The sequence below is a fragment of the Arachis hypogaea genome, chromosome 13 (genome assembly GCF_003086295.3).
Source record: "Arachis hypogaea cultivar Tifrunner chromosome 13, arahy.Tifrunner.gnm2.J5K5, whole genome shotgun sequence".
In the NCBI taxonomy this organism is placed as follows: Eukaryota; Viridiplantae; Streptophyta; class Magnoliopsida; order Fabales; family Fabaceae; genus Arachis; species Arachis hypogaea.
Genome location: NC_092048.1, coordinates 8,749,566 through 8,820,363, shown reverse-complemented (window position 1 = coordinate 8,820,363; position 70,798 = coordinate 8,749,566). Strand labels below are relative to the sequence as shown.

The following is a 70,798-nucleotide window of genomic DNA, read 5'->3' as shown; positions in this document are numbered from 1 at the left end:
AAGCCGTAGCGGTGTAGCCATTATTAATCTTCTCTCTAAAATTCCATTTTCACTTTAATTTGTACACGCAACGAATGAAGATTCAATAATCCTAATTAAAAACCCGATTGAGACACGTATTTATGTATAAGTAAAGTTGTGTCCAAAATATCCATTAAAAGCATCGCATTCTGGAAACAAATTAGTTACTCGAGTACGTAGTCTTCATGAAACATATATAGTAAAGACTCAAGAGCTAAATTACGTACATGATATTGATATGACATGACATATTCCCAAACAAGTATTATTGGTTGGGATATAAATGTATGTATATGAAAAATTTTTCAGATAATTTTTACTGTTGATTTTAATTTATATATTGTATATATTTTTTCTAATTAAAATTAACGATTAAATTTTTTAAAATATTAATATTTTAAGAACACCTGAAATTCTTTCATATATATAGGTTTACCATTTGGAGTTGGCAAAGGAGGGTGTTTGGGAATGATTGAGAGTAATAGTATTCTTCAAGAAGAATTGTTTGCCATTTGGAGAGGATATCTCTTAGCTTGGGATGTGGGTCAATGAGATGTTATTTGTGAGACGGATTGTGTGGAAGCATTTAATCTTGTTACTTAAGATGGTTTTGGATTTATTGATCCATTGGTGCTCAAAATAAGAGATATCATGCATTGGAATTGGCGTGTTGACTTTCGTTTGATTATAAGATATGCAAACATGGTGGCAGATACTATGGCAAAGATGGCGACGAATTTACAACTTTCATATGTGGAGCTTCTTTCACCTTAGGAGGAATTTAAGAGTAGTCTTAAATGGGACTGTCCCTTTATTTAAGTAGTTCCTTGTTTTGTTTATTTTGTTTTTCTTTATTTAGTTTATTTCAGTCACCAATATATATATATATAGGTTTATAAGTAATTTTCATTTTAATTTTTTTAATGGTGTGTCGTTTTCGTGTTGCTGTGGACACATCGACTTGTGACCATATGAAATGAAAGCTTATCACCTATTCATATTTATCTTTTTAATTATTATTTGTTACAACCCCACCTCAACAACTCTCTTTTTTAAATTTTTGCTGATTATTCTTCTTAATAATGGTATCATCAGTGCTTGCCCCTTGATTGGAATCATTTGCCATAACAACCGAATCAAGTGACTAATAATCTAATAACCTACACATATATATACTGACTTTTAATTACCAAAAAAAGAAAGAAAAATAAAAATGACCTCTCGGAGTGTTGTTTATAACTTTAGGGTATACCGGCACGAAAATTTAACATGGCGATACATAGCTTTGTTATATTAACTATTCTTAATAGCGAAATGTGTGAAAAAAATTTATTCCGATGGAATGCTCAATAAGGAATAATAATGAAGAGTGATACAGTAGTAAGTTAGTATGTAACTGGTAAATGGTCAATGATTAATACTCTTAGTCTGTTGTTTATTCATTATTATGTTTTGTAACAACCAAAAAAGATGTTTCACATTCTAATTTGCTCAATCAATGGCACGCAGGGGAAAATAACATATTAAAGCAACCTTTTTTATCCCAGACTCAACTTTAGGCCATCCAAGTTTGATATAACATAACAAAAATAACATATAAATAAATAATAATATTACATCATCAACAAATATTTTTATTTTTGGTTAGTATTTAACCAGTAATAATTTATACTCATATTTATAGAAATTTTACACACAAGAAACATATAATTTAGTTTATACATATATTTGTACTCAGTAACTTGATCGGTTCGACCACTAATTCGGTTCTGACAACTATGATTGGATCGACACTTGTCCGACATCTATGAGGTCGTACACGACGCTATTATACAAGTCCTTTGAATCAGTAGCTAATTTCTGCAATCTCTCCAACTCATCTAAAAATGAGATCTCAATAATTTTCCTACAAAAAAAGAACGGATATCCACCATTAAAGGTGGAACTACTCTATCGACTTTACATTTATTACTATAAATACGTTGATACCTTCAGATATACTTCGAACCCAATCTACTAAAAATCTGCCTAAAACCTATATATGTTAACTTAAGTATCAAAACAAAGATACCATCTATCTCTACCTTCTCGCGAGAAACTCGAACAACAATACCTTGATACTAATAGACAACTCGGACAGTAGTACCTTAATACTAACAAATGTCGAACGCCGTCCCTCGAAACAGGTCTCACATCATAATTTTATTTATTATATTTATTTATTTTTATATCTCTTATATAATTAGAGTAGAATCTTGTATAAATCTTTTTAACTATTTAGTTATAATTTTTTTTATGTATTATATAAAAAATAGTTAATAAAGATGTGATTTAATAGGCACAGAATACTTGGTCATACAAAACACTAATATTAATAATAAATATATATTGTAATATTGTCAAAACACTAAAAAAAAACAAAATTAGATTAATATATTTTTTTATATATTAAAATTATAATTTTAAAAACTTGATTAATATACCTAAGTTGGATATTTAAATATATGCACACTAATTTTTTTATAATATTACTTTTATCTCACTACTAGAAACTAGTTATTACAGACGGATATTTTTGACGGATTTTATCCCACGGAAATACAGACGGAATTTCAGAGAAATTTTTTGTCGGAAAACAAAAAAATGAATTAGCATAAATTACAGACGGAAAAGAGAATCCGTCGATAATTCTGTCGGAAAAATTAATTTTTTTTGTGGGAAATGGTTACTAGACGGAAAATCCGTCTGTAATTAAATGAATAAAAACGCTGCGTTTTATTCAATTATTACAGACGGAAAATCCGTCTGTACTTTAAAATTTTCTGTCGATAATTTTTAGTTAAACCTAGCATTTGCCCGAACTCCATTCACAACACACAAATCAAAGAAACCTAGCTAAACCTAGCGGTTTAACTTCAAATCGAAGAACTCCCTTAGCTAAACCTAGCATTCCCCTCTCCATCAACGGGCTCCTTCTTCTCTCCGTCGCACGAGCTCTTTCTTCTCCATTCCTCACCTACAGCTCCACTGCCGGCCACCCTAACTGGCGGAGCTACCTTCTCCTTCTTCTCCTCTTTTTTAAACAAAGCAAGCTCCGTGTTTTTTTCGTTCGCAGAACAAAGCAAGCTCAAGCTCCACCACCGCTATGCCTCTCTCTCTACTTTTATCCCCCTCAGTTCTGGCTCGCATACCTTCGCGCAAGCCCTAGCTTCGTGGTGACCAAAATCGGTTCCACCGTCAGTCGCGGTTCCACCTCTCTCTTTCCCCCTGTTCGAACCGATAAGGTGCGTGAACTAGGGTTTTGGTTTTGTGGCAGTGGTTGTTCATCTGAGAGCCACTGGTGATGCTCCTATTCTCAAGCAATCTAAATTCAAGGTGATCTTCGTAATGGCAGCATTATATTTTTCCCAGACTTCAACTCAAAATTCATATGATTTTGTTTGTTTATCGTAATCGATGTGCTTTCTCATTGCTTATTGTGATCTATGTGCTTTTTCAGTTTCTTTTTTAGTTTCTAATTCAAACTTTTGAATGAGGACTATGATTTGTTTGAATCTGAATTATAATTGTTTACAATATTTTGTCAGTATTAGTTTGGGTTAGCCACTTAACTCATCTTAATCATTACACTGTAATTTGATGATCGGCCTTCTATTAGTTTGGGTTAGTCACATACTGAGTTCCTTCTTTACTGTGGTACTTTCTAATTTTTGTTTTTTATTTCATTCAAAGTAGTAAATCCATGATTCACAAAGGACAATACAAAATGCATGGCAATATATGTTAAAACACTATTTGACTCAAATTCTTTTCTTGCAGTTCCTGGAGCCCCTTGAACTCTGCTATAGATCACTCTGCGCATGTGGTGACCAACCAATAGTAGATGGTAGCCTTCTTGATTTCTTGCAGCAAGTTTCCACATTTGGACTCTCAATGGTAAGACTCGACATTCGTCAAGAGTCAGACCGGCACACTGATGTCATGGATGCCATTACCAAACACTTGGAGATTGGATCATACCAAGAGTGGTCTGAGGAACGCAGGCAGGAATGGCCCCTGTCAGAGCTCAGTGGAAAGCGCCATCTGTTTGGCCCTGATCTTCCCAAAATAGAAGAGATCGCCGATGTTCTGGAAACCTTCCATGTCATTACAGAACTTCCCTTAGACAACTTTGGTGCCTACATAATCTCAATGGCAACAGCACCGTCTGATATGCTTGCTGTTGAGCTCTTACAATGGGAATGCCACGTGAAGCAACCGCTAAGGGCCGTGCCATTGTTTGAAAAGCTTGATGATCTTGAGTCTGCTCCTACTGCAGTGGCGCGGCTTTTCTCTATTGATTGGTACAGAAACCGAATCAATGGGAAGCAAGAAGTTATGATAGGATACTCAGACTCAGGAAAAGATGCCGGTCGTCTTTCTGCGACTTGGGCGCTGTACAAGGCTCAAGAGGAGCTCATAAAGGTTGCGAAGGATGTTAGTTGATATGTAAACATTGTATATATAACCTATTCTATGATGTCTGCTGGATATTTAGATCAGCATCATATGATTGTGTCTCTAATACTATTGTTATTTATATAATAAGACTTCGATCCCTTATGATGGCATATTTGGTTATATAAAAAATGTTTCATATTTTTATTTTATTTTATTTTATTTTATTTAATGTTTTTAATACTGAAAAACAAGTTTATTTTGCAATGAAAAATTAAAAAAAAAAATCTATTTTATTTTATTGACGGATTTACAGACAAATTTTCTGTCTATATTCAGAGTTTGGGATGGTTTTCTAAGATTCTAATTACAGACAGAAAATATGTCGGAAATCTGTCGCCAATTACCGACGGAAAATTTGTCTCTAATTACCGAAGGAAAATCTGTCTCTAATTACCGACGGAAAATCCATCTGTAATTATCGACGGAAAATCTGTCGAAAAATCCGCATGTAATTACCGACGAAAAATCCGTCGGAAAGTTCGACGTTCCAAGGAAATGGAGGGGAGAATTTATAGAGGAAAAATCCGTCGATAACTGGTAAAAATCCGTCGATAGTTTTTCAACGAAAAAAAATCTGTCAGTAAATAATTTCCGACGAAGTTTTTACAGAAGAACAAAATCTGTTGGTAACCAAAAATTCGTCTGTAATAAAGACTAAATCTATCTATAAATCTATCTGTATTAAACAATTTTCTAATTGTGTCTTTATTACTAAAATTTTTTGGCTCGATCACTTTAGAAAATTGTGGTAAACCTTATATAGGCTACTTCCTATTGTTATTAAAAGTTCATGGTCAACGTGGGACTTTGCAAAGTTCGAACACTTTTTAAGCAACGTTCTATGCACTACTTTAATTTCAAATGTTTATTCACTAGATTATATCTAGGATAAAACACTTATACAAACAAAAAATAATCTAATATTATTTGAATCATCTAAAATAAAAAAATATTATTTAAATATCTTTATGTATATATTTATATTAATCGAATTTATTGAATTCGATTTACACATTTTAATAGTAAATCGAATTAATATGTATTAAATTATATAGAACATTATATTTAAACATAAATCGAATTCATATATTAGGTGATTCAGATAATATTGAGTTATTTTTTATTTATATAAATATTTTATCCTTATATTTATACACCGGACAAGAATATATTAAAGAAGACTATTATATTATCAATACCAATTTGAATTCTTAATATCAAGTATATACAATTTTTTTATGCACTCGAAAATTACATTGTATATATTCTAAACTTTTTTTGGTCGGATATTCTAAAAAGAAGAAAAACTAGTTAGCCAACACAATCTAAATAGACTTACTATGTTGATTATAATTTTAAGTGTTTAGTTTGTACACTGTTAAGTATTAGTTGGAAATACATAATAAATTAAACTATTTCATATCAGTTCTCTACAACTAGGTTATATTGGTTCTTGTGATTCTTATATTTTATAACTTATTCAATTAAATTCTTCATATTTTTAATTTAATTTTAATTTTAGTTTTGTATTCATTCTTTTTCAATTAACCATTTTTCTTAATCATACACAATTTTTAAAATAAATATTAAATTTTATTACATATTTGCAAATTAAAAGAGAAGACAAAAATATTCTTTATTAGTTACAATATACTTTTTATTTCATATAATTATATGATATTTTGAAGTATAAACTAATTAATAAATTATTAAATTTTAAAAATAATAGTTAATTTAATATAAAATTAAAATTAAAAACATATTTTAAAAAATGAAATAAAATTTTATATAATTATTTAATTATAATTGAATTAATTGGTTCAACTAGTAACTTAATGGTTTAACTCATGATTCAGTAACTAAATATTTTTAACCAGTTTCATTATGATAACTATGGTTTATAGACTAGAGTGTTCCTTTTTTTTTTCTTTTGGGTCATTACTATGGCTTATAGACTAGAGTGTTCCTTTTTTTTTCTTTTGGGTCATTACTAAAGAGTATTCCTTAAGATGGATTCTTATGGGCGGAAACGGAGGATTTATTTGGATGTACATCCAAAATGGACCATTACCTTTCAAATTTTAACTGGACCAACATATCGCCTATCTTCTTCAAATTTGGGCCAATTTATCAACTCCAACAGGGACCACTAGGCCCACTGGTCGCGGACCTGCAATTAAACTTTGGCCCAAACGAAGGACCCATAATTGACAAGGGTTGGGTCCTTGCGGACAAAAGGTACAAATAACAACATGATGATAGTTATGATAGTATGATACTCTCTTCTTTACCAAAAAGCATTTATTATAGTACACCAAAAAAAAAAGCATTTATTATAGAGAGTATATCATCATATCTTGGGCGCTTAGCCCCCTTTTAATCAGAAAAAAAAAATTATGTAAAGAACTGTCTATGAAAGTTTATGTTGAAAATGATCATTAGGTAAGTTCTCTTTAAAATAAAAGAGAATGTGTAAATTCATAATCTTGTATGTAAAATCTATTCAGGGAGACAGTTCACTTGTACCAACCAATTTTAAAAATGATAGTAGACAATACTATTGTGTAGTATAATCTAGTCAACAAGTAATAAAGCCACATGAATTGATTTCTAGTTAAGGAACTTTAAAAAGAGGTAGGTTATAAATAACAAGATCTGTTTGAAAAATATGGGTCAAAAGAAGAATCTAAACACCCCTTTCTTGAAGATCATCCACAACCTAGTTCAAGATAGTAATCAACACATTTTTATGTTATTTTTTTCAGTACAAAAAAAATTATTGACACTAGAACAGTTTATTTATGTGTATAAAATATAAATATTTGATAATAAAGTGGTATGATTATTGTGTTGGAGGCTTCCATTTATCTCTGCTATGATTGCGCACATGAATGGCTTGAAATAATGTCTCGTTTGTCAATTGTCAATCACATTAATGCTTCAGAATTCAGAATTTTTTCAGATATTTCTCTTCTCTTTTAATATAGTTCTATTCCTAGTTGACTCGGCATCTTTGCACCAACCTCTGACAATATTTACTTTCCAGCTAACAGAAAAAGGGAGATGCTGAATTACTGATCATATTTTAGAAATAATGAGTTTTTTAATAAATAAATAAATTAAATATTTTATTTATCGACATACGTATTTTAGACAATATTTCATCTATAGTATAAAAAAAGATAAATATAAACATATTTTATTTACAAACTAAATAAAATTTTAATTAATAAAAAAAAAGAAACATGTTAATTTAAGTAGATCCGTACAACATAGAAGAGAAGCATGAATAGTCTACTTTAAAAACTGTAAATGACTGAAATCATTACATGTAGGCTTTGTTTGGATGTAAAAAAGAAAATAAGAGGAAAGAAAATAAGAGGAAAAAAATAGAAAGAAAAATAGAGTGATTTGTATGGTGTTTGGATGAAGAGAAAATAGATGGAAAAAAAATGAAAATAAATTTTTTTTTTGTTTGGATGAAAAGAAAAGTAAAAAGAAAAAAATCATAATAGTATAAAATTACATTAATACCCTTATCTATATTATATATAAGTTATAATTTATTAATAATAAAGGATAAATATGTAATTTTATTTATGTTTGTAACATTTCTCCTCATTTTCATCTCATCCTTGAGATGAAAATATTTTAGTGGGTCTCACATAAATTTTTTTCTTTCCATTCTATTTTCTCCTCTCATCCAAACAACAAAAAACCTACTTTTTCATCCATTTTCTCTCCTTTCATTTTCTTTCCCTCTAAATTCTCTTGATCCAAACAATGTGGTAGTATGCATCTCACAATTTTTTTGGCACAAATATCAGCTATCATTAATTTTCAATGATAATAATTCACTCACTTGTATTAATTGTCAGATAGAATAACGGATAATATTAATCTATTTTTATTTTTTACTTGATATCTCTTTTTTTTTGTGTTATTAATTAAGTAGAGACAAATATATAGTAGAATATCACAAAATTTCTTCTAATTATTTCTATGCACTCTTTCAATCACGCACTTTTAATTTTTATTTTTTTTTATTTTATCCCTTTATTACTTAGCTATATAAATCTAAAGAATTTTTTTAAAAATTTGTTCGTTAAGAATAAATCACCAAAATAAATATATTTTTATTTTTTATCTTTAATACACGCCCCACAAATTTTTTTATAAAGCAATCAGTCACCGTTGATCTTCGATGATAATGGTCCACTCACTCGTATCAACTGTCAAATATAGGTTAATGGACAACACTAGTCTATCTCTGTTTTTTTCTGGCTGCTAGTTAAGTAGGGACAAATGCATAGTCAAATATTACAAACCCTCTTCTAAGTATTTTTACGCGTCCTTTCAACCACGCGCTTCTAACTTTCGCATTTTCTATTTTACCCCTTCATCAACCAATCATGCAAATCTGAAGAATATTTTCAAAAATATTTTTCTTCAATAATTTTTTTCTTTTAGAATAAATCACTAGAAGGGGCAGCACTAGCCTACCTCTGCTTTCTCTTAATACATATGTGTTTTCTCTGCTAGTCAAGAAGGGGCAAATGCATAGTCGAATATCACAAAACTTCTTCCAATTGTTTCTATGCACCCTTTCAATCACATGCTTTTAACTTTCACTTTTTTCTGTTTTTACCCTCTCATAAACCAGTTATGCAAATTTAAAGATTTTTCTCAAGAATTTTTTTCTTTTAGAATAAATCACCAAAATTAAAATATTTTTATTTTTTATCTTTACTGCACGCTCCACAAATTTTTCTGTAAAGCAATCAGCCACCGTTGATCTCCAATGATAATGGCTCACTCACTCGTATCAATCGTCAGATGTAAGTTAGTGAGCAACATTGGCCAACCTCTTTTTTTTTTCCTGCTGCTAGTCAAGTAGGGAAAAATACATAATCGAATATCACGAAGCCTCTTTCAGTTGTTTCTACGCGCCCTTTCAACCATGTGCTTCTAATTTTCACATTTTTTATTTTTACCCCCTCATCAACGAGCTATGCAAATCTAAAGAATTTTTTCAAGAATTTTTTTTAAGAATAAATTGCCAAAATTAAAATATTTTTATTTTTTATCTTTAGTGCAAACTCCACAAGTTTCTATGCAAAATAATCAGCCACCATTGATCTCCAATTATGATGGCCCACTCACTCGTATCAACCGTCAGATATAGGATAATCGGCAACACTAGTCTACCTTTACATTTCTCCTGATACCTCTGCTTTTTTTTCTTTTTTCTGTTGCAAGTCAAGTAAGGACAAAAGCATTGTCGAATATCACAAAGCCTCTGCCACTTGTTTCTACACGTCCTTTCAACCAATCGCTTCTAACTTTCACATTTTCTATTTTTATCCCTCATCATCCAACTATACAAATCTAAAAAATTTAAAAAAGAAAAATAAATTACCAGAATTAAAATATTTTTATTTTTTATCTTTAGTGCACCTCTACAAGTTTCTTTACAAAGCAATCAGCCATCGTTAATCTCCAATGATAATGACCTACTCACTTGTATCAACCGTCAAATACAGTATAATGGAAATACTAGCCTACCTCTACTTTTTTTTTTCTTATACCTACACTTTTTTTCTGCTGCTAGACAAGTAGGGACAAATGCATAGTCGAATAACACAAAACCTCTTCCAATTATTTCTACGCTTCCTTTAAACCACATGCTTCTAACTTTCACATTTTCTGTTTTTACCCCGTCATCAACCAGCTATGCAAATCTAAAGAATTTTTTTTCTTAAGAATAGATCACCAAAATTAAAATATTTTTTATCTTTAGCGCAAGCCCCACAAATTTTTCTGCAAAGCAATCGTATCAACCGTCAGATACAAGATAATCGGCAGCACTAGCCTACCTTTGTCTTTTCCTGATACCTCGGTGTTTTTCTTCTTACTAGTTAAGTAAGAAAAATGCGTAGTCGAATATCACAAAACTTCTTCCAATTTTTTCTACGCGCCCTTTCAACCACGCGCTTCTAACTTTCACATTTTCGATTTTTACCCCCCAATCAACTAACTATGCAAATTTAAAAAAAATTTTCAAGAATTTTTTTCTTTAAGAATAAATCACCAAAATTAAAATATTTTATTTTTTTATCTTTAGTGTGCGCCCCACAAATTTCTCTAGAAAGTAATCAGCCACCGTTGATTTCCAATGATGATAGCCCACTCACTCGTATCAACCGTCAGATGTAGGTTAATGAGCAACATTAGCCTACCTCTACTTTTTTCCTGCTACAAGTCAAGTAGGGACAAACACATAGTCGAATATCATAAAACCACTTCCAATTGTTTCTACGCACCCTTTCAACCACGGTTCTAACTTTCACATTTTCTATTTTTACCCCTTCATCAACCAGCTCTACAAATCTAAAGAATTTTTTTCTTTTAGAATAAATCACTAAAATTAAAATATTTTTATTTTTTATTTTTTATTTTTAGTGCACGTTCCACAAGTTTCTTTGCGAAATCATCAGCCACCACCGTTGATCTCCAATGATGATGGTCCACTCACTCGTATCAACCATCAGATATAGGTTGGGCAACGCTAGTCTTTTGCTTTTTTGTTTTCTGGCTGCTAGTCAAGTAAGGACAAATGCAGAGTCAAATATAACAAATCCTCTTCCAATTATTTTTACGCGCCCTTCCAACCACCCACTTCTAATTTTCACATTTTCTGTTTTTATCCACTCATCAACTAGTAACTGAAACCTAAAGAATTTTTTCAAGAATTCTTTTTTTTTTTAAGAATAAATCACCGAATTATTATTATTTTTTTTTTAGTTCAAGCTCCACAAGTTTTTCTGCAAAGCAATTAGTCACTGTTGATCTTCGACGATGATGGCCCACTCACTCGTATCAACCATCAAATATAGGTTAGCGGGCAACACTAGCATACCTCTGCTTTTTTTTTTTTCTGCTGCTAGTAATGTAGGGGCAAATGCATAGTCGAATATCACAAAACTTCTTCCAATTGTTTCTACGCACCCTTTCAATCGTGCGCTTCTAACTTTCACATTTTCTATTTTTACTTCCTCATCAACCAGCTATGCAAATCTAAAGAATTTTTTCAAGAATCTTTTTCTTTAAGAATAAATCACCAAAATTAATATATATATTTTTTTATCTTTAGTGCAAACCCTACAAGTTTCTCTCAAAGCAATCAGCCACCATTGATCTCCAATGATAATGGTCCACTCACTCGTATTAACCGTCAGATACAGAATAATCGGCAGCACTAGCTTACCTCTGCTTTCTCCTGATACCTCTGCGTTTTCTCTGTTGCTAGTCAAGAAGGGGCAAATGCATAGTCGAATATCACAAAACCTCTTTCAATTGTTTCTATGCACCCTTTCAACCACATGCTTCTAACTTTCACATTTTCTGTTTTTACTCTCTCATCAACAAGTTATGCAAATTTAAACAATTTTTTCAAGAATTTTTTCTTTTAGAATAAATCACCAAAATTAAAATATTTTTATTTTTTATCTTTAATGCACGCCCCACAAGTTTCTCTGCAAAGTAATCTGCGTTTCAACCGTCAGATACAGTATAATGGACAACAATAGCCTACCTCTACTTTTTTTTCTAATATCTCTGCTTTTTTTCTGCTGCTAGTCAAGCATTGACAAATGTATAGTCGAATATCACAAAATTTCTTCCAATTATTTCTACACACCCTTTCAACCACATGCTTCTAACTTTCACATTTTATGTTTTTACCTTCTCATCAACCAGTTATGCAAATTTAAATAATTTTCTTAATTTTTTTTAAGAATAAATCACCAAAATTAAATTCTTTTTTTTCTTTAGTGCATGCCTCACAAATTTTGTTGCGAAGCAATTAGTTACCACCGTTGATCTTCAATGGTGAGGGCCTACTCACTCGTATCAACTGTCAAATATAGGATAATGGGCAAGACTAGCCTATCTCTTTACTTTATCCTGCTACTAGTCAAATAGGGACAAATGCATAGTCGAAGTCTCGAAGATCATAAAGCGTCTTTTAATTATTTCTATGTGCCCTTTTAACCACGTACTTTTATATTTTTTATTTTTACTCCCTTATCAACTAGTTATACAAGTTCAAAGAATTTTTTTAAGAATTTCTTCTTTAAAAATAAATTACCAAAACTAAAATATTTTTATTTTTTATCTTTAATTTTTAATTGCAGACAAGCAAATGATACTCGGAACATTCTTCGTGTGTTTGTTCCACAACTTGACCGCAAGAGAGTAAATTTTTCACATTTTTATATAATTGATGTGTTCAATTATTAGTTCGGAAAAAATGGGCTTAAGTCTGTGATGATGATAGAAGTACTGCAATTTAACTTTGCTTAGTTTGGTACCAGTATTTACTGTTATCTTTTATTAAATCTTTCTTTTTCACTTGCTTTTCATTCTAATTGGATTTCTTTATCAGGCTGTTTCTTTATTTTTCTTTATAAATGCTAAAAAAAAATCATGTGGCCAACATTTGGAAAAGAAGATCAAATTAAGTGACCGAATATTCAGCTTTCATAATGTGTCTGTCGGTTGACACAAAAAAGAACAGAGAGAATGATACATCTGTCGGTTGTGTTAATTACCATAGACTTTGCCAATTTATTATATGATAAAAATGGGACAAAATTAAATCTATTTAAAAATAAAAAGGGTCAGATTTTTGTTTTGAAATTTTAATTCTTTTGGCTTTGTTGCGTGCAGAAGTTCCAACCTTTCTGATCCTCTGTTTTCACCCCCACATTGCATGTGGTATCGGAAAGAGGAAACTGTCTTCGTTCGTATTAATCTCTTCCCAAGTTTTTGGTTAAAATTAAAAATCCTGCACACTCGTACTTGATTTGTTGGTATTTAATAAAATGATAGATTCAATTTTGTGAAATAGAATTTAATAATCATAATAATTATAAGATTTCACTAATGACTGGATGAAACAAATTAAATTTCGAAGTGGATAATGTATGAAGAGTAATTCGCTACTCATTGGATTAGAGAATTTAAAATTGATGACGAACCTTATTCTCATATGAATGGGTAAAATGTTATCGTAGTTAAGGCTCCAAATTGGCATGCATGTGGAGAAAAGTGCATGAACTATCTTCAATGGGCAGAAGATAACTCATGCCGCATCCATGATGACACGTATAATCTCCTTGCATGTAGAATGGAACTCTACGTACATAGCCACCTGAGCCTGAATGAAAAAGAAATTGTTAAAATCTTAGAGCAACTCATTAATCTTGTTGATGAGATCTAAGTAAGTGGTTTAGAAGCAATATTAATCTTCTTGTCATTAATTATTCATTATCCTAAAGAATTGAAAGATGGATAAAGTATGACAATATTGGGATAGAATAGGATGTATGTGATGGGCCAGAGTTATTGGTTGTATTTGGCTCCCACACGGTTCATTATGTTCCACATAATTTTCTGACATGATTTTGGGTTTTTTTTCCTAGCCATAATAAACATCATTATTAAATGTGGGTAAACATCATTCTGTTGTTAATGTGTTTCTTTTTCCACAGAAGAAAAAGTAAATAAAGACTAAAGAGAGGAACATGCAACATCATCTTGATGCTATGCGATCTAATAAAGCATGGAATTGATCTAATAGCTAGTATAGTATAATTAGCACAAATCTTGAGATCTTAAGGACCAATACATGGCATTAATTTCCATCCAAATTCTGGCCCATATAACTGTACACAATATCGTTGTCTTAGTTTTTCTTTTTGTTATCACGACGATCTTATCTAGATATGGAAGAATTACAGTGCTGACATTTAAAGGGCCGGGGTTGATCCAAACCTAATGAGAATGGGATTGTGGACACTGGTAAGCCTCAGCCAACGTCGTATTCATGCCGGCATTCGAAGTGTTAAGTCTTGTTTTGTATTGCAGCATCACTGTACTTATACTGATATTTTTCATTCATTTTTTATTTTATTAATAATATTTGATAGACAATAAAATATTTGTTTAAATTTATCTTATTTAATATTTATTGATTATTTTTAAAATAATTATATAATTTTAAAGGCAAATCACTTAAACAAATTAATTGGTGAATAAAATTACATGAATTTCTTAAAGTGAAAAATGTTATGGGCATATTCTGATACACACTTTTATTTAAATTAAATTTATTAAAATTGATTTAGAGATTGTAATGGTAAATCGAATTAATCAAATTCGAACTAATAGAAATTTCTATAAATTGAATAAATATGATTCGATTTACTACCATTTAAAACTCCATCCATTGTAAATCGAAATCATTAGCTTCGAATTATAATTATGGTTTTCTGCCCTAATAATTCGAATTCATCGCTAGTAAATCGAATGGAGTTAGTTTGATTTACCTTGAATGAAAGCTAGTGGTAAATCGAATCCACTAACATCGATTTAATGCTTCTATGCCATTATAAGGAATTTGAATCCAGTTGTTTCGACTTACATTCCAACCACCAAAAAATCAGATCCAGAGAACATTTGTGCAAAAAAAAAAAAAAAAACTAGGATTGAAACTGTGAAAATGGAAGACGATTCCAATCGTATCTATCGGTTAGACGGCGTCACCCACATTGCTGGTTTGATTGACGAAGAGGTTAGTTTTCGAAATTGAATATCAATAATAGTTTGTGATGTTAAGTGGCTTAGAATTTTGTTATATGCGCTTTTGTGATTAAACTACAAATGGTAATTAGATTAATTGTTTACTGGTTAACAATGCTTAGTTAGAGTGTGATTAACTAGATTAGTAATTTTTCAAAAGTATAGGTAGGTTTCTAATGTTAGGTTAAATAGGCAGTAGAAATAAGGAAATGATGTAAATTAGTTTAATTTTTTAGATTTAATATAATTCCTATGCTTTAGGTTAAAGACCTTTTACTTAGCCAACCACACCCTCTTATATATAGGTCTGAACCCAAAATGTGCCTCCGTCGCAATCTGGAGAATCTTGATTGACACGGACGCATCAACTCTGATCATAGGAAGGATATAAGCAGATATCACATGATAGTCAAGTTTCTTGTGATCACTAGAGATCGAGGTGGCCAAACATGTATGAGGTCCGTTATACCGTCTGACCTCTCATATGCCCTTCCGCCACCGTAGCGTAATCCGAATCAACCATCTGCAACTATTTTCGAACTCCTTGCACTTGCCGTACTACTTATCATGGTCCGATTCCATCACTTTATACTCAACTCTACGACAGATGCTATAAGTCTTCACACATAGGACGATTTTCTCTTTATTATGGAATTGTTGATCGACTTGGAACTCAGCTAGACCTGCGGTATCCTGTAAATCTCTCGCGTCAAAACTATACTGTACATCTGGTAACCTCTCTGGTCTCATCGCATCCAAGTCTAGAGACGAAAATTACAGCGGGTACTGCTGAGTTTCCGAGCTCGATGCTCAACCAGGCCCGACAGGAATACTCCTCTCTATATCATCATCGCTATCATCAGCAATCGTGGTAGGCTCTACATCATCGTCATCCCTTAGGACATCTTCCATCGCATCCGATTCTCCAACCGCCCAAAAAATCGGAATCATAACAGGGGTATTCATGTTAGCACCTTATTTTGCAATCTCGTCGCGGTGTAGATCAGCTGCAAAAGATGGAGATGCCACCATATCTCTCATAGATGCAATTATAGGTACAGATAAAGATGCAACAACAGGGGTTGAACTGGAGGCTGCTGCCAAAGGTACTGATTGATGATTCCGGTTCGATCCTCCTGAACTAGAGACCACATCCACAAGCTTTGCCAATAGTTCAGGGATTCTCACCTCCGAAAACTGGCGATGACAGTAAAATAAAACTTGCACATTCTCATCACTACCTATCACAAACGAGTCGTACTTCACCCCATCCCGAACAACAGAAATCGGAATTCGATAATATAACTTGTCGATTCGTTTTATTCCATGCAGACCCAATTTTTGTAGTATGGTATTATGAAAATCAACCAGGCTCATAGAATGTCTGAGAAAGACACTCAACGAATTTTTATCAGCATACTTAATTCTCGATTGTGTTTTAATCTTAATCGTGCCTTTGTAGTGCACAAGAACTAGAAAGCTATCTTCCGTAACTATGTTGAGTGTCACTCTAATGAGGATTCAACATGTTGTTGGTATTTATATAGGTTGGACGATAGTCTAAATCTAATTAATTCGATTTAATATTGATACGTGCTTCAAATGTTCGTAATATAAAGAGTTCAAGTGTTATTTAGAAGATATTAATTTACATTTTTAGAACGTTTTAATTTAATTTGATATATTTTGATTTTGTTTATTTAATTGCTAGATTGAGCCATATGTTTATGGGCTTTAGGGTTTTCTTTGTTTTAACCTAATAAGAGGTTATAAATACCTCAGCTATTGTAGTCGTAGTAAAGAATGATTTAGAGGTTTGAAAACCCTTTTTTTTGTTTCGTGATGAAACCATGGCGTGGACAATTGAGGTTGAGGAGTCCATCTCTTGTTGCATCGGAGAATTTGGTAGAAGGTTGAGTAGTCCCTTCGATTCAATTTTCAAATTATGGCATTGACAAGTTAGGTTGAAGAGTCCCTTTCTTGTTGCGTCAAGAAATTGGGTAGAAAGTAGACTGATTCTCTTTGTACTCAATTTCAATCTATCATTTTTGTTTCTATTTTAATTTTAATGCATCTTTTTTTATTCCGTTTGAATCCTTATTGTCTTATTTATCCATTTATTCCTTTACCATTTGGTAAGCTCAAGTATTAGATTAATTCTTATTAATCTATATTTGTTCTTCTTTTATCATAAAAAAAGAATCTAATGTCTGTCGCGTCTTTCTTTAAGTTTTTGTATTCTTGTTTCTGCTTGCGTTTCATTATTGTTGATTTTATTGTTTAAAAAATAAAATAAAAACGAGAAAAAAAAAGAAATGATCTTCATTGTAATTATTGTTCTTTTCATATACTATTTTTTCACCTACAAGATTCGAGGGCGAATCTTTTTTGAAAAGAAGTAGAATGATACGTGCTTCAAATGTTTGTGATATGAAGAGTTCAAGTGTTATATAGAAGATATTAGTTTACATTTTTAGAATGTCTTAATTCGATGCATTTTGATTTTATTTATTTAATTACTAGATTGGGCCTTATGTTTGTGGGCTCAGGATTTTCTATATTTTAACCTAATAAGAGGTTTTAAATACCTCATAATCTAGGGTAGTCGAAGTCACAAAAAAAAATTAGGATAGTCGAAACACAAAATGTGTTAGAGGTTTAAAAACTCCTTTTTTGGTTTCGTGGTGAAACCATGGTATGGACAATTGAGGTTGAGGAGTCCCTCTCTTATTGCATCAAGGAATTGGGTAGAAAGTTGAGAAATCCCTTCGATTCAATTCTTAAAGGAAAAGATAGATAACCAACAAGTTTTTTGAACAATGTGTAAACAATATGAATTAATAGAGTTAAAAGAATAAATGTAATTAGTAGCATTAAATTAGGGTGTAGTGTATTTTTATTTGATTGGTGGTTGTTCATGTTGTTCAAAATTTTCATTGTTCCCCTAGCACTCCCCATTCTTAAATTATGGCGTTGACAAATTGGGTTGAGGAGTCCCTTTCTTGTTGCGTCAAGAAATTGGGTAGAAAATAAAGTGATTTTCTTTGTACTCAATTTCATCCTATCCTTTTTATTTCTATTTCAATTTTAATGTATTTTTTTTTATTCAGTTTGAAATTTTTGTTTATATTTTATTTCTTTATCAAATATGGTTGTTTGTAAATGGTAATTTGAATTTTTTAGGGTCGATTTTTTCTATAATCTTTTCTTGCATAAATCAAACCCACTTTATTCGATTTATTTTAGTGATTTAGACTTTTAGTACACTCATCATACTAGATAAATCGAATCTAATAAGATCGATTTACTACCATCAATCCTAAATTGAATTTATTATGCATGCTTACATCGATATAAATGAATTCAATTTACATTAAAATAAACTACTAACGTAATACTTTTTAATTGGTGTTTGCTACGGTACGATGATAAATTAATACGTACCGATACGTTTAAAATGTGGACAAATAACAATTAAACAAGTGGAATTTATTTTCCACGCAGCATTTAATTTTTTCTTTTTTAAATATATAATATATCACCACTTTTACTAAAACACCCTTTTAATTAAATAAAAATAAAAAATAAATTTTATTTAATTTTAATTAAAAGACTTAAACATCTTTCTTTTATTTGATTAGACAAAAATACCCTTTGAATACCCCTATCTTAACAGCTTCTCCCCTAAACCCTAGCTTCTCCACCACCGCCCCAAGGACTGCCGCCGTCCATCGCTCTCAGGCACTACCATCGTCGTCTGATCGTCCGTGTTTCTTCCTCCTTCAAGAATCGCAGCTTCTTCTTCCTCGACCTCGGCGCGTCAGTTCCTGGTATTCATCTGCTCCATCGCGCTCTTGCCGCCGTCCGTCGGGCGCTCAGTCACCATCGTCTTTGTCTGGTCGTCGCAGATTCTTCCAACCCACCACCGTCTTCTGAGTTGTGTTCGTCGCCTGGCCTCTGTCTCCGTCACGATTCTGCCCCCCTCTTCTCAGACTGCTCAGTAGAAAAATCCATCTCCATTCCAGTTTCCTTCCTTCGAGTTCAGAGAGCAGAAGCTCAACCAAGAAAGAAACCTTAGACTTCGACGGTCAGTATGTACCCGAAGCCATGCATCATATCCCTCCAACTCCTTCCATGGCTGTTGCAAGAGAAGAAGCTGAGAATGTTATGTTTGGTGCTTTGGATAATCTCTCTGCTAATACAAAGATTAAGCCTAAGGATATTGGTGTTCTTGTTGTGAATTGCAGTTTGTTTAACCCAACTCCTTCACTTTCTGCAATGATTGTGAACAAGTACAAGCGTAGGGGTAACATTAGAAGCTTCAATTTGGGTGGTATGGGTTGTAGTGCAGGAGTTATAGCCATTGATCTTGCTAAGGACATGCTTCAAGTTCATAGGAACACTTATGCTGTTGTTGTTAGCACTGAGAACATTACTCAGAATTGGTACTTTGGGAACAAGAAATCTATGCTGATCCCAAATTGTTTGTTCCGTGTTGGTGGTTCTGCTGTTTTGTTGTCCAACAAAGGCTCTGTTAAGAGAAGAGCAAAGTACAAGCTTGTTCATGTTGTGAGGACTCATAAGGGTGCTGATGATAAAGCTTTCAGGTGTGTGTATCAAGAACAAGATGATGATGGCAAAACTGGTGTTTCTCTCTCAAAGGATCTTATGGCTATTGCTGGTGGGGCTTTGAAGACTAACATCACAACTTTGGGGCCTCTTGTTCTTCCAATAATTGAACAGCTTCTGTTCTTTGCTACTTTGGTTGTTAAGAAGCTTCTGAATGCAAAAGTGAAGCCTTATATACCTGATTTCAAGCTTGCATTTGATCATTTCTGCATTCATGCTGGTGGGAGAGCTGTGATTGATGAGCTTGAGAAGAATCTTCAGCTTCTGCCTATGCATGTTGAGGCTTCTAGAATGACACTTCACAGATTTGGGAACACTTCTTCAAGCTCTATTTGGTATGAGCTGGCATACACTGAAGCCAAGGGAAGAATGAGGAAGGGGAATAGGGTGTGGCAGATTGCATTTGGAAGTGGATTTAAGTGTAACAGGGCAGTGTGGCAGGCACTTAGGCATGTCAAGGCTTCACACAAGTCTCCTTGGGAAGATTGCATTCATAGGTATCCAGTGCAGGTTGTTACATAGCTTTAATTTCTGCTACTCTCTCTGGTACACATAGCATAAGCCAATAATCAATCCTATTCAAGGAGATAATAGATAATGTCTCAGCTGTTCAATCATCACTTTAGAAGCCTATTTTTGTTGTTATTTTTAATTATTCTAATGCTTCTGTTTTAGTTACTTAATCCTTAAATTAATATTTATGGTTCTCATGTTAAAGAGTAGTGTTTTATTTTTACATGTTGGTTACAACTTTTGTGGGACTTGGTTTCTAAAAAGGGATACTTTTAGTACTTAAAAGCTGTACATTTTGCAAATAACAAGGAAAAAGATTTTCCACATGAACAGTATTGGAAATAAAACTTATACTTGAAGCGTTGTTCAAAGATTCCTGTAGCAAACACCATAATTTTAATATGTGACAAATAACAAACACCATAATTGTTATTTGAATTTTTTGAATTTTGAAAATTTTTTTTATTAAATGGTTCAGCTGTTTCATGGATCGCCAAGTGGTTGCGGAATTCATTCGTATGCTTGATATCAGTGAAAATTCAAGAATTGAGGCACCGTTACTTCAGTATCTCAGCATAATGATTCAAAACATGGATAATGAACATGCAATTTGTAAGACTGTTAGTATTTCTTGATGTTTCAGGCTAAGGTCATTAGACTTTAGAGTTTTACCTATTGTTCATACATTGTTAGGCATGAAATAGTTATTTGAGTTGAAAACTTTAATTTTTTTAATTGAAGATCTTTAGACCCATCAATAGTGTGATGCACGAGATCTTATGCTATGCGGAAATGTTGTCAAATATGGCACACAGAATCCAGATGGTCTGTTGGTACTTTTATATTATCTACTGGTATGTCTTAGGCTTCATACTGGTACTTAATCCAATATGCTGTGCTGACTTTGCATCTTGCAGACTATTGTTTCAGCAATGGTTATATTAATAGCATCATTTTGCATCCGTATGAACTTGATGGGGGAGACTTGGCTCCATACTATATGTCTTTTCTAAGGTTGTGTTGCAAGTTTTTCTGTTCTAAATTTTCTCTCCTCTTTCTTTTATTAGTGAATCACACAATGTGTATTCCCTTAGATGCTTTTCTCCATGAAAAAGGGTATAATCATTTGTTAGATATTTTTCATTAATTTATATATGCTTGATTGATTCTGATTTCTAATGATACAGCCCTTTATTCAAACAGGGATATGGACACTCAAAAAAGAAGAAATGGATTGATTCTTGAATCTGATAAAATTGTTGATGAACTATACTACTTGAAAGACATTCTTAGTGTTGATGAGCCTTGATTGAATCAATTGGTTACTGAGAATCTCCTGAATGGGCTTGTGTTTCCTGTACTATTCTCATTACCAGCTTCAATGAATAATAATGTGAGATCTGAGAATTTCCTGTTAATTAGTTTACTCTAATTACTGTTTCCCTCTGTTGTGGTATATCATTGCTATATCAACTCTAGTGTTAAAGTCTGTTGATACTTGATATGAATTGACGATAATTGATAAAACAAATCTCTAACTTGTGAATGTTTGAATATATATCATAATTTCCCACTTGGTAATTGCCTGCTTCAGCTGATCTTGCTAGTTGCTATACTTGAATTTATATCCATGATTTATTTCCACATGATGCGCTGATTCAAACAATATGTTCTTTTACCCAGGGCTCAGATTTATCTGCTATCACTTCACTATATATCTTATCGCGTCTTCTTCAAGTCGTTGGGGGAAGAAGCATGATTAACAACGTGGCTGGTGTTATCCTGTATCATTTTTTAAACTTAAATGCGAGAACTCTGACCGAAGGGAATGCTTCTGATATGTCTAATGAAGTTAAACCATTTTCTAAGTGCCTGAATGAAGTGGAAAAGATTATTTCTTATGCTCCTGAGTCAAAAGGAGATGGAAACATCAATGGGAACTATCCGGATTCTCTTTTGGAAGATTTCAGGACCAGAGTCAATATTAGTTGCTCGAATGGTGATATATGTCCCAAAACGGCAATGTTTTCTTTGTTATGCCTTGTCTCAGATTGTTCAATGTTTTCTTTGTTCCTAACAGATATGCGGCCGAGGGAGATCCGGCTGGTCATGAGTGGGTACCTGCCCTCTGTGATGTCTCAATCAGACTTGGTTGGTTTTGGCATCTTTCAGAACTTCCAAAGTCTGCAATCAATCTGCTTGAAATATACTATAAGTCGGTTGGTCGAAATTGTCACTTGTTACTCAATGTGCCTCCAAACTCGTCGCGTCTCATACTTGGGGATCTACATGGATCCAGTTACCATTTGGAGCAGCATATATGATGATACAGTATTAACAAGCCATTTCAATGCCACTCAAGTTATTCATATTATCACACAAGACAACTCTCATACTGCTACTTCAACACAGCTACAATGTAAACTTGCTCAGTTATTTTTCTTGTAGTTGTATGTTACACGGAAATAGAAGAAAATTTTTTGCTCATTTATGTATGTGTGAATGGGTATCTGTTTTTCTCCCCCATGTATTTTGTAGAATCTTGTAGAGGGCTCGTCTCTCAATAAATAGAGCAGTAATATGTGCAAATTGCTGTGTAATTTACTTTCATAGTATCAGGAACAAATCTTCCAAGTTCCAATAGTCATTAACTTGCACGCATTGGCCTTCAAAATTCCTAAGATATTTTTTTTTGTTGACATGTTTATTAATAAATCAAAGAAATTAATAAGTTCACTAATATGTATAAACTAAAACTTCAGTAAATTAAAAAATGAACCAAGTGCAAAGCTCATTCTTTCACTTGTTCTATTTTAATTTGCTCATATCATAATATCCTTTTTAATTGGATTTTATTTATTTATTCATTATTTTCTTAGTATATTGGAACTTTAAAAGGGTTGATAGAGATATTCATAGTAATTGAGGATGGAAGCAGCAGCAGAGCAAGGAGAGAGAGGAAGCAGAACACAGATGCTAACAGGTTTTAAGAGAGGATTCATCTAAGGCTTGCATCGGCTGTTCCTTTGAAAGAAAAAAAATATATTTTTAAAGGAGAAATTGGTCCAGAGATTGAGTTGTTGGCTATATTCAGCACTTCAACATTTGCAGACACACTTGGCAATAGACCCTTGAATAGATTAGAACTCAAATTTATAATGCTGGAATTTAAGAAGACATTAGATAGATCTCCACTTATCTCATTGTTAGAGAGATCCAGGAATTCGAGCTGCAAAGTCCAATTCCAAAACCAAATTGGAGCCTTGTCTGAGATACCTAATTTGGACATTGTCAAGACTAGGGGTGTTCGCGGTGCGGTTTGGTTCGGTTTTTGAGAGAAAAGCCATCCGATCCAATCGTTTTATCAAACTGCGGTTCGGTTTGGTTCGGTTTTTTTATCGAAACCATCCGAACCAAACCAAACCAATTAAAATCGGTTTGATTTGGTTCGGTTTGTTCGGTTTTTTCAGTCAATTCAAAAAAAAAACTACCATACTATTTCATAAAGTCATAACATTGAAATCAACAAACACAAATACACAATTGCTAACAAAGTCTTGATCTATTGAAATTTATCGACAAAAGAAATTCAAATACAACAATCAAAAAAAATGGGAGACAAATTGTAGAGACCTTGCTAAATTCTATGGTGACTTGGGAAAAGATGATGCAATAGACCTACTTCTTGCAATTGAAAAAAAGGGAAGATTTTGCTAAACACTGCTTCTCGGCGGAGGTGGTTGGGCTGTTGTCCATCTGAAAGAATGAAGTCCATTAGATATAAAAAAATCGCAAGAAAATCTCATACATGGCAAGGTACCAACTGCAAGCTACTAAAGCTATAAAGGAACAATAAAATGCATTTTTTACCCCATAACTCTGATTTGATGAGCCACGACAACTATCTTCCAAACAAAGAAATAAGATAGGAAATGAAAGGAATAAGAATTTAATTAGAATAGAAAGAAGGCACTCACCATGAATGAAAGAAGCCCTGTGAGTATACTGCATTCGTAAATTAAAAAGTTCAGTATAGACCATTAGAAAGCTGTATAGAAAACTAACCAACATCTACAACTACTCTCAGATACAGGTTACTTGTATAAAAGCATATAACCACAATCCAAAAGTTAAATGAATAGATTAAAAAACAAATCACATAATGAAACATCATAACTAAAATCAATCTGACCTTGAAACAGACCACATAGGATTCCAACTTTCAAGATGAACTGCAGGAGCAGGAGCAGCAAAACACAGAAATATTAAATAAAAATCAGTATCCCATAATATTAACTGACTTACAATCACTGAACCAGCAATAAAACAACAACTAGCAACAATGAAATCAATGATCAGTGACAAGTAAAACAATAAAACAAATAAAACAAAAAATTTCCCTAAACAATAAAAAACAAATAAAACAATAACAAGTTAACAACAACCAGCAACAATGAATTCAATGATTATTGAACAGTAATCAGTCAAATTACTTAATTACAATGAATCAATGATCAGTGAACCAGCAATAAAAAAATTTTCCCTAAACTGAACAATAAACTGGAAAGGTTCGGCAAAAACTGAACAATAAATCAATAATAGCAATACCAAATTACCAACAATAAAATGAACAATAAACAGCAACCAGAATTCCAGCAACAATACCAACAATAAAATAATTCATCAAGTTATAAACTATAAGGAATTAAACAGCAATAAATAGCAACCATAAACAGCAATAAACACTAAACAGCAACCACCAGTAAACAGCAAATGGTTCATATTGACTCGGGCTCCATATTGACAGTAAACAACCACCAATAAACAACCAGTAAACAGCAATAAACAGCAAATTACCTGAATCGGTGGCTCGGGCTCCATGTTGACTTGGGAGGAAGGCTGACTGGGAGACTCGGAGGTGCTGCCGTGCTGGGAGTGGGTTGAACTGATGATAGTGGCGCTGAGTGGGAGAACCCAGAAACACTGCTGGCGCTGGGTGGTGGCGTCTCAATGGCGACGGCGTGGTGCTGTGCGTGGGCGACGGCGTCGTGCTGTGGGTGGCGTCTCCGCGAAGAGGAAGGCTTCGGCGTCGTGCTGTGGGTGGCGACGGCGTCGTGCTTTGGCGATTTGGAGAAGAGAGAGCGAGAGCGGCTGGGATTTGGAGAAGAGAGAGCGAGAGCGACTGGGATTGGCGAGAGCGAGAGCGACTGATGATAGAGACTAGAGAGTAGAGAGCGCAGCCGCAGGTTAGGGATTGGGGATTTGGGGGGTTAGGGTCAGGGACGGCTGGGGGAGGGGGGCGCTCTCACACTCGCGCAGCAACCTTTGTTCATTTGGGGGGTGGGGGTCTTGTTGGGGGGGAGGGGTTAGGCATTTTTAGGGTTTTTTTCGAACCGGTTCGGTTAGGGTTTTGAGAGTAAAAAAAACCGAACCGAACCGCACAAAAAACAGCAAAATGAGTTTTTTTGGTTTTCAATTTTTTGGTTTTTTCAGTTCGGTTTGGCGGTTTAGTTCGGTTCAGATCGGTTTTGAACACCTCTAGTCAAGACCCTGAGAGAACTTTGCCTCCTAAGCCATGTTGGAAACTTAGGACCTACTCCACAGAATAAAAGGCATTTCACAAGTTGAATTACATCAGTAGAATTTAAACCAGAATAACTTCATCAAACTCTTATAAACTGATAAACAAAACTAGTCATTTACCATCCAAAGGAAATGCTCAAGCAGGGTTAATATGTATTGATTCTGAATCTATCTAATTATGATCAAATCAATCATAATGTCAAAATGGCATAATAATAAGCACCACTAGTGGAAAAATCATAAAACATAGAAGTAATAATGATGGTCAAGAAAATCCACCCTTAAAAATAATAATACTTATATCTCTAGTCAAATGGATACATTAAATAATTCGGCAAACAAATACCAACACAAACGTAAACAAAATATAATGTCGTATGTCACTAGACGGCTCATATGCCCACAAGAAAATAATAAAAACAAAAATAATAATAAATATCCTATGTTGTAAATCTAATCATCACGATGGTGATTATCATACAGCTTATTAAGATTTTCAATGGCATTTTCTTTGACCCTATCTCTGATCACATTATAATTCTTTAACACGAGTGAGACTGCAATCTTCATGCGAACCCCATCATCCACCTAATAAAATTTGAATAATTACACATTAGGCTTAACTACCTAAATATAAAAGAAAGAACGAAGGAAAAGATTAGTGCATAACATTACCTTTATGTTAAAATGATCATCTTCAAAACAAGCTATCATCCAACTTGCAACCCACACACCCGCATCACTCCTACATATCGAGGAAGCTATATTAGAGTATTATATAATTGCATAAATTTCATATCAATAACTACTAATTATACGATCTTACGATCCAGCTTCGAGGGTCGGAAGGCCTTCTGGCTCTTCAAATTCAAATTGTGAAGAAATCAGAGTTGGAGTGGTCTCAAAGTCATAGAATGAACGATCTTCCAATACCTCGTCCAAATAAATGGCCTGTTTATGTCTATGTTAGAGTTTGCTTTTTTAGTCATATATGTAGATAATTAACAAAAAAAAGGAAAATATAGTTACCAATTTCAAGGATGTCCTCTTTCGCTTGAACTGTTTCTCAGTGGGTAATGGGTCTAGCAAAATTATTTGTCTTTTAACACGATCAATCACTACGAGGTACCAGTGTTCATGGCCTTCGTCAGTAATTTCAGATATAGGGATAAAGACCTAATCAAGAGAAAGTCATTTTAGGTATTAAAATTATTTTATGCCAATATTTGCTAATATGAATTTAAAATGATTGGGAACTTACTCTTTTTAAGCAGTCAACTTTGTCCAAATAAACATATGTGATACAAAAAATCGGTTCGGACCGGCCGGTTGAACCATGAACCGCTACAAAAAACAACTCGGACAAATGTATAGGTTTCTGATCGACAACTCATATTAGATCCAGTTCTGTTTTATTGGAATTGTTAGAATAAATAAACCAAACCCAAGTAAATTAATTTGATTTGATTCTTCTTTGTTTCCGAAGTAACTCTCATCAACTAGCACTATTATGGTGTAAACCTTTAGGACTTATATTTAGTTATACTTATATACTAATATATACTTATATTATATATTATATAGTTTCTCGACCTACTCTTTCGTATAACGAATGAAATAACATAAATCCCATAACTTAACTGGTACCTATTCCGACTTGTTAGGATTATCTTCCAAATCGTCCACACTAACAATCCATCCCTCTCCTCCAAAAACCCCCAATTTCAAAAACCACAATTGAACCGTTGAACCGGCCAAGAACTGGTCGGTCAAACCGAACCGTCACCTGGCCGAATTTTTGGAATAAGGGAAAAACGCAAAGTTCTGAAAACGGTTCGAATTGACTGGTCAAACCGGTCTATTCGTGAATCGAGGGGAAAAGCGGTTCGGACCAAGATTTTGAAAACCTGTTCGAACTGGTCGGTCGAACCGTGAACCGGTACAAAAACGAGTCGGTCATATATCAAAACCGAAAGATTCAGAAACCGTTGTTGGACTGTCGAACCGGTCGAGAATCAGTCGGTCGAACCGAACCGAGACCCGACCGGTTTTCTAAAATTTGCTCAAAACGGTGCCGTTGGTTAGAGGAACCCTAACCAGTAGTAGTGTTCAAAACCGACTCGGACCAAACTAAATCGATCAACTGAACCGAAAAAACCGAAAATTAAAAACCGATTCTGATAATGAAAACCCCAACCGAACCGAACCGAACCGGTCAGGTAGAAAACCAAAAAAAAAAACCAAACCCCCCCTCCCCCAAAATGAACGAAACCTAAACCTAACCCAGTAACCCCCATTCGGCCATTCCCCGAAGCCCCACTCCCAAACGAACCCTAGCCCCTCTCTCCCTACTCCCTAGGTCTCACAGCCTCGCTCTCTGCAACTCCCATCGCCGGTGAGAGACCTCCTCCCACCACCTCGCAGCCACCGCCACCTTCCTCCCAGCGCAGCCCTTCCACTGCTCCCACCCAGGACCTCCTCGCGGACAGAGCAGCCCAGCACTGCAGCACACAGCCAGCGCCCAGCGCCCAGCAGGTCGGCACCACGCTTGCAAGTCGCACCCACCACCACTCTCAGTCCCTCGCAACTCGCAAATCGCACCCAGCAGGCCAGGACCACCCACTCACCCAGGACCGCTCGATAGCCTATTGCAAGTAAAGAACACGATTTGCTATTATATATAAAGTTCTTATATTCTTTCTTATTAGCATGTTTTCCAATGCCATCTACTTTGGTTCTAACTTGGCATAATGTGATAATTGAAATGTTAGACCAACGTAGTTCTGATTATTGCTTTTCTGTTCTCTCGCGAACATAAGGGAACTATATGCTTTTCTGATTATTGCTTTTTCTGTTCTCTGAACGAACACACTGAAGAACGCAGAGATGACAGAACAGAACTCGAACGCAGCTTGGAGGAAGCACCGAAGCAGCCATCTCTCGTCGCCGTTCCTCAACGTCCAGCCACCGTCGCCGGCCTCGCCTTCTGCCTCCGTCGCGCAGCCACTGTCTCGACGGTGCCAGTTCTGTTCCATCGCGTCAGCCCTTCCGTCGTGCCCTGTTCCTTTCTTGCTACTGATCTGCTCTGCTCTGTTCTGGCATTTAGTTCTAGGTATTAATTTTTTTAAACTATAATTGTTGAATAATTCTTGTTACTTGTTAGTTAATCTGTGAACCTTGCTGTTGTTACTGGTTGAATAATTGCTGAATAATTGTTGTTAGTTAATCTGTGGACTTGTTACTGAATTGAATAATTGTTGAATAATTTTGACTGTTGGAGACTTGAGATCACTGGGTTGGAGTGAGTTGCTGTGGTTTACTGTGATTTTGTAATTGGATTGTATTGTGATATTGTTGTGATATTGCTGTGGTTTATTATTATTTTTGTTTTTATTATTTTCTTGGTCTTGTGGGCATATGAGCCGTCTAGTGACATACGAGTATACGACATTATATTTTGTTTACGTTTGTGTTAGTATTTGTTTGCCGGATTATTTAATGTCTCCATTTGACTATGTATGAATTTATACTCTTTTGGAGATTGAAATTTAGTTCTTTTATACTCTTTTGGCCTTAGTGTGTTGCATGTCAGTGGTTTTTCTTCAATTGTAGCAATTGGAATGCAACAGAAACGTTAATCTAGAACCAGGGGGCTTCACTCTTTTTTATTTTGTTTTAGAGCCATAAGTAAATGCAAACTCTTAAGTAAATAAATTCAGGTCCACTTTGATATGATGCACAAAATCTGTATGGCTTTTTTTCTTTCCTGGTAATATTTTGATCTATTGACTCTAGAAAAGAGGGGAGAAGTTTAATATGCACAAGTACTCTCAAACATGTTACATACTAAGGATTGGCACTGACTCAAAAAGAGGAACCCAATATTCCGCTTTGTTCTGTAATTTTTTCTTTCTTTGTTATTTTCCTGTTGTGCCCTATAGTTTAAACAATTTGATGCTTAATAGGATCAAGATTGTTATGAGCTTTCAGCTGAGTATGAAAGGAAGCATAAGACTGAGAAGTTGGAGGAACTTGGGAATATGCTAACTGGTCTTGATGCTGGGGATTCTATTGTCATTGCCAAATCATTTTCCCACATGCTTAATTTGGCTAACTTGGCAGAAGAAGTTCAAATTGCCTACCGAAGAAGGATTAAGCTATTAAAGAAGGGCGATTTTGCTGATGAGAACTCTGCCATCACTGAACCTGACATTGAAGAAACCTTCAAGAGGCTTGTGACTGAACTGAAAAAGTCCCCACAGGAAGTGTTTGATGCTTTGAAGAAGCAAACTGTAGATTTGGTCATAACTGCTCATCCCACTCAGTCCGTTCGTCGATCTCTGCTGCAAAAGCATGGAAGGTTTGTCACTGGACTCAGGAATAATTATAGTCCATTAACTACGAATTTATTGTTCCATTTGCTTTTACTAGATCTCAATTACCATCTCCTTTGCAATTATATATAAACAGATCTCATAGAGTAATAGATCCAGGAAGCCTGCTTATTTTTTGTTTGCTTGAACAGGGCTGGAAGGATACCATAGTCAAGCAAGATCAGTCTCATGAGAACCAATCAGATATGAGAACCAATAAGATCAGTCTTATTTTTTGTTTGCTTGAACAGGGCTGGAAGGATACCATTGCTATTTTTTAAGGCCTTTAGGCATATCTATCTAGAGTGGAAGCATGTTATGACATTTCCTTTTTTTTTCTATCTTTTAGGTGATTATTCTTTACGTGAGAACTAGTTCAGGAACACAATTATCTAATATATTATTCTTTATTATTAAAGTTTAAGGGGCAGAACATCTTTTAGTTAATAATATCTGTTACATAGTGCTAAAACTATGTGGTTCAATGATTGTGAACTAGTAGCATATATGTGTTTTAAATTGGGAGGAATCCAATGATTGTATTTATTTCTTCATTTTACTACCTAGTCAGTCCCTTTTTTTTAATAGTATGTTGTGGCTGTTCTTGGATTGATCATGTCAATGAACGGTGGGTGATCATTATTCAATGAGATGTATGGAGAGCCATTAGAAACCCCTTTTAAAGTTGTAACGGTGGGTGATCATTCTTGGAAGGTGCATATTGTATATTTCTAATGTCAAAGTTGCATTCATATCCCTTGAACTTTGTCACTGTTCAAAGGGGATTGGGTTGTTTTTCATTTTCAGTGGTTATCAGAGTAATTTGGTAGACAGATAGAGAGATATGGAGAGCCAAAAGGAGGATGAATGCCATGGTAGATAATGCATATTTTTTGTTGCTTGTTTTGGATAGAAACAAGCCACCATTTTTCCCCTCCCACTTGTAATTGATTTTTGATTTGTTTAACCCATTGTCTCTGTTCCTATCTTAGAATATAAATTCATTTGTTATCCAACACTAGAGTTAATGTTAGGGAGTCAACGGTTGATATGCTAACAAAATTGATGACTATATGGAAAGCAAAATGGTGTCATTGTTGTGAGTCAGATTAATATAGTAATTTCACTTGCAAGTAATTGCAATAAGATCATAATTTTTCTGTTCAACGGTTGATATGCTAACAAAATGAAACCTGTAATCTATCATTCACTGTCTTACTTGTATATATAAAGAATTAAACTCAACACTGCTTCCAGGTACATGCTCTTGATATACTTTGAAATGTGCATGTTGCACCACTCAATTGTTGTTTTCTTTCTTCTTTCATGTATATACTTTGTTCATTTTCAGAGGATGCAATCATGATTACAACTTAACAATTGCTTGTAACATTCCTTGATTTGATTCCTTGTACATTAATATCCACAATGAAATTTATAAATTGCATAAGTGAAGTCTATGTAACCTTTATCAATGAGTAGAAACGTTGTAACAAGGCCATTGATGCTAAATATTCAGTGTTTTATATGAAAATAATAGTAACAAAACATAGCTGAAGAATAAAAAAATGCTAATGCCATAACTTTCCAACACCAGAATTCTTCGTAAGAGATCTAACTATTCTTACAGTTAATATTTGACCACAAAACTTCTTTCACTTTCTTTCAACAAATGACAAGAAATTCAATGGAAAAATGAATTGTTCTAGAACAAAATCAGAGAGTTACATTTATTACATAAATAAAAAACCAGGATTAAAAGGGATTAGGAATAGACTGTAATAAAATGCGAGTCAATCAGAAAATGGTTTGGACAAACTTTGCAGATTGAGCTCTTGCTTTCAGAGTATCCTCCTTTGATCTCGCCTCCTGTATCTTACTCTCCAAAAGCTACAGGCAATTAACAAAGCAAAAATGGGATAAACTTACATCACTAGTTATAACAAAAAATTCCTGCACTATAATTAAAATAGTCCAACCATTTTCAACAGCTTATAGGATTCTGGGAAGATGCAATTTCTTACAAAAACAAAGTTACTGGCACACTATAAATTTTGGTTTCCAAGCATACCAAAAACAAAGCTGCTGCTCTTTTTCTTTAAAAAAAAAAAAACACAAACAAAACATAAAAAAACTGGAAGGGCAGAACAAAGTTTGTTTCTAAGCATAAGCATAGTCCAGAAGGAAACAAGAATTAATTTTAGCACAAGAAGATATCCCAGAACTTGTTACCTCAGGAACAGAGACAGGTTTTCTTCCAGTTGGCACAACACAAAAAATTACCAGAAGGGAAAACGATGCCTAACTTAGCAAAATGTTTGATGACTACAGTGATTAACCAAACTTAGTAGCATCTCATACATGATAGCAAGGCAAAGCAAAAGTCATTATATTGCTGATATAAATCTAGCGTTAGTCTTTATGCAACCAAGTGAAATAAAGGATTCAGTGACAAATACATAAATATTAATTTAAGGATTAAGTAACTAAAACAGAAGCATTAGAATAATTAAAAATAACAACAAAAATAGGCTTCTAAAGTGATGATTGAACAGCTGAGACATTATCTATTATCTCCTTGAATAGGATTGATTATTGGCTTATGCTATGTGTACCAGAGAGAGTAGCAGAAATTAAAGCTATGTAACAACCTGCACTGGATACCTATGAATGCAATCTTCCCAAGGAGACTTGGGTGAAGCCTTGACATGCCTAAGTGCCTGCCACACTGCCCTGTTACACTTAAATCCACTTCCAAATGCAATCTGCCACACCCTATTCCCCTTCCTCATTCTTCCTCAACATGCATAGGCAGAAGCTGAAGATTCTTCTCAAGCTCATTAATCACAGCTCTCCCATCAGCATGAATGCATAAATGATCAAATGCAAGCTTGAAATCAGGTATATAAGGCTTCACTTTTGCATTCAGAAGCTTCAACCAAAGTAGCAAAGAACAGAAGCTGTTCACTTATTGGAAGAACAAGAGACCCCAAAGTTGTGATGTTAGTCTTCAAAGCCCCACCAGCAATAGCCATAAGATCCTTTGAGAGAGAAACACCAGTTTTGCCATCATCATCTTGTTCTTGATACACACACCTGAAAGCTTTATCATCAGCACCCTTATGAGTCCTCACAACATGAACAAGCTTGTACTTTGCTCTTCTCTTAACAGAGCCTTTGTTGGACAACAAAACAGCAGAACCACCAACACGGAAAAAACAATTTGGGATCAGCATAGATTTCTTGTTCCCAAAGTACCAATTCTGAGTAATGTTCTCAGTGTTAACAACAACAGCATAAGTGTTCCTATGAACTTGAAGCATGTCCTTGGCAAGATCAATGGCTATAACTCCTGCACTACAACCCATACCACCCAAATTGAAGCTTCTAATGTTACCCCTAAGCTTGTACTTGTTCACAATCATTGCAGAAAGTGAAGGAGTTGGGTTAAACAAACTGCAATTCACAACAAGAACACCAATATCCTTAGGCTTAATCTTTGTATTAGCAAAGAGATTATCCAAAGCACCAAACATAACATTCTCAGATTCTTCTCTTGCAGCAGCCATGGAAGGAGTTGGAGGGATATGATGCATGGCTTCGAGTACATACTGACCGTCGAAGTCTAAGGTTTTGTTCTTGGTTGAGCTTCTGCTCTCTGAACTCGAAGGAAGAAAACTGGAATGGAGATGGGTTTTTCTACTGAGCAGTCTGAGCAGTCTGAGAAGAGGGGGGCAGAATTGTGATGGAGACAGAGGCCAGGCAACGAACACAACTCTGAAGACGGTGGTGGGTTGGAAGAATCTGCGACGACCAGACGAAGACGATGGTGACTGAGCGCCCGACGGACGGCGGCAGGATCGCGATGGAGCAGATGAATACCAGGAACTGACGCGCCGAGGTCGAGGAAGAAGAAGCTGCGATTCTTGAAGGAGGAAGAAGCACGGACGACCAGACGACGATGGTAGTGCCTGAGAGCGACGGACGGCGGCAGTCCTTGCGGCGGTGGTGGAGAAGCTAGGGTTTAGGGGAGAAGCTGTTATAGGGGTATTCAAAGGGTATTTTTGTCTAATTAAATAAATGAAGGATATTTAAGTCTTTTCATTAAAATTAAATAAAATTTATTTTTTATTTTTATTTAATTAAAAGAGTGTTTTAGTAAAAGTGGTGATATATTATATATTTAAAAAAGAAAAAATTAAATGCTGACGTGGAAAATAAATTCCACTTGTGTTATTGTTATTTGTCCACATTTTAAACATATCGGTACCTATGAATTTATCATCGTACCGTAGCAATCACCTTTTTAATTTAGGGGATTCATACAATTTTGTCCACTAATTAATTTATTTAAGTGATTTGTCTTAATTTTAAATATAATAAATATATAATTATAAAAATTATATATAAAAAATTATAAATATTATATTATATAAAATAACTTTAAATATTATGTTTCTATCATTACCATTACTTAGAGAATTTAATTGCACATAGCCTTATTAAAAGTTCTTAATCATATCAATAAGGTAATAACTATGAAATCTAAACGAAATTTATAAAGGTAGTACGAATACGGTAAGAGTAAGTTTTGTACTATTACGTTGCCCAATTTATTTCCTTTTTTCGTCAGAAAACAATGTTCAACGGATAATTTAGCTGACTCATTAGACTTGAGTGACGACAAATGAAGCTCCTATGCAGAGGATCCAATATCCACAGAGATACACGATTGACACGTAGCCATATTAATTAATTAATCAAGTTAATAGAAACAAGCAGCAATTATTATTTCACTTAGTACTTTTTAGTGAATTTAAAAAATAAAAAAAAGAAAAGAAAAGAAAGGGGTGTCCCACTCTGAGTGGACATTATAACACAGCCTTCTTCTCAGTCCACACTCGCTCTCACTTCCCCCACTGCTTCTCTGTACTTACTGAAACAATGGCAAAACTTGTGTGGAAATCCACACCACCACCACTTCTTTTCACCGTAATTCTTGCAATTTTACTCTCACAAACCCTTTTTGCTTACGCTTCAGATCAACCTTCCAAGAAGACCTTCATCTTCCGTGTTGATTCTCAATCCAAGCCCTCCATTTTCCCTACACACTATCACTGGTACACTTCAGAGTTCACCGACCAACACCGCATCCTCCATGTATACGACACCGTTTTCCATGGCTTCTCTGCGGTCCTCACGGACGACCAGGTTGCATCCATAAGCCAACACCCCTCGGTTCTCGCTGTTTTCGAGGACCGCCGCCGCCAACTCCACACCACTCGCTCCCCGCAGTTCCTTGGCCTCCGCAACCAGCGTGGCCTCTGGTCGGAGTCCGATTATGGCTCCGACGTCATCATCGGAGTATTTGATACCGGTGTATGGCCGGAGCGACGGAGCTTCTCCGACTTGAACCTTGGTCCCATCCCTAGCCGATGGAAAGGTGTCTGTGAAAGGGGAGCGAGATTCTCGCCCAGAAGCTGCAACAAGAAGCTCATCGGAGCAAGGTACTTCTCCAAAGGACACGAAGCTGGTGCTAGTTCTGGTCCGTTGAATCCAATCAACGAAACAATCGAATTCCGTTCACCTCGCGACGCTGATGGCCACGGAACTCACACAGCTTCCACCGCCGCTGGTAGATACGCTTTCCAGGCTAACATGTCCGGTTACGCTTCAGGAATTGCGAAAGGCGTGGCTCCGAAAGCGCGATTGGCGGTTTACAAGGTTTGCTGGAAAAATGCTGGTTGCTTTGATTCTGATATCCTTGCCGCCTTCGATGCCGCCGTCAACGATGGCGTTGATGTGATTTCTATTTCCATCGGCGGCGGTGACGGTATTGCCTCCCCTTACTACCTTGATCCAATTGCAATTGGTTCATACGGCGCCGTTTCCAGGGGAGTTTTTGTGTCCTCATCCGCCGGTAACGACGGACCTAGTGGAATGTCAGTGACGAACCTTGCTCCGTGGCTGACGACGGTGGGAGCTGGCACAATCGATCGCGATTTCCCCTCCGAGGTGATTCTCGGAAACGGAAAGACACTGTCCGGAGTATCGCTATATGCCGGAGCTCCATTGAGGGGGAAAATGTACCAATTAGTGTACCCTGGGAAATCTGGTGTTCTATCTGATTCACTCTGCATGGAGAATTCACTGGATCCGAGACTAGTGAGAGGCAAAATCGTGGTTTGCGATCGGGGAAGTAGCCCTAGGGTTGCCAAGGGTTTGGTGGTGAAGAAAGCCGGTGGAGTTGGAATGATCCTGGCAAACGGAATCTCCAACGGTGAGGGCCTCGTCGGCGACGCTCACCTAATTCCGACGTGCGCCGTGGGCGCAGATGAAGGCGACATGATCAAATCCTACATCTCATCTACCGCAAATCCTACTGCAACTCTCGAATTCAAAGGAACGATCCTCGGAATCAAACCGGCACCGGTTCTGGCATCGTTCTCTGCAAGAGGACCTAACGGCTTGAACCCTGAGATTCTCAAACCAGATTTGATTGCTCCTGGTGTCAACATCCTCGCAGCTTGGACCGATGCTGTTGGACCTACAGGTCTCGATTCAGATTCGAGGAGAACGGAATTCAACATCCTTTCTGGAACTTCAATGGCTGCTCCTCACGTGAGTGGCGCCGCCGCGTTGCTGAAATCGGCGCATCCTGATTGGAGTCCCGCCGCTATAAGATCCGCCATGATGACCACCGCCACCATACTTGACAACAGAAACCAGCCTATGATCGATGAAGCCACCGGAAACGCTTCCACGCCCTACGATTTCGGTGCTGGACATTTGAATTTAGGTCTTGCAATGGATCCTGGTTTGGTTTACGATATCACCAACAATGATTATGTTGATTTCCTATGTGCGATTGGTTATGGTCCAAAGGTGATTCAAGTGATTACTCGATCACCGGCGAATTGCCCGGCGAGGAAGCCATTACCGGAAAATCTAAACTATCCTTCGCTCGTGGCAATGTTCCCGGCGTCTTCGAGGGGATCGTCGACGAAGATGTTTATTAGGACTGTGACGAACGTTGGACCTGCTAACTCGGTTTACACAGTAAGGGTGCAGGCGCCGGCGACGGGTGTGACGGTGTCGGTGAGGCCATCGCGGTTGGTGTTCACTGAATCAGTGAAGAAGCGGAGCTATGTGGTGACGGTGACGGGGGATACTCGAAATCTGAAAATGGGTCCTTCCGGGGCGTTATTCGGGTCGCTTTCGTGGACGGATGGAAAGCACGTGGTTCGGAGCCCCATCGTCCTTACTCAAATAGAACCGTTATAAAGCGCTTTCGGTCATTGTCGCTTTGATCGATGCTCACTCGGGAGTGTCACTTCCGTAACTTGTTCTTGTTCCTGTTCCCACCAATAGACACAATAGAGATTCCTCTTATTTCTTAAGCTTTTTTTCTTTTTTATTATTATTTTAATTAGGGATGTGTGTAACCCCTTTGTTAAAACGATTACGACTAAGGAGGAGGTGTAGTTCTGTTGTTTCACTCCTTTTTTATTTTTATTTTTATTTTTTTGATAAGATAATGTTTTGGGTTTGCTATAGCTCTATAATGTATTTGTAGGCATTTAGATGTCTATTTATACAAAAAAAAGAAAATTGTGGCATGAATTTTAACTGTGTCTCAATAGAGCACGAGTCATCTTGGTTCTGCTGTTATTTTAGTTTTAATTAATCTCAGTGTGTAGTTTCTAATTCTTGCTAAATTATCTAGAAATATTATGATCTAAAATAGACTTTAACATCAAAGGATGTCCCCCAAACCCTGTAGACCTAACTGACTTCAAGTTTGAACGGGGAACAATACAAGACTCGACTCGATAGGGATTAACAAGCTGGCTAGTGTTAATTGGTTGTTTAAACTTTATTAAAGTTCTCATCTACAGTGCATTTTTTTTTCCAAATATGCAATTTTAGTTATTTATTTATTTACTGAATTTTGGACATAAGATGTCATACGTACGCAGTAGAAGTTGAAAGCTGTTTTGACTTGTGAGTTAGGAAAGAGTGAAAGAACGATAATTCCTTTATACAGAGAGTAATACGCGAACACCTTCAAGACTTCAATATCATATTTAATTAGTAATTACCATATTTTCAAGCTTGTTAAGTTTGATGGCCCCATTCAGTCGTTTCCTTTTCTTCAATTCTATTAGTAGATGATGATAGCTGAGGGAAACACGAGTGCATAACTGCATAAGCACTAGTGGTTTAAATGTCAAATTTAAGTTGTTCTAAATAATATCGTGAAGGAATCATTGATTTATTCATACTCTAGGAATATAAAACATTAGTCATCGCTACGAATTTATCAATGTTTTATTTATACTCTAGGAATATAAGAACAACAAACCTAGATTACGATGCCATTTGGGATTTGCTAGCTTCCCCTCAATTACCAATATATTCCTAATTTTATCACAATAAATAATTCCATATTGAAGTAACCAGGGTTGTTTAGAATCTTCATCTTATCTTGTCCTATTGTTGTTTCTGTTCTCTCTGTCTTTTTACCGGTTCACATGGTATCTCAACTCTTATCCTAATTGTTAAATAAATATTCTTGTTTGTCAATGGTAAAAGTTTTTGGATTTGTGCATTGAGCAGCACAAGTACGCGATTACAATAAGTCATCAGGGATCATTATATAAATGAAGTTACCGTTAACTCTGAATTATTTATTCCACTTTCTTTTGGGGCACCCACACTGTTAACGGAAATGAGGTTGAAGTAGTTGGGAAAAACAACCTTTATTCATTCATTTTTCTTACTAGATATAGTTTTTTAACGAATTACAATAACTACCCTAATTTCTTAATCCATTATTGTTGGTTCATACATGGCAGACGTTGGGTCCATAACATAAATCTTATTAGCTACTAAAAGCAAAGGAAATCTGATACTTGGCGTCATGGGAGATTCATTATATCATACATATTAATTAATTGTACTAGAAGTAGTAGTAGTAGTAGTAGTATTTTTCATTTCTTGTTATGTTCATCATGATTCACGACTATAATAATTTAGGGAGCATGTAGTGGAAAAACGTTATATAGATTGGTCCTTCCCTTTGATGCGATTGGTAGTTACAAGGCTTCCATTTTGCTCTTGGCATTTATTTACTCTGATTCTGTATTGCTCCAACGAATATAACAGGTCTTGTTTTGTAAGCTATAGAGAATCCGCATATGTTGACAACCATGTCCACTGATCGTCAGAGAAAACCACCACACATCTGATACGTTCTCCCCTTTTCTCAGCCTTTTTTTGTGGTCCCTCCCTCAATCCCTTGTTCAATTTTTTTTTGTCTTGAATTTGTTTTATCTATGAACAAAACTAGAAGTAACTTTACTACTTGGGGCCATTTTTTGTCAAAAGCCCAATATAAACAACTGTATGCCGTGTTGGGCCCATATTTGAAAGACGCGGGAATTCTTTTGTTTTTTTTCCATCTTTCTTTGTGGGTAAGTAACTGCCAATGTAACCGTCACACATGGCAGACATCTCCACCTCCACGGTTGTAACACGCCTGCTCCACCGCGCTCCTTGCCACGTGTCCCTTTACAACATGTCGGTTTATCCATCAATGCTACGCTATATAAGAACGCTCTCTTAACTTACCGTCTTCATCATCGCATTGATTATACTCCAATCACAACCATGTCGTCGTCACAGCAACCATTCGAGCATGTTTTTGTTACAGTTCCCGGCGTCTTCCTCCACCTCATAGAGAATGACTCCAGCGTCGAACTCGCTTCCGGAGACCTTACCATAACCACCATAAACGAAGGTGAAAACGTCGTTGCCGTTATCGCTGGCATCGGCGACCAAGTCCGGTGGCCGTTGACCAAAGATGTTTCCGCTGTGAAACTCGACGAGTCCCACTACTTCTTCACGCTTCGCGTTCCCAATAATACTCAGAAAGAAGGAGAGGGAGATTACGATGTGTTGAGCTATGGTTTGACCGTGGCTTCAAAGGGTCAAGAGGGTGTGCTGAAGGAACTCGATGAGGTTCTGGAAAGGTATAGTATTCTTTCAGTGGAGAAGGTAGAGAGCGTGCAAGGATGGGAGGTGGTGGTTCCGAGGGAGACCTCGCCGGAGGACATGAAGGTTTCCGGCGAGAAGAAGGAGTTAGTGGAGGAGAGCTCTGCAGCTTACTGGACCACGGTGGCACCCAACGTGGAAGACTACAGTAGCCGGTTCGCTCGGTGGATAGCCGCTGGTTCAGGGCAGGTTGTGAGGGGGATTCTTTGGTGTGGGGATGTTACTGTTGAGAGGTTGAAGTCCGGCAATGACTTCTTCAAGAGGAGGATGCAACCTGCTTCTTCCCAATCTCAGATTAGTCCTCGAGCAATGGAGAGCCTGAAAAGGTTTCTCTTCCTTCCAAGAAATTAAACTATTCTATTATATTCTATTAAATTCTTTTCAGTTTTATGAATATTTATTTGCATATGGACAGGGTTAAAAGGTTGACAAAGATGTCAGAGAAGGTGGCCACCGGTATCCTTTCTGGGGTGGTGAAGGTGTCTGGGTTCTTCACAAGTTCTGTAGTGAATTCTAAAGCAGGGAAAAAATTCTTTAGCTTTCTGCCAGGGGAAATTGTTCTTGCTACTATGGATGGATTCAGTGAGTTACTTGATGACTTTACACATCTTTGATTATCATTATATGAGTTAGGTTTTGAAATGTTGAGTTTGTGTGATTGCAGATAAGGTGTGCGATGCTGTAGAAGTAGCTGGAAGGAATGTAATGTCTACTTCATCTGTTGTCACCACAGAACTTGTTTCCCATAAGTAAGTTCCGTTCTCCAACCAAGTGTGTGTTAGTTAAATGTCCGATGATGTTGTAGTAATATTGACTTTGACTCTATCTTGTAGATATGGAGAGGAAGCAGGGAAGGTGACAAATGAAGGGCTTGGTGCAGCAGGGCATGCAATGGGGACAGCATGGACTGTATTCAAGATTAGGAAAGCACTCAATCCAAAGAGTGTCATGAAGCCTACTACGCTAGCCAAAGCTGCTGCCAAAGCAAATTCTGCTCAACTCAAAGCAAACCAGTAGTTAAATGCTGCAAAATTTTGATATCTAGCATAGTAAAGGGATACATAGTTGTTTTGCTATTCCAGTTTGTTTGTTTAATGCTCAATTCATCTCTCCAATATTTTTCAACGTGTCTAGGATTTTAGTATTGAATGATATAGATAGATGTTCTGTAAAATGAATTGTTTTCATTTCATTTATTGTGATCCATAATGTCTTGTAGGAGAAGTTAAAATCTAATAATGAAGGGGAAAAAGAAGGGTGGTAGATGAGATGAACAAAATGGCCAAAAAAGGTTACATTAACACATTTATACAAGATTATTCATGGTAACTTCAAAAATAAAAAGTGATAATAGCTAACATATAACATGAGATAATAACAATTTCTTGTTATATTTATAGTTTTCTTTATCATGATCATCACCTGCTGTTCTTTTGAGTACTAAGCAGGTTACAAGCACATGAATGAACATGATTAATAACTAGTTTTAAATGGCTTATATAGTCTCGAGATCCAAAACTACCCTATCCATTGAACCTACAGCAGCTACAACTGAAACAAGAACTCAAGTGAAACCGAGTAACTGAAGTCCAAGCCATCGATTACTCCATCTAAGAATCTTCCTCTTTTAAATGTACATGTCTATTGGGAAGTAAACCGTTAAGGGCCAGAAACCAAGTGCTCCAAGTACATCGTTGTAGAAAGACATGAGCATGGCTGTGATGGTTGTTGACAATACAAAAACAACTGTCCTCCATACTAACCGGAATAAGTTCAGTTGGTATACAAGGAAGAGCAATTTTATATTCTGTGGTCGCAAAACCATCCTTTGCCCATTTTCTTGCACACCATTAACGAAAGGATGGTTTAGAATAAATTTATCCATCTACTTTTATATATTAAGAATAGATAAATTTAATTATTTAGTAATTTTTTAATTTTTTTTATGAAAGTAGGGTTATATTATTATCAAAATTCAGGTAATTCATACAAATTAGTTGAGGATCAATATTATACCAATGTCATAAAGTGAATTAGCTTGCATGCAAGTTTTAAAATAAATCTATGCAAATCAAAACAATTAAACTCGATTTACACATTTTTAATATAAATCAAATCCATTACATTATAATGTACATGATAAATCGAATCAACTCTTTGATTAAATATTTCTGCAGCATATATATGTAAATCAAATCTAGTTGATTCGATTTATTACTTGTATAGATTATTGACATTTTTTTAATTTAAAACATAAATATCAATAAAAAAATACACTTATTTATATTTAAATAAAATATAAAAAAATTAAAACAAATAAAAATAAATATACAATTTTTGTATTTTAGTTAAAATTTTAGAAAATTTATATTTTTATAAATGTATGAATTTAAAATGAAATGATAAACAATTTCTAAAATTTATTAAAAATCATCCTTTATTAGAATAATATAAAAAAATTAATATAAAGTAGAATCCCTCCAAAATGACATAAAAATAAAAAAAAATACTATATCAATTAATTATTAGTTACTTTGTAAAATTAAGTATAAAATTTATTATTTTAACGACGTTAATGTAATATTATTCTCTATTTAATTTGTTTATGTAAATTATCCAATTATTAATATCAATAGCTACCACCATCAACATGGCCATTTTCAACAATAATCCTTGTGTACTTGACTATTATAAATAAAAGCATCATTAAAATTAATTTTTATTCTTATTTAATAGATTTAAAAAAAAATAGATTTTCTTAAAATAATAATGTTTGGAGTCGAAATATATATTTTATTGTCTTAAGTGAAAATGGAGAAGGAGCTGGTTTGTCGTTTGTGTCTTTACTCATTCCCATTCCTCTCTTTCACATTCATTAATGTCATCGTCACAGAAACCATTCGACCATGTTCTTGTTACAATTCCCGGCGTCTTCCTCCACCTCATACAGAATGACTCTAGCCTCCAACTTGCTTCCGGCGATCTCACCATAACCACCATAAACGAAGCTGAAAGCGTTGTCGCCGTCATCGCTCGCGTCGGCGACCAAGTTCAGTGGCCGTTGACGAAGGATGTTTCCGCTGTAAAACTCGACGAGTCCCACTACTTCTTCACGCTTCGCGTTCCCAATAATAATCAGAAACAAGGAGAGGAAGATTACGATGTGTTGAGCTATGGTTTGACCGTGGCTTCAAAAGGTCAAGAGGGTGTCCTGAAGGAACTCGATGAGGCTCTGGAAAGGTATAGTATTCTTTCAGTGGAGAAGTTGGAGAATGTGCTAGGATGGGAGGTGGTGGCGCCGAGGGAGACCTCGCCGGAGGAGATGAAGATTTCCGGCGAGAAGAGGGAGTTGGTGGAGGAGAGCTCTGCAGCTTACTGGACCACGGTGGCACCCAACGTGGAGGACTACAGTAGCCGTTTCGCTCGGTGGATAGCCACTGGTTCGGGGCAGGTTGTGAGGGGGATTCTTTGGTGTGGGGATGTTACTGTTGAGAGGTTGAAGTCCGGCAATGACTTCTTCAAGAGGAGGATGCAACCTGCTTCTTCTCAATCTCAGATTAGTCCTCGAGCAATGGAGAGCGTGAAAAAGTTTCTCTTCCTTCCAAGAAATTAACCAATTCTATTATATTCATTTCTGTTATGTTTTCAGTTTTATAAGGTAGTGTAATATTTAATTGGATTTGGACAGGGTTAAGAGGTTGACGGAGATGTCAAAGAAAGTGGCCACAGGGTCCTATCTGGAGTGGTGAAGGTGCCTGGGTTCTTCACAAGTTCTGCAGTGAGTTCTAAAGCAGGGAAAAAATTCTTCAGCTTTCTTCCGGGGGAAGTTGTTTTTGCTTCCATGGATGGTTTCAGTGAGTTACTTGATTACTTTACATATCTGCATGCACAATGCATAGAAGCAAAGGAATTGGATTTTGGATATTGTGTGTTTGTGTGATTGCAGATAAGGTGTGTGATGCTGTGGAAGTAGCTGGAAGGAATGTAATGTCTACTTCATCTGTTGTCACCACAGAACTTGTTTCCCATAAGTTCCGTTCTCCAACCAAGTGTTTGTTAATTGTCAATTATATGTCCTATGATGTAGTAGTACTATTGACTTTGACTCTATTTTGTAGATATGGAGAGGAAGCAGGTAAGGTGATAAATGAAGGGCTTGATGCAGCTGGGCATGCAATGGGGACAGCATGGACTGTATTCAAGATTTGGAAAGAACTCAGATCAAAGATATAGTATTGAATGATAGGACTGTATTCAAGTTCAGGTAATGCTCAACGCGTCTAGAATTTTAGTGTTGAATGATATAAATAGATGTTCTGGAAAATGAATTGTGATTCGTTTAATTGTTGCAATGACATTATTTGATCCATAATGTCTTATAGCAGAAGTTAAAATCTAATAATGAAGAAAAAGGTAGTAGGTAAGTAGCAACCTTGAGGAGATGAAAAAAATGGCCAAAAAAGGTTACCCTTGTATACAACATTATTCATGGTAACTTCAAAAAAGTGATAATAACTCACATACAACTTGAGATAATAACAATTACTTGGTATGTGTAGTTTTCTTTATCATCATCATCATCACCTGCTGTTCTTAACTTTTGAGTACTAAGCAGGTTATAAGCACAAGATTTAACAAGCTTAATAACTAGTTTTAAATGGCTTATAAGTCTTGAGATCCAACACTACCCCAGCCATTGAACCTACAGCAGCTACAACTGAAACAATAAGGCAAGTGAAACTGAGTAACTGAAGTCCAAGCCATCGATTACTCCATCTAGGAATCTTCCTCTGTGAAATGTACATGTCTATTGGGAAGTAAACCGTTAAGGGCCAGAAACCAAATGCTCCAAGTATTCCAACTACATCGTTGAAGAAAGGCACGAGCATGGCTATGATGGTTGTTGACAACACAAAACCGGTCCTCCATACTAACCGGAACAAGTTCAGTTGGTATACTCCAAGAAAGGGAACAACAATTTTATATTCTGAGGTCACAAAACCATTCTTTGCCCATTTTCTTGCACACCATTTCTCAACAAATGCAAATAAAGGCTGGCAAAATACCTGCATATTCTTCAAGTTTATTGAAAGAACAAACAAAAATGGATCAAAATTGATATAATATATGATAAGAGTAATCAGTAATACCTGATATGCACCAACAAGATGCACAACAATTGCAAAGTTGGCAATGTCAAGAAGCCAGTAAGGATTATAGAATCCAAAACCAGTTAAGAGGTTTCCAGGTGCATTGTCTCCAAAGGCTGCATATCCCATGCATCCACAGAGCAGATAGAAAACGGTGGTGACTGCCACGCTGAGCACAGTGGCCTTCCTCATGGTCTTGTACTCTGCAGGGGGAGATTTTATGGTGTCCTGAATTTCAATGAGGATAATGGAGAAGGAGTATGCAAAGGCCATTGCTCCCAGAGCTTGCATACTTCTCCATATCTTCTGTGTCTCTGACTGTTCCAGCTTGTGTCACTGTTCCAATGCTTATTCCTGTTAGGCTTCCTTTGAAGCTTCTGTTTTCTGCTACTTTTCCAATGCCAAGGCTCAATCCAACTGATGAATATGTAAAGGACATGATTGCTGCAACTATGGACAGCCACCATACTTGATCAAAGTCAGGTATTTGAGAGAATATCACCTCTGCTGTACCAAATGTTATCATGTACCCATTGCTTGACATGTGGCATGGATCTTCTCCATGGCTCTTATGATAGCAGTTTGACCTTTTTATTGCCCTATATATATATAAGAACAAAATTCATTCACATTAATGAGTAAAACATATAGAATTAAGGAAAGTTTTCAATTGTAACAGATATTTTGGTAATTTTAGTCATTAGTCCCGAATACTGATATTTTTAGTATACTTGAATCATTTAACATGCTATTATTACTCACATCATACTGACAGAGGCAGCAATAGTATACCCAATTGCAATTCCAAAGAGATTGAAATATTGGATTAGGCCACATATCTTGACCTTTCTACCCCCCAAGATGTTCTTGACTGCTTCCATGTAGGTGTAATTTCTGTGTCCAGTGACAAAATCAGTGGTTATGTAACAAAGTGTAAGTAGGTTGGAAGTATAGAGGTTGACCAATGCAAAGAGAAGCATGACAAGTGGTCCTGCAATCCAACCAAGTTGAGCCACTGACCATGCTAGTGAGAGCACTCCTGACCCTATCACTGCAGTTATGATATGAGCACTTGCTGTCCAAAATGTCCCTACAATAATAAAGTAAAATAAATGTCATCAGCTTTGAATGTTGCAGGTCATATGCAAGTATGTTATAAAACATTCTAAAGTGTTAAAATAACCTGTTCTTTTGGAGCGACCATCATCATCGAAGCACTTAGAATAATTGGAGAGAATGTTAATTGGTTTTTCAGCTTCCGTTGGCTTTTTTGGGTGCACTTCTACTTGTAAGTAATGCTTCACATCATGCCTCTCTTCTATCTGTTATATACAAACAAGTAACAAACATTAGTATAACCCAACGTCATGATTAAACTAAGGACAATGATAGAGTGAATATTTGTTAACTTGGTCTTACAATTCCTTGGTGAATTCTGCTAGGAAGTGTTCTACTTCTTGACAACATGGTTAATTATTGATTAGAAGAAAGTGGATAAAATGTGAGGGATACTTTTATAAAGAAAATAGATGGGGTTTTATAGGCAAATGCGTTGAAACTGTATTACTGTATAGTAAGGTGTGATGTGAAACACTTTACATTATGTGCAATTGTGCACTTTCCTTCTATGTAACACGTTTCATTGTTAGGTAGAACATTATAATCATTCCAAAATATGAATTATTACTCCCTTATGGGAAAGATTAGCTTTTACTTTTTAGCTTCCAATCAATGCCAATTTGGACCATGTTTCATTTGAGGATTACAAGCTGCCAAGGATTGCATCTGTGCATGGGTCCATGAAAAATGCCACCTACATGAACAATTACTTTATTAATATCTACAGACATATTAGGATATTTTATTTTCTTTATCTATTTTCTGAGATATATTTATAGATTTAAATAAGTATAACTATTGTACATACCCGGCCCAACACTAAGGCTCAGGTCCAAATAAGATAAAAAGGCCCAATTCAAAGATTGGTCTTCGCTACTCACTGACCTCCTCAGAAGAGGTCGGATACGACACAGACTCCACCCCAAAGAAGTCGGGATAGCAGATTAGCTGACAGATAACACTTATTCAAATAAGTAACTGCCCCTAAAATCTCTCAACACACTTCCAGGAGGCATATCTCAAATTCCCTAAGATAAAGGGATGGTTATCCACCTCAAAAGGTGGCACTACTCCAACGGTGGTTATTGGTTCACCGCTATAAATATCCTGACACCCCTCAGGTATCTCTAAGTTCCAATATCTCTAAACCTGCTTAACCACATGCTAACTTAGGCATCAGAGTGTCTTTGCAGGTACCACCCCCATTCTTTCACCTACACAACTCGGACGGCGGCTCCCAGACGCATAGCAAGTCGGAGACCACCCTCCTCTAGCGCTTGGGCCTCACAAACAAGCCCAACCACCATCCGGTTCTAGGTAAGCCCCGAAACATTGGCGCCGTTGTCGGGGACTTGGAGCTCAACCCTTGATAATGGCGGATGATCAACAAGATGGTCAGACAAACACTCGACGTGAATAAGATGCAAGCATGTTAAGAATAAACTGTAATAAGTATCTATGGATACCAGAAATCCCGTAAAAACTTCTCCCAATGGACAGAGGATATCAAATAGGGATGATGATTCTACTTCTACAGGATGGACAACGACATTTGTGCTGAATTACAATCTCAGAAAAAATCATGATACCCACTCATGGTAATGGAGCAGTTGCATCTTCCAAATACACAGGTTTTTAAATAAATAAAATGTCTCATATTGGTCAGTAATGGAAGAAAGAATGGAAAACATTGTTGATAAAAACAATGAAACATTTCTTTTCAACTTATGTCAAAAAATGCAGCATCAGCCAATTTGAATGCAACCCAATCCGACAATAGATTGATGAATCCTGTTTTTTATTCATTAGATTCACAATTTCACATATCAATTACAACAGAGCAGTGAATAATACGAAAAATTCACATGGCACATCTTTTGTTGGTTGCTCACAAATTACATCACTGCCAATGAATATGGAAAGAAATAATCCTGTGGTAGAATTTGATGTTGTTTACACACCAATAAAGATGGACGTGGAAGAAAATGCCACAAACAAAAGAGAAGAAAGCACCGTCCCAAGGCCATTGTAGAAAGCAAACCAAGACGAACTCGAAAGCCAATTGAATAAAAGAATTTTCAATTTAGAAAATTCAATTGGCAAAAGAAGTTACGTGAAAAAAAAAAAGAGAATAAACAAAAGTCCTACTACTCCAGTAGAAGAAGTAATTAGTCTGATTAAAGACTTAATAGCAGAATCTATAAAAAAAATGGAAGACTTAGTCTTCATTGGAGGGGACAATCCTTTCTCTAAAGAGGTCATGCGTGCAAAAGTTTCAAGAAATTTTCAACGTAGATTCCTATGATGGACCTACTGATCCATATAGCCATCTCAACAATTTCAAAAGAAGTCTCCTGATCGAAAAATACAGTACAAATTCTGACCTCTTTTAGAGCTCACAGAGAAAAATTCGACTTCCTTTAGAGTTCACAGAGAGAAAAATTCGACTTCTTTTAGAGCTCACAGAGAAGTCTGACCTCTTTTAAGGTTAGACTCTACAATGAGGTCTAAAACCTCATTGCTCACAAAGAAGAATCCGACCTCTTTAGAGCCGACAAGGGAAAAATCCGACCTCTTTCATGATCAACTCTACAATGAGGTTGAAAACCTCAAAGATTATCAAAAAGAAATTTCGACTTCTTTTAAAGATCAGAGTCTCCAATGAGGTCGAAAACCTCTAAACTTAGAAAGAAAACCAGACCTCTTTCCAAGCTTAAAAAGAAAAATCCGACCTCTTCTAAGGATCCAAGCTTATGAAGATAATTTGACCTCTTCTAAGGATTCAAGTCTACAAATGAAAATCCGACTTCTTTTAGAGCTTACGAAGAAAATCCGACCTCTTTTAAAGGTCAGACTACAATGAGGTTTAAAATCTCTGAACTTGTAAAGAAAAATCTGATCTCTTTAAGAGCTCACAAAGAAAAATTCAACCTCTTTTAAAGGTCAAACTTTACAACAAGGTTGGATAAGCTTAGAACTTACAAAGAAAAGTCCGACCTCTTTCTCGAGGTATGACTTCAAGAGCCAGATCCCAAGCATAAATGGCCATAAAGAAGTCATACGAAGAAATTTCTCAACTGGCAACCTTGTCTTGATCCAAAATGACATCAGGCTAAAGTCGGACGAAGAAAAGCCAACATAAAAATGAAAAGATCCCAACAAAGTCACTTAAGACTTGGAAAAGAACTACTACAACATACTCGACTTATTCGAAAATAATCTGCTTAGATTGTGCCATGTCTACAACAAAAAGGATACTACAACCAGAAAGCACACCTTACTTCCTAATGCACGCTTTTTCTTACTTAGAAGTAACAAGATTTCAAGTGGTGTAAGAAGTTATAAATACAAATCGTGGTCTGACCTCATTAAGCCACTTGTACTAAAACAAGCTGGCAAGGGGCAAACCTAAAATGAATCGCAAAAATAACTTGAGGACAGCGTGATGATAATCAAACATCAACACGAAGAGAATGCAAACCCGACCTCACAACAATTTGTTTAAAACAAGTTGAAAAAGGATGGTGGTTTGTAAGAAGGCCTCTTAAAGCCAAGAGATAAGTATTCGACCTTACTAGGTTGACACAACAAGTATAAAACAAGTTATCCGACCTCCCAGAAAGAGAGTCCAAAATAACTTGTAAAAATCACATAGCAACAAATAGTAAGATTCAAGAATGGCATGACTGAATGCTCGAGTCCAAATTTTATGAAGCTCGATCTCGAGTAGGGGCACTGGCTTATTATGAAAGCTAAGTCCAAAATTATTAAAAACCAAAGACAACATTCTACAGTGATATCAGAGCACAAAAAAAGAACTCGACCTCCTTCCAGAAATCTGAGAACAAACTCAGATAAGAAAAGAGGCTTTGAGAAATTCTATAATGAAGTTGATAACATTCAAGCTCAAAAAGAAAAGCCTGACTTCCTTCTAGAAATTTGATAGCAAACTCGGATGAGAGAAGAGATTTTGAGACAAAGGATGGCTACGAGATTCACCGCAAAAGACCTCATCTTGATAAGAAATAATGGCGGGATACTGAGGTCGGGTGAAGGAAAGCTGAGAGGACCTACAATATTATTGAAGTCTTAGAAAAGAAATACTACAAAGTGTCTGACCTCAAGGGTGAAGAACTGCCAAGGTCGCGACACACCTCCAATATAAGGAGATACTACAATTTCTTATGGAAATTGATTTTCTACAATTAACACACACCAATTGAAGCTCGATAAACCGCGAAAATCACGGGCCGATCCTATAGAAATCACCCGGATGAAGCGACGAGGAACCAATTGGTGGAAAGAAGCTACATACGCGAATTGAAAAGAAAACACCTCGAAACAGTTCGGGCCAAACGGGTTGAAAAAGTTGTGTTTAGAATAAATCGCAAAAGTAACTTAACTAAATATGCCCCTTGAGGCATAAATACGATTTAACAACTCGACCCACACAGGTAACAAATGAATCGTACAAAATCTCAAGCCCACGATCTCATCTCTACAAGTTCTAAAAATAAACGACCTAGTCGTATAAAATGGAACAATCTCACAAAAACAAGTTGTTTAAAGAAAACTTGTTCTAGCATTCATAACAACATAAGGACAACTCGGATTAAACGAGTTGTGCCAGCCAACCATATTTTCAACGAAATTGTGTCAAGTACAAGTTGTGTCTATCTAAAAGCAAAGCTTGAAATAAACGATTTATATCAAAATAAGTCGTAAAAAATCAGAATAAGTTTCAGAAAGGTGATTTGTATTAAAACAAGTCATGTATCCTCAAAACAACTCGAATTGAACGAGTTGTACAAAACTAGGACAAGAAATATTCTTTGGTTAAGTAAGATGTGCTAAAACCAATCATACAGAGCCTACAAGCCCGAGTTCAAATACTCAAATCCAACTCTTAAGAAAAAGAGATTGAACTCGAGTAGGGGCACTGTTCATACCCTGACCCAACACTAAGACCCAGGTCCAAATAAGATAAAAAGGCCCAATCTAAAGATTGGCTTTCACTACTCACCGACCTCCTCAGAAGAGGTCGGATACGACACAGACTCCACCCCAAGGAAGTCGGGATAGCAGATTAGCTGGCAGATAACACTTATTCAAATAAGTAACTGCCCCTAAAATCTCTCAACCCACTTCCAGGAGGCATATCTCAACTTCCCTAAGATAAAGGGACGGTTATCCACCTCAAAAGGTGGCACTACTCCAACGGTGGTTATTGGTTCACCGCTATAAATATCCTGACACCCCTCAGGTATCTCTAAGTTCCAATACTCTCTAAACCTGCTTAACCCCATGCTAACTTAGGCATCAGAGTGTCTTTGCAGGTACCACCCCCCATTCTTTCACCTACACAACTCGGACGGCGGCTCCCAGACGCATAGCAAGTCGGAGACCACCCTCCTCTAGCGCTTGGGCCTCACAAACAAGCCCAACCACCATCCGATTCTAGGTAAGCCCGGAACAACTATATTAATTATTTTATTTAGATTTTCAGAATTTAATTAAAAATAATAGTCAAGTATAAATAACGTCTTGAAATTTTGGTCTCTAATATACCGAATTCACTTTACAACCCTTATTCATCAGAAAATAATTATTCTATTAGGAATTAGACATGAAGGGAAGAATTGAATAAAAACAAAAAATGTAGACTTGATTTTGCAGAATTGGAAGAAGATAGTAATCCTTGGATATTATTATTCTCAACAAAACATTGACCCCTCGAGTGTTCCATTCATAAATTACAATGTCAGGCTTAAGATTACTATTCTGTGTAGCAATATTGGGGATAATCTTGCTCTGACCTCCCTAATCCACTTAGGTTAGTAATAATTAGTCCACTAGTTGTGTAACATTACTTTTGAACTTTTTGATGACGCATCTTATTCATGCAAATAATCATTTCTACCCAAGTTTTCTCAAGAAATTAAACTAATACAGCTTCTATATAAAGAACTACTATTTTTATTATAGAAATTTAAAAGCATGCTAATAAATTAATAATAACTTTTCTTTTAGTAAGTTGCTTCTACAAATTAAACAGTCAACAACATATGAATCCAACACTTGCATATTATGGTGACTAGTTCCCTCCACCATACTTCTTGTAACCTAGGATAATAATGATGAGTATTCGGTGAAAAACAAAACTATTAAAAGAAAAGACATGCCCTTTGACTATTCTTCAGGAGGAAAATGCAGAGTGTTACTTTTTTTTCTCCTGTGCCGATGACAAAACACCACTTAAAAAAGTTTTAAAAAATTGATTTTTAATTTCTCATGCATGTGCCAATAACACAACACCACTTGCAAAAAAAACAACAATAACAACAACAATAAACAAAGCCTTTCATAAAATATCGTGTCACTAGCAAATTAACAGATCCAAAAATTAAAACATTACACATTCAAAATTTAGAAGTTATTAGCTGCTTTTAATTAATTTGTCATATTTATCCATATCGGATATCTAATCCAAGATATTCCATGTCGTGTAAGTGTGCTTAAACATGTTCGAAAGGTGTTTAACCTACCTTAGTTTGATCAGTAAAAGAAAAGGTAACAGTAATATAAGTGGTGATTATTGTACCAAAAACCAATGCTGCTTGATGTTGGTGGAGTAGGGGAATTATTATTATATTCTATATGATAAACACGGATGCACAGTTGACAATAATTGTAAGAGATTATTGGAGATTATGAAGAAAAAAAAAAGATAATCGGTTCAATCAAGAAAATAAGCTTATGAATTATGATCAACAATGTACTAATTATTAGGTATGGTTCTGAATAAATCCAAAAACTAATTTCCACGTGTATCAAAGCCTTATTCTTAGGTTATATTCGTGTGCCTCCCACTTAGTCACTCCATTGAAGAATGTAGATGGATTATAAGTTTTTTGCGTGCCTATTCTCATAAAAATATTTTTATGTGAAGATAATAATTAAAATATTAATACATATTATATTAATTATTAAATAATTTAATCAAATATATTAAATTATTTAATAATTTTTAATTATCTTTACATTAAGATATGTTTACACGAGTTTTTACCTATAAGTTTTATATAACTATGCAAACGAACGAAGTGGGGCGTACTGTCAAAAATGGATGGAAACCAAACCATTTTATCGCACAAAATGAAGCAAATTTTTAAAATACTTGTCTCTGTTAATATATAAAACAGAAAAATCTTATTCTATAGTTGCTTAACAAAGTCTTTTAGCTTGGATCAAATGAGAAATTGTGGTTCTAAACTTCTAATTGCTGGTTTTATTAATTCTCTCACTTGAATACTTTTTTTTGTCTTCTGGATTTTATGTGTTATGCTACAAAGTACAAACCATGCTCACACAACAATAAAGAGTTGGGTTTCGAAATAACGTGACTAATCTTGTAAATAAATTAGAGGCTAAATTTTGCTTTGAAGCTGCAAAATTTTGATATTACCACTTTATCGCATCGTTGCCCTCATATGTCACTGCTCACTTCATCGATAAATAATATTGAAAATTAAACCAAGTGAATTGCTATGAGAAAAGTACAATGAATATACCCACCAAAAACAAAACGGAAAAACTTATATTGGAAAATGATATATAGTTAGATTTTTGAACAATACAAAGGAGGTCCTAATTTCAAACTCTACTTTCATGAACTCAACATGTGATAATCAATGTTAGTCAGGGGAATCAATATGATGAATTCAGAAACCGATACCGAGATTGCATACCATAAAAACTTGGCAAAATAACTTACATTACTATTTCCCCCCGATTAAGCTCTTTAACAATGTAGGTAGGAACATAATATCATCCACTAATGAATAAAAGATCTGTCACCCGACGTTGGACAAAGCCTAGAAAGGGAAAAGAAAAAATCAGAGCTCCTTATCCTTATCTTTTGCTTTCTTACGGGCCAAAAACCGTTCTTTTGCTGCGGTCACAGCATCTTGACTTCTTTTGTGATGATCAGGCTTTGGCTGGCAAGTTGATGACTGTTCAACTGAATCCTTTCCTTCCACAGACCCCTCAGAATTTGGCTTCATATCTGAGTGATCAACAGTTCTGTTGGAAGGATTAGAAGTTTCACCCTGATCCACATCGTTTTCCATGGAAGACTTCACAGGTGAATTCTGCAATTCATCTGGCACATCATTATGCTGGTGTTGATCAGGTGCATCATGCTTTGTGTCTTCGCGTGTCTCTGCAGTTCTTTGCTCAGCTCGATTCTCATGTTTCCTCCCCCGAGGATCTTGTGCACCATATGCAACATTTTTATCAAGGTTTGTATAAAAATCAAGCAAAAAGTCCTTCTTCTTTGTAACCTATATACAAATATGAAAATTGTATGTCAGCAGTATGCAAGAAACAGAGAATTGGAAATATAGGAATTGAACCATAAAGAAGTACATCAATTCAATTAGGAGATATGGAAGAAAACGAAAAGCAAGACTGTTCTTCCATTACCAATCAAGCTGGCAACCAAGACATGATAATTAATATGGGAAATTTTTAAAATGCTAGAACCTACATCATCTCTCTCCTCTTGAAGTTCACGCAGTCGTTCTAGCTCCATCTGTCTCTCACGTTCAGCAAGCTTCTTTCTGTAAGCTTCAGTAATAAATTTGTCTTTGTCAGCATAGAGGTGGTCATCTTTGCTTCTCTCTTTGGCAATCTTTTTCTCATAAACAATATCGCGATACTGTTCTCGCTCTTTTGCCTTTTTAATCAGATTTTGGATATACCTTGGCTGCATCACAAAATTTGCAGGATGATGACTGATGAGTGGCAATGTCAATTGGCATGAAACTGAAATTTTTTTTTTGGAATAATAATAATAATAATAATAACAATAATAACTCACTCACAAAATTATAACACAAAAAAATAATTTTTAACCATAAAACAAGAAGCATATAGACCAGAGACTTTATGTATTAAAACAAAGTGTTGATTACAAATCAACCCTGCTTCAAGAAGGGCTGCATGCCATTGTGACAATCACACTACCACTACCATACTATATTTATTAATCGTAGATATAGAGCTTCATATGCTACTTGCATACTTGATATATATATATATTTGGTTATGTTGTTATATCTTTATAAATTGGACTTTTGCTATGCAAATGTGTCCATCTTCAATGTTCTGTATCATAATTCAAGCCCCGAAACAAAAGGGATTTGAGAAGAAAATTTGGCAAAAGATTATGTTGCATAAAGTATTGAAATTCTACATGCTGAAAATTAGTCCACAAAAATGATTTAATAGAACAAAGATCACGTCATTCTGAAAATAATTACCATACTTTTCTCTCTTCACGATCTTGTATCAATGGGCGGGCAACTTTCTCTTTCATTTTGTCATAGACTCCATCATAATCAAATACAGTTGGATCTTCTTCTAAGGCTTTCTTTTGCTGCTCTTCAACCTTCAAGTTTAACAAACAACACCCACACACACAAGGATGTGAGATTATATTTACTTAAGCAACAAACAACAACAACAAAGCCTTGTCCCACTAGGTGGGATCGGCATTATATTTACTTAAGCAAATAAACTAAAAAATATAATAACCATGTAATTCACAAGTTCTATTATACTAGAGAAGCATCAACTTACGTCCTTAAGAGTCTTTTTCTTATTAGCTTGGAGAGCGATTTCTCTCTCAACATCATTCTCTTCATCATCATTGAATCCAAATGGTGCTGCAAGGGGAGGCCTTTTTGGCTGTTGCTTCTGTTTTGCAGGCCTAAGGTTTAAGCCGTACTTGCTCATTTCACCAACCTTCTTTGCCTCTGTTTGAACACAAAGCAAAGAAAACACTCTTTTTATGATCCAAATTAATTTGTATCAATCCATAAGGCTTTAATCACCAGAATTTACATGAAACAATGTTTTTAAAAAGAAATGCAGCTGATATTACTCGAAGAACAAATAAAGACGAGTTCCTGTAGATGGAAAATGAAGAAGAGAATTTTGGGAATAGGGTTCAAAACAAAGCAGAGAAAGATGAAGTAGCTCAGGATTGGGTATTTATAGGTTTTGGATTGGCAATAAGATTTACATTGCAAATACAAAATACACCTACACAAATACGTATGTCATATGAAAAATCATATAAGAAATTATCATACTTACTTTCGAAAAGCTTTGATAATCATGTTATAATTTATTTTTTGAAGATAATAAATCTAGAAAATCCTGCACAATTAACTAATAGTCAATTCATAAAAACCTTAAATAATATTATATCCTTGTAAATAATTTTATATCAATGAGACATTCAAGTTAAATTCCACTTTTATCCATCCAAGTTTATAGTGATGTTTCAATAAAATCAACTAGAGAAACAAAGACTGTCTCTAACATATATTGATATATATAAACCAAATAGTTAACAAGTAGCTGAATTGTCATCTCCCCTAGCATATCTTGTGTAATTCTGTTGCGTATTCAATTCTTATTACCACTCCCAAACCCAAAAACTTCAAGATAAAAATATGCGTGATAACGATAAATTCAAATTCAACAATGGCACAAGTTAGTTGTTTGCACAGCAGCTGACTAATTTTGTAATTCAATAATGTGTACACTGAACCATTTTGTTTAATCATCCTTAACTCTGTTTGAAAAAAACAACAAACACAAGTAATAGTGCTTCTTCAGCAACAACACCCACAATCATCTCATCATCATCATCATCAATCACTAAAACTAATCAGCACCCTCAACAACATTCTTGCTATAATAATGGTTCCAATCTTCTTCATCAGCATTCCTTTGTCTTCAATATTACTGACATATATCTTACCATGTTTAGTTTGTTATTACCATGTTGGTTCTTGTGAGTTGCTGCAATGACATTATATATAGATTTGGTTTTGTGCTGTCTTCAATACTTTAGTGAATGGACTTGGAAATTTTGTTGGGTGCATTTTATGTTATCTATATTCTATCTATAATGCTACTAATTTAAGTTCTCTGATTTGAAAGATTTTGGAGTCTAGTTTTATTGACCTGTATAAAAGTTCTCTCTTAATGATAAACTACAAATAACCTTTCTACTTTTCTCAAGATTATTGATTATACAGGGGTCAAGCATCTTTTCTACCAATCATTTTGATTTTATTAGAAAAATATCAATTGCTGTGAATGCTGATCATTTTGTGGCTGTTCCATCTAAATTCAAAATGACAGCAATCCAAAATCCAGATGAATATATCAATTCATACGACAATCAACATCATTAAATTCAGCAATTCATCTGGTTAATTCACCAAAACTCAATATAGCCGAATTCAACAGAGCAGAATTAAATTTATTCAGCAAAATTCAAATAAAAATTCAACAGAGCAGAATTTTAATTTATATAGCAAAATTCTAAAACTGAACTTAGAAGAACTCAACAGAACAAGAACTCAGAAGAACTCTGCATCTGAATTTGTGAACTCCAATCTGCCCTATATTCTTCACTGAATAAAAATTTAATTGAAAAAACCAAAAGCCCATGAACTCAAATCTTCCCAATTCATACAGTTTTGTCACCAACACCAAATACACAAAATTAATTGAAAAACAAAAACAGTGAAGCACTCACCGCGGGAGAGGCGGAGAACACAGAAGGTCAGAGCCAGATGACGACCAACGCTTCGGTGACGACGACAAGCAGACGACAACCACGATGATGCTAAGCCGAGGACCAGACGACGCCAATGCTTCGGTGATGGTGACGCTTCGATCCGCGACGGTGACGCTTCGACACGCGACGGTGACGCTTCGACACGCGACGGTGAGCTTCGCTCTGGCCTTTGGTGGAGGTGACGGTGGCGTTTGTGAAGGAAGAAGGTTTGAGGAGAAATTTAGGGTTGGGGGTGACTACTCTTCGAAGAGGAAAGTGGCTCCAGCAACGTTATTTTTACCTCAGCCCCTTTTTTCACTTTTTTTAACCCAGCGCAAAAACGACGCCGTTTCGTGGCTTGGGGAAAACCGGAACTTACTGAAACCCGGGCGGTTCGACCAGTTCGCCAGTTAACCGCGGATTTGATCGGTTTTTCATCGGTTTTTTACAGGATGGTTTTATAAGTGAATAGGACCGGCTATTTGGCCGATTTTTTGTTAATCCGATTGAACCGGCCGATCCGATCCGATTTTTAGAACCTTGGTTTTGTCTCTTATATTTTTTTTGGTAAAAAATCACACTTTATCGGGTCACAAAAAAAATCATACTTTATCCTCTAAGATAAAATTCAAAATTTAGATAATCTAAATCCATATAAAATAGGAATATTTTAGTGATTTTCTATATGAATATAGGCTTTACAACTAATCAAAATACTTAATTAAGTCCAATCAAGTGTTTCAAATTCACGCGCCCACGCTTCACCCATGTCGCTGTTCTTCTTCACCCCTGTCACGCACGTTCTCCTCCTCCTCCTCTTACTCTTTTTTTCTTCTCATTTGAATTTTTTTTCTTCCTTTTCCTCCTTCTCCTTTTATTCCCTTTTTTCTCACTTGAATTTCTTCTTTTCCTTCCTTTTTCTCCTCCTCCATTATCATTATCGCATGTTTTCTTCTCATCTTCGTTCTTTGTTGCATTTTTCTTCTTTTTCTAATCTTCTTCCTAATAATTTTGCAGTATTATATATTTTTTCTTCTTTATTTGATTTTTTTCTTGTTTTTATTTTTGTTAATAGAATAAAATAAAAAGAATCGTGGGAAGGTAAGACAAGAAGGAGAAGATGAACAAAAAAAAAAGAAGAATATGATAATGACGAAGAAGGAGGAGATGAGGAATTTGCTTCTACACTGTCATTATTAAGTAAGTTGGGTGTATTCAAGATTTTAATAAAGCGCATTTTGAGTTTAATTTCGGTGCATTCTGGTTTGAGTTTGTTTTAAACTGAGTTTGTTTGTGTGTCGTTATCATTAAAGAATTTCGCTGCATTCTGAATTTAAATAAGACAGAACAAAACTCTTCTTCCTCCTTTTTATCTTCTACTTCGTGTTCTTCTTTTTCATTTTTTTCTTTATCTTCTCCTTCTTATTTTATTTTCTCATAATTATTGTTATTTTACTTTCTTGAGAAGAATAAAACCAAGAAAAAGAAAAGGAAAGAAAGAAGAATAAATTTTGGTTCATTTCTACTAAGAATTCAATTTAATAAGTGTGAATATGCATTCATTCAACTAAATAAGATTGCAATACAGTAGTACAAACATGTTCATTTAAGTTTAATACGAAAAGCAATGCTACTAAAAGAAAAAGTAAGAGTAATAGGAAAACGAAAAAACAGAAAGAAGAAATAATAAAAAGAAGAAAAAAATGAAGCATTAAAGAATATATTTTTGTGTTTTTGTAGCAAAATTTCGGTGTAAAAACTAAGACAATTATATGTTATTGTCAACAAATTTCAATGTTATTTTTCTGATAAATTATACACAATTCAAAATTCCTCCTCCTCCTTCTCTTCATCTTTTTCTCCGTTTTTTTTCTTCCTTTTCATTTTTTTTCTTCATCTTTTTCTTCTTATTTCAATTTCTCATAACCAAGAAAAAGAGAAGAAAAAAATCGAAAAGAAGGAATAAGAGACTGCAATAACATGAAAAAGAAGAGGAGGAGAAAAAAGAAAAACAAAACGCAGTAACGTTACAACAATACCAATAGAAGAAAGAGGAGGAGACACACGAAGATAGGAACCATTTTTCATATTCTTTGAGCGCGGCATGCAAAACATCAGTGAAGCGGGCGTTTCGTTTGTGTTAGTGAAGCGCGTGTGCGTGTACATGCTCCTATAATAAAAGTAGTTTTGTTGGCTTTGAGCCAATTTGATTGGACTTGGTTGCCAAAAAGACTTGGATGTGTAGCGGGACTATTTTTATATAAGAATATTATATGGGTACCTTACTTGGGAATGGATCCTCTCAATTTTTTTTCAGTTGAGAAAGTAAAATGTGTTCTCTCACTATTAATTTTATAAGTGGGATTAAAAAAAAACATGAAAGAGAAGTTTGAGATTACACTTTACTCCCTTAGTTTAAAAAAAAATTATGAGGATTCATTTGCCTTAACCTCTAGGGGTGTTCACGGATTGGGTTGATTCGAATTTAAAAAAAAAATGAGAATCGAACCGATTAAATTTTAATTGATTTAAGTTGGTTTAAATTTGTGATTTTTAGTGAATAGATCCAAACTAATCAGAACCGATTAAACTCGAATTAAATCGGTTTGAATAATTGGATACTCAATTGAAATGAAATTTTAAAAAAAAAATAAAATAAGCCATCTAAACACTATAAATATGTAATAATAATATTAAAAAAATTATACAATATGTGCACTAAAATCAGACACTAGTATAAAATATATACTAAAATACAAATACACATTAAAAATAAATTAAATCACACATATATTTATACACAAATATATTAATAATTGATTTTAGTAACTAATTTTAGTGTATAAATAATATTTTTTTTTGTAAAAAAATAATATACTATCGATTTAAATTTAAATAACTTATAATTTAAAAAAAAATAAAATTAAGAGATATTATATATATATATATATATATATATATAATATTATTAGATTTTATTTATTTTTTAAGTAACATTAAATTAATTAATTGAATTGGTTCAGATTTTATCTTTTCATAATACATATCCAAATCTATTAAGGTCGGATTTGATTGAAGGTCAGACATAATTGTATCCAATTACACCATAAAAATTAAAACCAATATAATAAGATTTAATCGATTTTAGACAAATAATCAAATTACCTATACTCATGAACACTCTGACCAGCTCCAATCCCATTTATTTCGCGGTTCCCATTTCCATTTCTCAAAAAAATCCAAACTTGCAACGTGGAAGTTTAGCAAGCATAGCTTCACCACTACATCAACTTTGCCTTTGCTATTATACGCTAATTAGTAAAGTAAAAAATTCACATAAAATTATTTTTATATGGAATTAATAGTGATAATTTAGTTAAATTTATTAAATTATTTAATAATTTTTAAATATTAATTTTATATAAAAATAATTATATGTAAATTTTTACGTTTATTAGTATATATATTACGTAAAACTTAAAATTTTTTTCTTTATCAAATCAGATCCTAAAATCTATTACCTAAAATCTTAAATGGAATGTCATGTTTATTGTTTCGTATTTATTTAATTTTAGTTTTATTCTTATACTAATTTTTTTTAAATTAATTATATTTTTAATTATATATAATTATTAAATAATATTAAATGTTATTAAATATCTATAAATAAAAAATAAATATTTTATTAATAAATATTTGAAACATATAAAAAGTATAAATTAATTAATGTATAAATAAAATTTAAAAATATTTATTATAAAAGATAAAATATTTTATATAACTATTTAATTATAACTAAAATAATCAGTTTAACCAATAATTAGTTGAACTAATAATCTAATAACATACTTGTTCCGGGGGTTACCTGAAACCGGTAGGTTGGGCTGTAAGGGAAGGCCTAAGGTTAAATGAAAGGTGGTCTCCGACTTGTGTTACGTTCTGCGTGCCGTTGTCCGAGTTCTGTGTTCCAAGCAATGTTCTGAAAATCGAACCGGACTGATCGGTTCAACCGGGTTAACCAGAAATCGGTCACTTAGTCGGTTCGGTCCAACTGTAAAATCGTCCTGCAAAAAATCGGCCGAATCGGTGGTTAACCGGCGAACCGGACGAACTGGCCGGGTTTCTAGAGGCACTGGTTCTCCCCCCAGGTAACAAAATGGCGTCGTTTGGCGCTATAAAAAAAGAAAAGAAAAAGAAGGTTGTAGTGAAGTGAAGTCTGAATGCATTGCAACCCTAATCTCTTCAAAAAAAGACTCCTAGACCTGGTCACCTCCCACTCCCAACCCTAATCTCTTCGAGCTTCTGCCTACGAAGGACACCAGCAACCGTCAAACGAAACAGACGCCGGAGCCAAGCCTCACCGTCGCGGGTCGAAGCCTTACCGTCGCAGGTCGTCGACTTGTTGTCGTCACCGTCACCGAAGCGTCATCGTCTGGCTCTGGCCTTCTGTGCTCTTCTGCGGTTAGTTCTGGATCTTCTTCTGTTCTTCTGTTTTTCTTTTTTCAATCTTTTTGAGTTTTTTTTAGTACTGTGGTTTTGACTTTTTTTTAATTAAATTTTTATTTAGTGAAGAATTTAGGACAGATTTAAAGTAGGTTCATGTTCTTCAGATGCAGAGTTCTTCTGCTCTCTTGTTCTATTTTTTATTTTTTTTTTATTTTCTTTATTATATGATTAATCATTCCATCTTTTCCTTCTTTCAATTAATTTTGTTTATCCGGTGACAAAACTGTATGAATCATTGAATTGGACATATTTGAGTTCATGGTTCTTGTTCTGTTTTTTCAAATCTTTTCCTCCACCATCTTCCCCTCAATCCGCGACTTTCTCTCTCTCAGAGTCGAAGTTGAGCCTCTGTTCCATCCTCTTTTCGTAGATTTTTTTGGTGTGTGGCGACCTCTCATTGCCGTCTTTGGTCGTGGCAGAATCATAGTACGACAGCAACTCCTTCCTCCCTTCTTCATTTCCATCTTTGACTAGTACTTCAGGTTTTTGCTCTGTTTTCTCTTACTGTTTTGTTCTGTTTTAGCTTTAATTCTATAGTTTGTTCTACATTAGTTTAGTTGGATTTTTTATTTATGTTAGTGGATTCTAGGTTGTTGGAATAAGGTAGTTTAGTTTGTAGATTCTAGGTTTGTTGCAAGTTTTGGGCATTGGAAATTTCTTGGTTGGCTTATGCTTTGATTGCTGATATAAGCTTGGTTACTTCTATTTATTATTGTGTTTGGCTGTATTAAGTGTGGAAGTTGTTGAATGGGTAAGCATTGCAGCTGAAGTTTGTTTGTTTATGCTGAATTTATACATTGCGTGCTAGGAGTTCGATTAAATGCCTTTGTGATGCTTTGAGTTTGAATTATATGTTGTAGTTATCATATAGTTTGAACCACTCTTTGTTTAGGCAAATTGTTCAAGAATAATGCACTTTGGATTGTCTCTTGATGCTTGTTTAAGTTATGAAACTCATGTTTATCCATTGTTCATGGTAGCTCTTCATGCTTGTGCTTGATGTTATTTTTGTCATGAAAACACCTAAATGAGTGGAATGCTCAAACTTCTTGCAATTTAGGTGATTTCATAGACAGAATGCGTTAATTTTGTGAAGTGGTGGTGACTTTTAATGATAAATTATGGATAATGTATTTTGTGAAATTATTAAATTTTGAATTTCATTAGTTTAGAAATTATTGAATTTAAATTTTTAAAATTATGTATTGAATTTTTTATAATTTTACTCTATATTTAATTAAACCGATTCAACTCCGGCTGAACCATTGAACCGTTAAACCAGTCACTCGATCGGTTCAATAATCGGTCCGGTTCTTGCAACCTTGGTTCCAAGAGATGGGGGGTGGTACCTGTAAAGACACTCCAATGCCTAAGTCAACAAGGGGGTAAGTAGGTTTATAGTGTATTGGAACTTAAGTTTACCTAAGAATGTTAGTATATTTATAAGGAAGGAACTAATATCCACCGCTGAAATAGTTTCACTTTTGATGGTGGATAACTGTCTCTTTATCTTCATAGGGTTGTTGGGATCTCTCTTCTAGAAGTGGGTGAGAGATTTAAAGAGGCAATTATTCACTTGAATAAGTGCTGACTGCTTGCTGGTGTCGACTCCGACTTCTTAGTAGAGGTCGGATAGTTAGTGAAGGCCAACCTTTTGGATTGGGCTTCTTGACTTGATTGGGTCTGGCTTATGTTTTGGGCCAGGGTATGAACAGTGCCCCTACTTGAGTCCGATCTCTTGGTTATGATTTGGATTCGAGTATTAGTTGAACCCGGGGATGCTTAAGTCGGTATTTCTTTTTAAGTCAGAAAACCGACATGATTTTGAATTTTCAGTTCTCACATCTAATCAAACATCGTGTTCGTTTGGCTTTTGCATTTACACGTGGGGAGCAGTTACATTGGTAACGGCGTGTTGTTTTAATGACTGAACCGTTTTACAATTATGCCCCTGGTATCTTATAAATACTTTTCCCTCCTCCTTCTTTATTTTCTTTCGTTTTCGACGCTTTCTTTCTTCATTAAAAAAGAAACCCCTTTTGACTTCCATCGCTGATGCTTCATGACACCCATCCTGCCGTTCGTTGGGACTACTCTTTTTTTCAAAAAGGTTAGTTCTTACTGGTTCGCCTCCCTTCTTCGTTTTTCCAGTATTTGTTGTTTTAGACATACTGTATGCTTGAGAGGGAGGCTTTGGGTAGGTCTCGGGGGTATCTTCATTGTTTATAGTAGGAAACCTTAAGATTTTGTGTCTTTGTGAAAATCTTTCTGCGGTGACTGTTGACTGTTTTCTACTTTATTTGGGAAGGACTATTTTGTTTCAAACTAGTTTTGATGATTTTTCTTTTTCTTTATGTACTGTAGGTATATCTCCCTATATATTCTCCTTTCTGAAAAAATGTCTTCTCAAGTTTTTGAGGCCTTATTGAGATGGGTAGACTCCTCTATCCTTTCCGAGCATCCTGTAGTGGATGATGTCTTTTTAACCGAACTCAGAAAACACCATAGGGTTTGTAGTCTTGATGCCGACGAACCCAAATACAAATTAGTGGCCCTAGATCCTGAGGACTGGTTTACTGTGGGAGGCTGAATGACACTGACCCCCATTTTATTTTCATGTATGACTGTCTTTTTACCTGCCTAGGGGTTACCTTGCCTTTCTCCGACGTGGAAATTTGCATGCATCTGGCATGGTTGACACTTCTTTACGAAGTCGGTAGTGTCTTTTTGCAAGGTCGGCCAGAAGAATCCAACTCGAATAATCTTTCTGGCTAAAGATCTCGCTCCCAGATGGTTTCCACAAATGCCACCGTGTACTTCATCCAGGACTTCTTCCATATTTGAAGTCAGAACGCACTTCAACAATGGCATAGATATCCCTCTTCTGTAAAGGACATTTCTCACCAAGGTGTAGTTCTGTGCTTCCCTCTGGATCTTCTTGGCCTCTTTGTGTTCTTTCGGTAGGATGTCGAATTTTAAGTATTCGATCAGAGGAGTCATCCATCCGAGGTCTAATCCAAAAACTTCTAAGACGTCTAGCTTGGTTTCTGCCTTCGTGACTGAGGGTTCTTGGAGAGTTTCTTGAATCAGGCTCCTATTGTTTTTCCCTGGTTTGGTACTTGCTAACTTGGAGAGGGCGTCTGCTCTGCTGTTAAGTTCCTGAGTTATGTGTCTGACCTCGGTTTCAGGGAATCGCCCAAGATACTCCATAGTTATTTCTAAGTATCTTTTCATATTTAGGTCTTTGGCCTGATATTCTCCATTGATTTGGGAAGTCACCACTTCGGAGTCACTGAAGACTACCACTTTGGTTGCTCCGACTTCATTAGCTAGCTTTAGCCCGGCAATCAGGCTTCACATTCTGCCTGATTAATGGAGGCCGAGAATTCAAACTTCAAGGAGACTTCTATTTGAGTTCCATTCTCATGGACTAGTATTATGCCTGCACCGCTTCTGACTTTGTTGGAGGAGCCATCCACGTATAATTCCCAGGTTATGGGGGCCTCCTATTGATCTCCCGCATATTCGGCTACGAAGTTGGTAAGGCATTGGGCTTTTATTGCTGTCCGAGTTTCGTACTTCAAGTCGCACTCGGATAACTCTGTAGCCCATTGAACCATTATGCTCGTAATATCTATTTTCTGAAAGATTTGCTTTATGGGCTGGTTCGTCCGAATTCTTATGGTGTGAGATTGAAAATAAGGCCGAAGCCTTCTAGATGCTACTATCAATGCATATGCGAACTTTTCAAGTATTTTGATATTTTTGAACTCTTGGAATGCTTCTTTGCATTCAGGAGTCCATTTGAACTGATATCTTTTTCTTAGTATGAAAAAAGTGGTTGGGATCTTAATGCAGATCCTGCCAAGAATCTGGATAGAGCTGCAAGTCGGCCGTTCAGCTTCTGGACTTCCTTTAAGCGGTCGGGCTCTTCATTTCCAGGACCGATTTACACTTATTGGGGTTAGCTTCAATCCTCCTTTGTGTTAGCATGAATTTTAGAAATTTTCCAGCCTCTACTGCAAAGGTGCACTTATCGGGATTTAGTCTCATCCCGTGCAATCTTATGGTGTGGAAGATTGCGAGAGATCGTTCAGGAGGCTGGCATCATCCTTGGTTTTTACCAGCATGTCATCCACATATACCTCCATTAGTTCTCCCAAGTGAGGTGCAAACACCTTGTTCATCAGCCTTTGATATGTGTCCCCTGCATTTTTTAATCCAAATGACATGATCACGTAGCAATAGTTCGTTCTTGGTGTGATGAACGATGTCTTTTCTTGGTCTGGCTGGTACATCGGGATTTGATTATATCCCGAGTAGGCATCCATGAATGACAAATATTGATATCCCGAGCTGGCATCCACTAGGGTAACAATATTTGGTAGAGGATATGGATCTATAGGACATGCTTTGTTGAGGTCGGTGTAGTCGACGCACATCCTCCATTTACCATTCTGTTTTTTCACCAACACCGTGTTTGCTAGCCAGGTCGGATACTTGACTTCTCTAATAAAGCCTGCCTCTAGCAAGGCTTGCACTTGCTCTTCGACCACTTGAACCCGTTCAGGGCCTAGCTTCCTTCTTCTTTATTAGATAGGTCGGGACCCCGGATGAACAGCCAATCTGTGTGACATGAGTTCGGGGTCTATTCCAGGCATGTCAGAAGCTTTCCAGGCGAAGAGATCAGAATTCTCTTGTAGGAGCTGTACCAGTTTCTGCTTCAGATCTTTTGCTAAGTTGGCTCATATGTTGGTGTTCTTCCCAATCTCTTTCCCGATTTGTACCTCTTCTGCCTTTTCTCCAGGTTGTGATCGTAATTCTTCTTTTAACTCGGACTCTCCTGAGTTCAATGGTATTGACTTCTTTGCCTTTACCTCTCAGGTTCAGGCTTTCATTGTAGCAATTTCTTGCCAGCTTTTTGTCTCCCCTGATGGTAGCAATCCCTTCCGGTGTTGGAAACTTCATACAGAGGTGGGATGTAGAAACTACTACTCCAAGCCGATTTAGGGTTGTTCTGCCTATCAGGGCATTATAGGCAGAAGTTACATCGACGACAATAAAATCGATGCTTAAGGTCTTGGATTTTGTCCCCCTTTCAAAAGTTGTGTGTAGGGGAATTAAACCCAGTGGCTTAATAGGAGTGTCCCCTAATCCGAAGAGGGTGTTGGGGTAGGCCCTTAGCTCTTTCTCATCGAACCCCAATTTATCAAATGCTGGTTTAAACAAGAGGTCAGCTGAGCTCCCTTGATCCACCAGAGTTCTATATAGATGGGCGTTGGCGAGAATCATAGTGATTACTACCGGGTCGTTGTGTCCAGTCACAATGCATTGTCCATCCTCCTTGGTGAATGAGATAGTTGGGAGGTCGGCCCCTTCACTCCCAACCTGATAGACTTCCTTCAAATGCCTTTTTCGAGATGATTTGGTCAACCATTCTCCAGCAAATCCTCCTGATATTATATCAATGTGGCGCTCGGGGGTCTGTGGGGGCGGATTTCTTCGTCCGTGACCTTCATCGTCTCTTTTTTTTCCCCATGATTGTCCGACCTTTCCATGAGATATCTATCTAGCCGACCTTCCCTGGCCAGCTTTTCTATCACATTTTTTAGGTCGTAACAATCATTAGTAGAATGCCCGTATAACTTGTGATACTCATAGTATTCATTACGATTTTCCCCCTTTTTTGTTCTTGATGAGTCACGGGGGGGGGGAGGGGGAGAGTTTTTCGGTGTGGCAAATTTCTCTGTATACGTCGACTAGGAAAACTCGTAGAGGAGTATAAGAGTGATATCTTTTAGATCTTTCAGATCTGACTTCTTCCTTTTTCTTGGGCTCCTTCTCTTTTTCTTTTAATGGGTGGGGATGCCCTATCCGCTAACTCGGTTCTCATAACCTCGCATTTTTTTCCATATTGATGTACTTCTCAGCTCGTTCTTGTACATCACTTAAAGAAGTCGGGTGTCTCTTTGAGATGGAATGGGAGAAGGGTCTTTCTCGGAGTCCATTGACTAGGACCATTATCACTGCTTCAGTGGGTAAGTCCTGAATTTACAAGCACGCTTTGTTGAACCTTTCTATGTAGTCTCTCAGGGGTTCTCTGACCTCATGTTTTACTCCTAGTAGGCTATGTGCATGCTTAACTTTGTCCTTCTGGATTGAGAAGCGCGCGAGAAACTTGCGCGAGAGGTTGTCAAAGCTGGTAATCGACCTGGGGGAAGGCCATTGAACCACTTCATGGCCACCTTAGTCAAGGTCGTCGGAAAGGCCTTGCAGCGAATAGCGTCCGATGCGTCGGCTAAGTACATCCGACTATTAAAGTTACTGAGGTGATGCTTTGAGTCAGTCGTCCCGTCATACAGATCCATGTCGGGGCTTTTAAAGTTTCTAGAAACTTTAGCCCTCACGATATCCTCAATGAATGGGTATTCTTTTCCTAATGGGGTGTCTTCTCGATATTTGCGGGGATCCTTATTTCGGAGATTGGATTCCAGCCTTAAGAGCTTTCCTTCAAGCTCTCTTCGTCACTCGATCTCTCTCCTTAGTCTTCGTTCCGTTTCACGCTGTCGTTCCAACTCCTATTCTAGTTGCTCGAGTCAACCTTGGTGACCATGTAATAATCTTATTAGGTTAGCAGAGTGAAGTTGTCCATCTTTTTCGGGCTAATAAACTTCAAAGGAGATCCTTTTTTATCCCTAGGTGTTGGAGGGACCTTCGTCATGCTGTCCTTCCGTTCCTTGTAGGGATATTATTGCTCTGTCGTTGTTGATCGCGTCCTAGTGCTCTTGTTCAGACTCCAATGCAGTGTGTCCGTCTTCATGCTGGTCGTCTGCCATCATGCGTTGATCTTCCAGGTCCCCGGCAACGGCGCCAATGTTCCGGGGGTTACCTGAAACCGGTGGGTCGGGCTGTAAGGAAAAGCCCAAGGTTAAATGGAAGGTGGTCTCCGACTTGTATTACGTTCTGGGTGCCGCCGTTCGAGTTGTGTGTTTCAAGAGATGGGGGGTGGTACCTGCAAAGACACTCCGATGTCTAAGTCAGCAAGGGGGTAAGCAGGTTTATAGTGTATTGGAACTTAAGTTTACCTTAGAGTGTTAGTGTATTTATAGGGAAGGAACCAATATCCACCGCTGAATTAGTTCCACTTCTGATGGTGGATAACAGTCCCTTTATCTTAGAGTTGTTGGGATCTCTCTTCCAAAAGTGGGTAAGAGATTTAAGGAGGCAGTTATTCACTTTGATAAGTGCTGACTGCTTGCTGGTGTCGATCCCGACTTCTTAATAGAGGTCGAATAGTTAGTGAAGGCCAACCTTTTGGATTGGACTTCTTGACTTGATTGGGCCTGGCTTATATTTTTGGTCAGGGTATGAACAATACTATTCTAACTAATTACTGGTACACAACAATAGAGAGTTGGGTTTGGAAAGCTTGTAAATAAATTAGAGGTTGAATTAAAAATTAAATTAAAATATGGAGCTAGCTTTGGGCCCAAATTGGATCTAAATAAGGAATTAAGGATCCATTATAGCAAATTATTAAGATATGGATCGAATCCAGACCAAGCTTGTATTTTTTTTTTTGGTAAGTACCAGACCAAGCTTGTTGTCCCAGTCTTTATTTCTCAATATTCGGCCAAGCTTGTACCATGGCCTATTTTTAATTTTTAAAGCCCAAAACACTTTTTGAGCCCAAAATATTATAAATGGACCTTTCTTATTTTTACGAAATGTCCAGCTTCCCTTGTTTTTTTTTTAATGCTTCTACAAGCAATCTCTCTCTGTAGGCACATGTAGTTTTATTTTCTTCACATTCTCATTATAAAATTAATTATTTATTTGATTTGATTTTTCTATCCTGTGAATGATTTATTTATTTATTTTTAATTCTAGTAGTGTTTGAAACGCAAGAGATAACATGAAGCTAATCGTATATATTTTTGTGATCCTCAAGTTTGAATTGTTGACATGTAAACCTTTATTAGAAAATTATGTTCGTGTTCGGGGATACAATAAAAACCGTTATTGACTTATTGGTTATAATAGTTGTTGGGTTGGAAATTAAT

The 70,798-nt window shown here is 35.8% G+C and overlaps 6 protein-coding genes, 1 long non-coding RNA gene and 3 pseudogenes across 30 annotated transcripts; 6 read left to right on the top strand and 4 right to left on the bottom strand.

Annotated features, from left to right (window-relative positions):
• Positions 1-2,181: 2,181 nt before the first annotated feature.
• On the top strand, positions 2,182-4,793 carry LOC112732549 (phosphoenolpyruvate carboxylase, housekeeping isozyme-like). The gene is made up of 3 exons (XM_072210527.1): positions 2,182-2,207; positions 3,137-3,305; positions 3,841-4,793. The coding sequence occupies exons 1-3, from the start codon at positions 2,182-2,184 to the stop codon at positions 4,504-4,506; spliced, it is 861 nt and encodes a 286-aa protein (XP_072066628.1). The 3' UTR covers positions 4,507-4,793.
• Positions 4,794-18,346: 13,553 nt separating this feature from the next.
• On the top strand, positions 18,347-22,896 carry LOC112737022 (3-ketoacyl-CoA synthase 4). Of its 23 annotated transcripts, none has more exons than XR_011870204.1 (6): positions 18,347-20,291; positions 20,786-20,919; positions 21,225-21,321; positions 21,511-21,700; positions 21,991-22,306; positions 22,388-22,896. XR_011870204.1 is itself a non-coding variant. In XM_072213139.1 (4 exons), exons 1-4 carry the CDS (start codon positions 19,273-19,275, stop codon positions 21,614-21,616), a joined length of 1,356 nt encoding a protein of 451 aa, XP_072069240.1. In that variant the 5' UTR covers positions 18,347-19,272; the 3' UTR covers positions 21,617-22,896. The 23 variants fall into 23 exon arrangements, 7 of the variants coding, with proteins under 7 accessions (XP_072069240.1, XP_072069239.1, XP_025642508.2 ...); XR_011870202.1 differs by having other exon boundaries at positions 21,225-21,423; XR_011870206.1 differs by having other exon boundaries at positions 20,786-20,927.
• A 909-nt stretch (positions 22,897-23,805) lies between these two features.
• LOC112737021 (uncharacterized) lies at positions 23,806-25,658 on the bottom strand. The gene is made up of 4 exons (XR_003168858.2): positions 25,165-25,658; positions 24,500-24,539; positions 24,285-24,312; positions 23,806-24,063 (listed from the first exon to the last, which is right to left on the bottom strand). It is a non-coding gene; the product is annotated as an uncharacterized lncRNA (long non-coding RNA).
• A 2,517-nt stretch (positions 25,659-28,175) lies between these two features.
• LOC112737020 (phosphoenolpyruvate carboxylase 2) lies at positions 28,176-30,817 on the top strand. Of its 2 annotated transcripts, XM_025786716.3 has the most exons (4): positions 28,176-28,544; positions 28,768-29,002; positions 29,856-30,250; positions 30,416-30,817. In XM_025786716.3, exons 3-4 carry the CDS (start codon positions 29,931-29,933, stop codon positions 30,432-30,434), a joined length of 339 nt encoding a protein of 112 aa, XP_025642501.1. In that variant the 5' UTR covers positions 28,176-28,544; positions 28,768-29,002; positions 29,856-29,930; the 3' UTR covers positions 30,435-30,817. The 2 variants fall into 2 exon arrangements, with proteins under 2 accessions (XP_025642501.1, XP_072069238.1); XM_072213137.1 differs by lacking the exons at positions 28,176-28,544; positions 28,768-29,002 and having other exon boundaries at positions 29,645-30,250.
• A 1,955-nt stretch (positions 30,818-32,772) lies between these two features.
• LOC112737019 (3-ketoacyl-CoA synthase 4-like) lies at positions 32,773-34,305 on the bottom strand (annotated as a pseudogene).
• Positions 34,306-34,858: 553 nt separating this feature from the next.
• On the top strand, positions 34,859-37,886 carry LOC112737018 (subtilisin-like protease SBT1.6). The gene has a single exon (XM_025786714.3). The coding sequence runs from the start codon at positions 35,208-35,210 to the stop codon at positions 37,545-37,547; it is 2,340 nt and encodes a 779-aa protein (XP_025642499.1). The 5' UTR covers positions 34,859-35,207; the 3' UTR covers positions 37,548-37,886.
• Positions 37,887-39,687: 1,801 nt separating this feature from the next.
• LOC112737016 (protein EARLY-RESPONSIVE TO DEHYDRATION 7, chloroplastic) lies at positions 39,688-41,663 on the top strand. The gene is made up of 4 exons (XM_025786713.3): positions 39,688-40,645; positions 40,735-40,901; positions 40,984-41,068; positions 41,153-41,663. Exons 1-4 carry the CDS (start codon positions 39,936-39,938, stop codon positions 41,334-41,336), a joined length of 1,146 nt encoding a protein of 381 aa, XP_025642498.1. The 5' UTR covers positions 39,688-39,935; the 3' UTR covers positions 41,337-41,663.
• Positions 41,664-43,117: 1,454 nt separating this feature from the next.
• LOC112737017 (protein EARLY-RESPONSIVE TO DEHYDRATION 7, chloroplastic-like) lies at positions 43,118-46,131 on the top strand (annotated as a pseudogene).
• LOC112737014 (amino acid permease 4-like) lies at positions 44,771-46,970 on the bottom strand (annotated as a pseudogene).
• A 7,186-nt stretch (positions 46,971-54,156) lies between these two features.
• LOC112737013 (uncharacterized) lies at positions 54,157-58,539 on the bottom strand. The gene is made up of 5 exons (XM_025786712.3): positions 58,209-58,539; positions 56,231-56,406; positions 55,917-56,039; positions 55,137-55,355; positions 54,157-54,930 (listed from the first exon to the last, which is right to left on the bottom strand). Exons 2-5 carry the CDS (start codon positions 56,384-56,386, stop codon positions 54,484-54,486), a joined length of 945 nt encoding a protein of 314 aa, XP_025642497.1. The 5' UTR covers positions 56,387-56,406; positions 58,209-58,539; the 3' UTR covers positions 54,157-54,483.
• Between the last annotated feature and the right edge of the window lie 12,259 nt (positions 58,540-70,798).

Bases quoted from the DNA above. Each gene is read 5' to 3' on its own strand.
- LOC112732549 (XM_072210527.1), top strand. From the start codon at position 2,182: ATGTCGAACGCCGTCCCTCGAAACAG. The intron at 2,208-3,136 runs GTCTCACATCAT...TTTCGTTCGCAG, and splicing joins AACGCCGTCCCTCGAAACAG to AACAAAGCAAGCTCAAGCTC. The intron at 3,306-3,840 runs GTGCGTGAACTA...CTTTTCTTGCAG, and splicing joins CCCCTGTTCGAACCGATAAG to TTCCTGGAGCCCCTTGAACT.
- LOC112737022 (XM_072213138.1), top strand. From the start codon at position 19,273: ATGCATCATATCCCTCCAACTCCTTCCATGGCTGTTGCAAGAGAAGAA. The intron at 20,920-21,224 runs GTAAGACTGTTA...TGCATCTTGCAG, and splicing joins GGATAATGAACATGCAATTT to ACTATTGTTTCAGCAATGGT. The intron at 21,424-21,510 runs GTATAATCATTT...TTATTCAAACAG, and splicing joins GCTTTTCTCCATGAAAAAGG to GGATATGGACACTCAAAAAA.
- LOC112737020 (XM_025786716.3), top strand. From the start codon at position 29,931: ATGCTAACTGGTCTTGATGCTGGGGATTCTATTGTCATTGCCAAATCA.
- LOC112737018 (XM_025786714.3), top strand. From the start codon at position 35,208: ATGGCAAAACTTGTGTGGAAATCCACACCACCACCACTTCTTTTCACC.
- LOC112737016 (XM_025786713.3), top strand. From the start codon at position 39,936: ATGTCGTCGTCACAGCAACCATTCGAGCATGTTTTTGTTACAGTTCCC. The intron at 40,902-40,983 runs GTGAGTTACTTG...GTGTGATTGCAG, and splicing joins TGCTACTATGGATGGATTCA to ATAAGGTGTGCGATGCTGTA. The intron at 41,069-41,152 runs GTAAGTTCCGTT...TCTATCTTGTAG, and splicing joins ACAGAACTTGTTTCCCATAA to ATATGGAGAGGAAGCAGGGA.
- LOC112737013 (XM_025786712.3), bottom strand. From the start codon at position 56,386: ATGAGCAAGTACGGCTTAAACCTTAGGCCTGCAAAACAGAAGCAACAG. The intron at 56,040-56,230 runs GTAAGTTGATGC...TTAAACTTGAAG, and splicing joins AGAAAAAGACTCTTAAGGAC to GTTGAAGAGCAGCAAAAGAA. The intron at 54,931-55,136 runs GTAGGTTCTAGC...ATTTGTATATAG, and splicing joins TTCAAGAGGAGAGAGATGAT to GTTACAAAGAAGAAGGACTT.